Here is a 72089-nt window from a genome sequence, read left to right on the forward strand (position 1 = left end):
TTGCATGCTTCACTTCTCCAACCTGTCCTCTAATGATTTTTGTCAGCTTCGGTGGATCAACTTTACTCCCTCTTCTCCCTCAAATCTCACCACTACATTTAGCAATCCTGCCTTCGGGTCCTTCTCCTCACCCTCTCTCTGTTCCACTTGAGCTAGCTCCATCCTTTTTCTTTCTTTTATGGCTGTTTGCCTTCATAATTCTACTCCCTCTCACCACCTTTTCCCACTCACTCTCCCTCCTCTCATCTTCCTCACTTAACTCCATGCTGTTGCCATCACCATCCGTCTCCCTCTCTACCATCCTGTAAGAATTTGTAAGGAACAGTGTAAGAATACTGTTCCAGACCTATAGAGGCCGTTGATATTCCTACAAAATGTTCCCCCCTAATACCCAATCCTACTGCTAACAAGTCCTGATGTCTGCAAAACCAAAACCAATGTAATTTTATTAATCAGAAAATAAAGTCAAACCAAATCAAAAACCAGTGTAACCTTCCGAAACCTCCAACCATCCACCTCTCGCTTCTCCTAGATCAGCCTGTCAGATGGGAGATGGCAGAGGGGAGTGATGGATCAGGAAGTGAGTTAGGAGAGATGGAAGTCGGTGGCATGAGTTATAAAAAATGGGATGTAGTTAGGAAAAATGAACACAAAAAGAAGGAAAAGAATAAATCAGACGATAGTGATTGTGACGGGAGAGCAGCTTTAGTAAAAAAAAGGAGAAAGGATTACAAGGTTATTGTTAAACTTGTGCAAGAGGGGGCTTCTTTCAGCAAGTGGAATCCAATACAACTAACTAAATCCATAAGTAAGGAAATCAGGGAGGTAAGAAGTGATAAAATATTGCAAAATACTGATTACTGATTATATGTAAGGATGGAGGACAACAACGGAGAGCAATGAGAATGAATAAAATAAATGGCAGGAAAGTGAAATGTTCTCTGAATAGTGACAGTAAATTTTTCAAGGGAGTTGTCACAGGGATTCTGGTAAACATATCAGCAGATTATGTGAAAGTAAATGTAACAAATGTAGATGTAAGTGAGGTGAAACATTACCTTTGATGAAGAAAGACTCCTGGAAAAGATCTTCATTGGATATATGTGAGGCTGTATGTTCCCTCACCACTCAGATGTTTCAAGTGTCAGCGATATGGACTTGTGGCAGCGGTGTGCAAGGGAAAGCAAAGGTGTGGTAGATGTAGTGGAGACAAAGATATAGGAAGATGTGAAGGATGTGATAAGTTGAAGGAAGAGACTCTTATAGTGAATAAGAATGATTTTGTACTCTTTATGGCAGAGATAGTCAACTGTTCGGCACAGACGAAAAGTTGAAATGAAAGGATCACAATAATCGTCAAATCAACTGAGAGGTACCTTGACATGAAAGGGCTGCACTGGGAAACAGTTAGACATCCTTAATGAAGATACACAATCCTCTCAAACATGGACTGGATCCTCTTAATGGTGTACATTATACTTCAATGGAATGCAAGAAGCTTAATTACAAATGGCAAAAAGTTTAAGAAGTATATTGATGATTTGGGAGAGAAACCTAATGTATTTTGTATGCAGGAGACATGGTTGAAACCACACTGTATTATAAAGGGATACGCTGCAGTTAGAAGAGACAGGGAATCTGGCAAAGGAGGAGGAGTTGCAATATTCATACAAAATGGAATGAGTTGTAAGGTTATACATGTAAGCACAGATCATGAATCAACTGTGATTAACATATGGACTGACAGAGGTAACATAGATATAATTAACTATTACAATCCATTTAGAAGACTAAGTTAAGATATGATAGGAAAGGCAGGGGACCGTTGCAATATAGTCTTATATGATGTGGGGATTTTAATTCACATAATTCATCATGCGGGAGCAATAGCACATATGCAAATGGTTTAGTTGTTGAAGAATTTATAGATGGTCACTTTTTGGTGTGGGGAAGGAACAAAATATAATAGCACACAAAACACAGAAGCAGCACTTGACCTGACCTTTGTATCTAGTGGAATAGCAGGTGTAAGCACATAGAGTGTGATAAATCATACTACATTAGGTAGCGATCATTACCTTGTAGTGACTAAAGTTGGCACAAAAATGTATCATGATAAGGGAAAGAAAATTCCTAGATGGAAATTGGGAAATGCTTATTGGGCTGCCTTCCAAGAGATCAGCCCAAACAGGTGTATGAAAGAAAGAGGTAAGTGTAAGGTAAGTGTACGAAAGAGGAGAACCAGTGAACAGTGAACTAGTTAATGAAATAATTCAGTCCGATGAAGAAACAATCCCTGAGAGTACAGGAGCTAGATGTTCCAAGAACCCTGGTGGGATAACAACTGTAACAAACTGTCAGACCACTCCTGGGAAAGACGGTGACGTTATAAAATGTTGGTACACATGACAAATAATACACTGGGTGTAGTGTTAAGATTGTTTAACAGAGTTTGGGGTGGTGGCCAACTTCCTTCAGTATGGAAACAAGCAATAATAGTGCCAGTTCTTAAAACCAGGAAAGACCCCTCAGATCCTTCTGCTCCAGACCTATTGCCTTAACTTTCAATTTATGTAAAATCATGGAACAAATGATCACAGAGAGATTAACATATTTCCTAGAAGATAAGGCTCTTTTGTCTCCCTATCAAAGAAGGTTATGTAGGGGTCAGAATACAATGGATTCTGTATTGTGCTTAGAATGACAAAAAGGACAGACCAACAAGGAAATAGTGATAACTGTCCTCTTTGATGTGGAAAAAGCATATGACATGCTCTGGAAAGACTGGCTACTTGGTAATTGGTAACTAAGTCATTGGTAATTGGCAGTAAAACATATGATTAGTAGTGTAAAGTAGTGTATCTAGTCTTTTATTATTCAACATAATATTCAATGACATCTTCTCTCAGGTTGAACAAAGCGTAGGAAAATATTTGTATGTGGATGACAGGGTTCTGTGGATAAGAGGCCGCAATGTATCTAATGTCAATAAGAAAATGCAAGCTGCAATACTTGAAGTGGAAAAATGGGCACGCAACTGGGGATTCAAACTATCTGTAGCAAAATCACAAGTAATTTGTTTCTCAAGATGGCATAAAACTATGACACTATGCCAGATCTTACATTTGTTTGTGCTGAAAAGCTGTCAGATGCAATGACAATGTTATTTATTTCCTTAAGGAAATAAATCCTTAAGGAAATAAATAACTAAGACATTCAGTAGGACATATGCACAATCAGTATGGCAGGAGTATTGGGATGATAATGAAACTGGAAGACTGGAATACAAAGACATTTTGGTGCTCTGAGGATGGTGGGCTGGAAACAAAGGGAAGAAAATCTCATCACTCATTTGAGAAGAGGTCACACAGGTCTAAACCATACATAATATAAAATAGACGAGACTGGAAAATGCACACACTTTAGCCAACCAGAAGCAGTTGAACATGTACTACCTCATTGTAGAAATTACAACATGAAGAGAAATCACCTTCAGTCACTAAGGACGGCAAAACACCATGACTTTGCATTGTCAAGACTCTTGTGAAAAACAGCAGGCAAGATATACTGTGACATTATTAAGTTTTTAAAAGAAACTGATTTAGCTAAAAGAATCTAGTTTTCTTTCCTTTCATAATATCTTCCCACACTCCAATCCAGTTGGTGGCGGTAATGCACCTCTAAACTAATTTTCAGAGGCAGAGTAGGGCGGGACTTTCGTCGCTATCATTCCGTCGCTATCCCAAGGCAGGAAATCCATTTGCAAACTATTTCCATGGATGTACATGTTAGTCTATGCCAGCAACACAAGGTCTATGCTAACAACACAAGTACAATTGTACGAGGTAACGGTTATATGAATTAGCCTACACTTTCATGTAATTTTACATAAATCTTTTGAACGTAGGCGTTGTTTTATAGCTTCCTGTCTTGTCCATCGGCTGTAACTAGCTTGTTAGTTAGCTCTTTGTTAGATAAAGGAATGTTTTGCTAAAAGTTTTAGCTTAGCTGAAGGTTAGCTCTCTTAGCAGTGAGCTTGTTTACAGGCTGGCTTGCAAACTGACTGAGCAACTGATGCTCTTAATTGTTGCTGTCCAATTCACAAGCCAACGTATGATAATTACATTAGCTTGTAAAATACAACAGTAAATAGGGTAACTCTTTCTGGGGATATGTAGCAAACAAACTTATGCAAGGGTTTTACCATCATCCTTGTATTTTCATATAGGTATATGAAGAAAGTAGGAAGTTGCAAAATTTAACTAATTATTGGGAATTATATTACTGTATGGAGAGCTTTATCCATAGTGTAGTTGTAACCACTTGATAAATACAGAAATGTTGAGCTTGCATTGAAAGTTGCTCCTTAACTAACTTGTACTTATTTGTGCTGTTTCATATAAGGCAGTAGAGGTTTCTCTACTTGAGACATTTAATTCTGGGCTTTTGCACTTTATGGCAGATGTTACATGATCAACATGTTGCGTGTGTTCAAATGAATAAAACTTAAAGCTGTTTGTTACACAGTGATTCAGTTGTCTTAAATCCTGTAAAACAATACCAAACAAACAAAAAACAAACCCTAATTGAGTGAATACATCTTGTACAGTGAATTTAAAGGTTATCTTTAACTCCTCTGTTACACTGATAGCATAAAATATATTGCAACATTGTGTGATGTAAAACAAAATTAACAGTGGCTGTTGTTATTGCCAGGTTTCAGCTTTCTATCTGTCTTTGCTGGATTGATGACAACGTCAACCCACTTGCCTCACCTTGTACATTCTCTGATGATCCCCAAGCCAACTGCATGCAGCGTCTTTCTTGACAGTGCACTAGAGGTTTAGTGAAAAATGGCAGAGGCTCAAAATCAAAGTCAAGGTTTGAAATGCTTCAAAAGACCAGCTCGAGAGGGAGTAAACCATTACACCAAACCCAAGAAATGCAAAGGTTTGTCTCAGAAGCTAACAAACAGACCAAAGCAGAGAGCTCGAGTGAACATTGGAGTGGCAATTGAAAAGTGGCGTGAACTGAAAGCAGAACAGGGATTGAAATCTGACTCAGAAGTGGCCCTGTCTCTTCTGGATGTGTGAGTTAACCTCTAACATCTTCATGATTGCAAAACAGCTCCATAAATGTTTGTAGCTGGCCAGTTTAATGTTTTAAAAATGGCTGGCAGTTTGACTGATAATATATCTACATACATACAGTTGTTGTTCGTATTGCTTCAGCATCCTCTGCTGCTAATTTTGTTACTAGCTCGATGAGTCAAGTAAATTCTTCCGGGTAAATCTCTGTGTTATGTCATCCAAGTGAAGCTCTTTGGCAGGGGAAAAAGTGCTTGGCAACACAAATTGTTTTGGAGGATTGAGTGACTGGCTACACTTTTCTCAGCCCAGTAGAGGAAGTTGGACCATTCTATACAATTTGAAAGTTGAAAATTGAATAACAGTCTCATTGAACCTGAAAAAAATATTCTTCTTTATTGCTGCAACAATAAATGCTCCTCTGTGTAAGCCAACTGTTTAGCATATACTGGTACTTTTAACATTACAAAATACAAAAAGAATCTATGGGATACACATTTGAGCATCTTATTTGAGCTGTATTTTGAAAATAACTTACTCCACTTGCTTGCAGAGATATGGTACAGCAGTTTCAGAGACGATGATGCTGGTTAGGGAGTATAAAGCGAGGCTGAGGATTCTTATTTAAGGGTAGAAATGGGTTGGCTATCCAGCATGTTAAAGTTCAAAATTTACTCTGTTACCATCTTTGCTTTGCTGCTGACTGTAAGGAAGTTTCCCATTTGATTGCCTCTAATGTTTGTTGCTCCAGCACACTTTTCTTCTTGACTTTCAGTGCTTGCACATTTTGCTTTCTCGTGTTTTGCTTTTTCTGGCAGGTATCTGTTTACACTCACATGCTATACTAGAGTGGCTACACTTACTATCACATGACATGTTGCTGTTTCTCTTGACAGCAGGTCACACAAAGTTATACAGGTGTTCACTTATTACCATGCACAAATGTTGTGTTTTTGGCTAAAACTGGACAAATGCTGATGGTACACTCCCTGCAGCCACATTGCAAGCAGTGAAAGCCATTGCACAATTTGTGCCCAGTATGCCACTACTGGACTTATACATGTGTTTTGTTTACTGTTTTATTGTATAAACTGCTTGGATTTTTATACCCCAGTCACCACATATTCTTCTGTTCTAATTCAAATATGAATTACTGCTTTGTATTTATGCAAGATGTAGCATTCTCGCTTTTCTCAATTTGACATATTTTCACAAATTACAGTCAGAATAGCAAAGTCCAAATGAGGTGATTTTTGTAAGCTCCTCAATGTAGAATAACAAACATTATTGAAAGCTCGGTGAATGTTGACATTATTTGTGTGTGTGAATGTGTTTGTGTATTTTGTGTGTTTGAAGAATGAAGAGGTTGTCCTCCAATTCCTCCAGTCCTCCAGCGTCCTCTGGAGCCAGTGATAAAAAGATTAAATTCTCCCAATCTGAAGTAAGAGACAACATCAGAGACTGTACAAATGCACCGTATACTTATTCTTTGCATATTTGACTTCAGAGATGGTTACATGCATACATGAATATATACTGTGATATAATTAACATCTGCAGTTACTGAATGCAGCTCTGCCATGTGCATATGTGTGTATGTCTACAGGTGCAGACTCTGATCGAGCAGGAGGTTCGCAGCGCAGTGAAAAAGAATGAAACAAAGTTGCAGAGTTTAGCAGAAGCTATTCAACGGCTGAATTGTGAAGTCAACCATGAAAGCACCATCCAAAAACTGGAGGTCAGTGGAAGTAGTGGTGCACATTTTTAACTTGCATGTATGCCGTTGATATCAGACTACTGTACGTACTTTTGGTAATGTGACTTTACTGTATGAGCTCAACAACAGCACGGCAGTTTGGGACTATGGAATGTATGGGGGGTGACCAGGCACACAACTTCCCTTCAGATTCCTATTTTCTTGTTAGCAAATTTCCTTTCTTAGACTTATATAAAATGAAATAAAATATTCTTGTATCTACTCATCTGACATGTTCACAGTTTTTCTTTGTTCTATCCTTTTGTTACCATATTTCTTTTTTCTTTCTGTCTTCCTTTCTGTCTATTTCATGTCTGGTATCACCACTGATTTCCCGAATTGATTTGATTCCAATTCACAAGGTCCAAATTCAATTTGATTCCATATAGATTCAACTAGGGATATTTCAGTCATTTTGCTTGGATATAAAGGAGATTCTCAGAGAATGAATGCTAAAAATTGTACAAGGAACCCTCTAACCTGGTGCATTATTGAAAATATGAATGTTCACATTAATAATTGCCCCAATGCAGTTACATTAATGTGACCAACACACTACAGCATCAACACAATATAGTGTAACACTATAGACTCTATAGTCAGTGAGTATTGAGTGACCAGATAAAAAATAGTACAAGTGCTTTCCTCAGTGCAGAGGGTGTGGTGCGGAGACGGTATGCATCATGTGGACACAAGTGTGTTTTTAGGATTATATCAGTATTTGTATCCATACAGTTGCAGGTGATAAGTCAAGTACTGCAATGTGTACATCTCAACAGGGTGAATGTAGTGAAAGGACATGACAAAATCTAAACAGCATACATACATATGGCTTTGGTTTTGTCCAGCTCTTCTCTGTCTTCATAATTTTTAAATCCGAAATGCAACTAGACATCTGCCTTTAGGCTTGGCGGTGCCCCCAGTGGAACAGCTCCCGTCATGTTGTTTGATTCAACTGACGTTCACTAGTCTCACACGTGGCCAGATCTCGTTGCGTGAAGAACCAAAGGCTGGCCATGCGAGAAACTCAGTTTAATCAAAAAACATGATGGGAGACTAAAGGGTTAAAGCTTCACGCATCCACGGTAAAAGGCGTATATTAAATGATCGATCTCAAGATTTTATGAATCGATATCAGATCATTCAAATGAAAATCGATTTGATCGTAAAAACTTTTTTTTTTTTAAAGCCAGCCCTACCATAAACCCAATAAATCTCTACAAGATGTCCCTCTCTTCCTCAGGCCCGTGTTAATACGGTGACTAAGAGAGCAGAGGCCGCTCTTGCCAACATGACAAAAACACAGAAAAAGGTTTGATGCTGACACACACACACACACACAAACAGCCATTCACTCACGATATGATTGTCACATGATGAGTCTGAACAAGTCTATATACAAACTGTTACGAATGTTTGACTTTCAGAGTCCACTGGCATGTCATGTTAAGGTGAACAAAGTCAGGTATGTGGAATCATGTTTGGTAATATTAGTTATTAGTGAAAATTATAAAGGCCCTTGATGTGAATTTGTGCTTTGCATTTATTTGGATACAAGTTGTGAATTTGATTTGATATCCAACTCTGCAGGACACACTCTGAGGATGAAAGCATGGAAACTGTGTCGCAGAGTAAGAGCCCAGCAAGTACATGTGCATTAATGAATATTTGCATTAGCTGGTTATCTGAGTATTTATTCTCTGCTATGTTTTTTTTTTTCCCAGTAGACAAAAAGAGCACAGATTGCATGGACATGAGCCGAGACATCTTGCAGACGATGGTATATATAATATATCCAGTTATTCATGGTGTGTTTTCTAGTCAGTTTATGAGATGTAGTTTTTTATCACTTTTTATTTTAAATAGTATTCACCATCAGCTTCAATGGTATGTAGGGATTTGGAATAATAAAAATACACATAAAAATTCTTCATATCAAAATCTTAATCATTTTATCCTTGCTTACTCAGCAAAAAACAATTCTCCTACAGCTCAGTGTTAATTTAGTTTGTTTGGACATTAATTGTATAGAAAAGTTGACGCTATAATTCTACCATGTACACTGAGGAAAGGATTAACATCAAACTTGTCAGCACATTATGTCAGTAAGTCAGTTAAACAAACCATCCAGTGGGGTAGGTACCCTTTTTGGCAGTTCAATTCTAAAAATCAAATTAGTGTAATTGCTGTAATATGCGTTTTCAAATTTCAAAATGCTGAAGATTGCACACAGAGCAGCTCATTGAGTTAACATGTACAATCAATTAGTTATTATATATTACAACAGATTAAAGCCCATGGAGACAAATTCACTTCCATTGTATGTATAACCCCACACCTGTACACAGTTGTCAGTACACAGTGACATAACTGCTGTGTGTGGTTACAGGTATCACAGAGTATGCTTCTGACCATACCCAACAACAGATAATAAGAAATTTGGAAATCCTTAAATACTGTTGTATCGCTATACAAAAACTAGTACCTCTTGAGGTCTGCATCTTGAGTAACAGTAAACACTAAAAACTGTGAAAAACTGAGTTTGATTGGTTATTTCTCTGTCTAGGAAAGTACCAAAAAGGCACTAAAGAAGATGCGTGCAGATAAAGATGGTAAGGCTGTTTCTTATATACAAGCAAATGTTTGAATTAGCTCCGGTGTAAACTATGTTAAAGGTAGAGTCAGTGATTCTGGAGAAAGATTGTTCAATACACTTATTGTTAAATTCAGCGAATATCTCCTCACAGTCCGCAAGCTGTCCATTCTGTGTGTGTGCTGAAAAAAAATTTGGTGTTCATACACAGCCCTAGCTTTGTGAATGGCAAACAAACAAAGTGGCTATGACTGAGCCATCCAACACTATTCCAGCCAATCAGCAGGGGCATTTGTGCTTATGCACAGGACAGGGGAAGTCATCAGAGCAGCTGTCTGTGTAGGGACATGACAGTCTCCCATCTCCAGCACCTTTTGAATGATGGGGAAGGGCTGGCAAGCTGGAGAGAGAGAGGTTGTGGCCAATTCACATAGAAAAGTGTTTTCTCATGGAACAGATATGCTTCCATTTTATTTAATGTATCAATCCACAGTGAATCTGAGACAGTCTCACGGAGACCCCTAGTGTTTTTTTACACTTAGAGTCTATTTCTCTTGCGTTTAGTGAAGCGAAATCTGAGCAGGCAGCTGGTTAAATCAAACAAATATCCTGCTGTATATGTGTTGAACTTATTAACTATATCAATGAATAAAGAAATGCAAACACTGTTGATTTCCTCACGTGGAGCCGACATGCAAACTGTTTCGGTTCAGTTAATTTCTGCTGTCAGTCAGCAGTGGTGAAGGCAGTTTGTCCGGCCGCTGTGTGCTTATATGAAATTATTTATTTTTCTCTGCTCATGACAATGTGTGAGAGGAACAGTGACTCTACAGCTGATGCATCGCTCTGGATTCCGCCATATTTCTTTTTCGGTTGTTGCCTTGGCAATGCGCGCCCATAAATTTGGGGTGGAGCTTCTGAAAGAGCATGAAGGGAGGAGTGTATTTGTTTGGGTGTTAAGTTCAGATATGAACGCTCTTTCTCCAGAATGACTGACTCTACCTTTAAGTATCTGCCTCTTTTAGTGTTTGGTAAGATGTATTGTTACATGGGAGAAAGTGGACATGATAAGCTGTTATAATGGTCCAAATTCAATAATATGAAGAGTCAGTACATGAATACATAACCACATTTTTTTATTCCTACTCCTTCCTGTTCCTTTTTTCTGTTACTCGGGATTGTACATAATCCATGTTAAGCTTTGACGGCAGCCATAGCAGATTTAAGTGAGGATCTGCCACTTCCGCGTACTCCTCATGGCTCTCCTGAGTCTAAGGTAGGATGCTTCATTATTTGATGTACTAGTTTCAAAACAAGGCATGCATAAATATATTATGTGCAACTAATGACAAGATATTTCTCACATCCATAATTGCATTGTGTATATCAGGGACGTCTCAGGCTCATAAAGATGGAACCAGATGATTATCAGGAAAATGAATACGGGGATAAGAAGCTCAAACAGCTGAAGGAGCCAAAATCAGTGGTCGTGAAACAGGAATGCTTCTCTCATGATGATAGTAACAGTCCCAAGCATGCAGGCTCAGAGCAGGTAATACACAGTAACTAAACAACCCACAATAATATTTATCATGTCACTGTACTCACATTACCTCCACTCCCTACTCTTTTCTACCTCTAAGCATGAGTTCTTCCTCTATATTTTTGTTCGCTTCCTTCTTTTTTCTTTTCTTCATTTCTGTCTATTGCGTGTCTGTTTTAAAACCAGTCTCTTCTCTTTTCTTCTTTACCTTTTTCTTGTCTACCTTTGCCCTTACTAAATATGACAGCTGCTGGCAAATCTTTTAAGCATCCATTCCTCTTCCCATCTACCTCACTTTTCCCCATTAGGTTAAATCCACCAGAATTGTTCATGACAAATACCGTAAACACAATAAATCTTTACAAGATGTCCCTCTCTTCCTCAGGCCCATGTTAAGACAGTGACTAAGAGAGCAGAGGTCGCTCTTGCCAACATGACAAAGACACAGAAAAAGGTTTGATGCTGACACACACACACACAAACGCACACAGCCATTCACTCACATGAATATGATAATGTCACATGTGATTAATCTGAACAAATCTATATACAAACTCACAAATGTTTGACTTTCAGAGTCCACTGGCATCTCATGTTAAGGTCGACATCAGTAGGTACGTGGAATTGGGTTTGGTTATTAATGAAAGTTATAAATGCTTTTGCTATGAACTTGAGCTCTGCATTTATTTGGATATAATAAGTTGTGAAACGATTTGATTTGATGTCCAACTCTGCAGGACACATTCTGAGGATGAAAGCATGGAAACCGTGTCGCAGAGTAAGAGCCCAGCAAGTGTATTATGTGCATTAATGAATATTTGCATTTGTTGGTTATCTGAGTATTTATTCTCTGCTGTTTTTTTTTTGTTTTTTTTATTAGATAAAAACAGCACAGACTGCATGGACATGAGCAGAGATGACTTGCATTTGATGGTATATATAATATATTCAGTTATTCATTGTGTTTTCTTATCATCTTTGAGATGTAGTTTTAAATCAGGTTTAAATTTTGAATAATATTCAACAATCAGCTTCTTACTCCTCATGGCTCTCCTGAGTCTAAGGTAGAATGCTTCAATATTTGATACACTAGTTTCAGAACATGGCATTCATAAATGTATTGTGTGCGGCTAATGACAAGATATTACTCATTTCCATACTTATGTTGTGCAATGAAAACAGGAAAATGAAAACAAGGATGTGAAGTCCAAGCAGTTAAAGGAGCCAAAGTCTGAGGGCGTGAAACAGGAATGCCTCTCTCCTGGTGATGGTAACTGTTCCAAATACATAGACTCAGAGCAGGTAATAGCCTACACACACTAACTAACAAACCCACAGTAATATTTATCATGTCACTGCACTCATTACTTCCACTCCCTCCACTTTTTTTTCCTACCCTTAGGAACAGGAGGAGCTCTCCTATCCTCCTCTCCCCACCACAACTTTCCCCTCCATCATGAGCATAGAGGCTGCCTCATACAACATACCCCAGAGGCTAAAAGTACACCTGGCTCTCATCAGGCAACCTGCTGGCCTTTCTGTGCTCTGGAACGTAGAAGAGGAAGACCCCTCAGATCCGCCCATGGATAGTTACAGGTGATAAGCAGCAGAGGCCAAGAGATAAGCTGTGTTTCCATTAGATTAGCAAGAGAATTTTAAGCAAACTTTTGAAATGTTGCAAAAAGGAAAATGCGAATTAGGTGTGTTTCCATCAACTGGTTTGAAGTGAATAATCAATGCAAGGCATAGCTTTGTCAGAAGATGGTGGTATAGACTTAAATAATCCACCAGTAAACAGAGTAGAAGTAGAGGTTGATAACCGGAAACAAAACAAATAGTTACTTTGCCTTGACAAGAGAAAAATGGAGAGAGGTCTTCAGGAATTAGTTTCAATTGGGCAAGTTGTAATTGTTCTCTCATGTCAGCTTGGCTATGCTTCATACTATCCTGAGACAAAGACAAAGAAATGTAATGAATGTATATATAGTATATATATGATATGATGTAAATATCCGGGAAGACGTCCTGAGCAGGATCAGCTGATCAGTCATCTGAGTTAAACATTGGCTATGTCATTATTTATTTGACAAATGCGTTTTCATTACCCATTTTGCACATAAACTCTGTTTCAACATTTCCAAAATCCACCTCAAGCGAGCGTAAATTTTTTTTTGTGAAATTGAGGAAGTTTTTTTTTTTTTTTTTTAATTTTGGTGTTTCCATTAAGGTTTTCTAATGTGATACTTCAAAATGTGCGTTAAAATAGATGAATGGAAACATGGTTATAGTGTGTTGAGTAGACAGATGTTTCTTTTAACAGAGGTTTCAGGACTTTTCACACATCTATCTGAAGAATATTACCCTGTACTGCTTATGTCAACATATGACCAGCAGATGGAAGCAGAGATCAGCCAGTTAGTGGCCTTCACTACAGCTTTCCTTTTTTTGTCTTGTTGCTCACTTCTTATGCTTTCTTTTGTTCTCTCTTCCTGCTGCAGTATCTTCATAACCATAGAAAAGGTTAAGGGTTGCGGCGTCTTCCCGGATTGGAAAACCCTTGGTGAGGTGAGGGCCATCCCTCTGCCCATGTGTGTGTTGATCAGCAAGTACCAGCCTGGGCACAAGATGTGTGTTGCTGTCGTGGGCAAAGACAAGTTTGGCCGGTATGGACCCTACAGTAAAGTTGTAACTGCAGTCATACCTGATTAGCTGGGAGGATATGGGGTCAAGGGAGCGAGCAGATATGTACAGCTACTGCCTCACGATGCACTGTTTTCAAGTGCTTTGTATATTCCAATGGAAGCAGCCATGTTTGAGGCATTTTGTTCTGTTTTTCTCTGTGTTTGTTAATCTGCCACTTAGGCAGAAGAGCATGTTAAGTATTTATATTATGTGTTTATTCTGTGTCTAGACAGGACACACACATCACACACATAGGTTTCATCAGTCGACAGTCAACTGTAGTTAGTAAACCCATAAATAAGCAGGTCAATGTGAGTTGTTATTTCACTTTGTAAAAAAGAGTTGACAAAAGTTGTATGTAATATGTATGTTATTTTTTAATGATCTAATAAATTTGATATTAAAATCTTACATTCAGACTCTCCATTTGTCGTGCCCTTGAAAATCTTGGAATAGTGCGGCTCTTGGATGAATTTGTATGCTGTGTATGTTTTTTTTGGTTGTTGATTGGTTATTGATTGGTCAGCTGGTCGGGCTGTTGTTGTATTACAGCAGATCAGGAAAACTACTTGTGGAACAGGAAGGACGGCACCAACAGCAGTTTTTCATATTTATTCATAAAATAAAAATGACTGAATCATGAATCATAAAAGCACTCTTGTAACTTTATTATTGTTCTTCATAAGCCAAAAGGCTTCTCCTTTCTTCTTTTCAGTTTCAAGTATGTCTCAGCTCCTTCAGGATAGTATGACATCACACATCTGTGTGTCTCCTATAATATCCTGAGCCTGAAAAGGATGTCAGACTTTCTCAAACTAAATAAGCAATATTTTATTTAAACATATTCTGCAGGCTACAGCTGTTTTTATTCCTCCTTTATGTCGGTTGTGTTCTTTCAGTATTTAACGGGTCTAAATTGTGTATTTGTTAAATATGTGAGCCAGATGCTGCTAAAGATCTGAAATCAAATGACAAAACTATGAGCAGTTATCAGGTGTTTTTTTTTTCCAGCTATCACTATATAGAAATTATTACAGTTTAAAGTGTTAATTAATTGTACATGATATTCTTACCCTAACCCTAACCAATCTCACTCCTCATGCCTAAACCCAATTTAGTGGCACCTAGTGGAACGGACTGGGCAGAAATGGAATATAATATTCATAAGTATGTTTTAATTAGTGTATAATCACCTGAAAATAAGAATCGTGTTTTCATTACCTTAGAAACCTGAGAATGAGGCCTTTATATCTACATAGGGAACAGGTCCTTCCAATGGAGGCCGCTATGTTGCACCACCATGTTTCTACAGTAGCCCAGAACGGACAAACCAAACACTGGCTCTAGAGAGGGCCTTTTGAAAGTACCGCGACCACTGTTGGTTGTCCTATATGCTTGGAAGGGGAGGGGGTATTCAGTTGGTTGCAATCTGTAGCCTCACCGCTTAATGCCACTAAATCTTACACACTGCACATTAAGTAAGGGATCTGAGTACTTCTTCCAGCAATGCATGTCACAGAATCTGATTGGTCACCAAATAGCCGAGAACCCGACTTGCAGATTTGTCTGGACATTAAAGGGTCTGTTCACCCAAATCACAAACACAAAGACTACTCTCCCACTTACACATGATGGCATGCAGCCATGGGGATACTTTGGTTAAATTTTGAGGATTTGAGACTTTGCTGCTGGTGGAAGTGAATGAAGTTTCGTCTGTGGTCCTATAAAGCATAAAGCATAAAATATTATGAATCTTTATGATGGCTTATAACTATAATTATACAATACTTTAAGCAGATTATGATGCATTATAAGTACATTTATAATGCATTATAGACATGGGCTTTATAGAAAGTGTTACCAGAAACTGTAAAGGGAGTCATTAGATCCACACTGAATGTCTGCTCCCAGCATCAGCAATAGTCCGTGTGTACGTATGCGTCTCCCTCGACCAGCGAGACCTAGTGGGGAAGCACATGAGAGTGATGGGCCACCTAAGACCACTTAAAAACGCATGACCACATCCACACTGACACACACGTACAGACACACACTGTGGCCTAACTAGAGCTGACAGCAGAGGAGAGAGAGCTTATGAAAGAAAAAAAGAAATGGTACAGAGTAGTCAGATATAAAAAGCAGAGGTGGAGCAGAGAGAGTGATTAGGGAACAAATGTGTCCTTGAAAGTTTTAAAGTGACATGTCGGCAGAACGGCGGCCTGCTTCTTGGGTCCCTTCTGTACTGTAAAATGGATGATGTCTATGGAATATTATACTTTTCATAAATGCATACTTAAAGGCAGATGTTTTCTTGTCATCTTAACCTTGTGAGCTTTTACATTGAAGTTTGTATAAGTTTGTACAGACGCAGACAGAAATAAAACCAAAATACTTCAGCAATGAGGGTCAACTTCCACAGTGTCCACAGTCTTAAAAAAACAGTTATCTCTCTGTCAGCAGTATGCCACTGTCATACATTCTTATCTCTACTTTCTTCCTCTGGCATCTGCCCTCTTACGAGCTCAAATTACATAACACCCTCCCTCTTGATGTATGGCAACTGAACAACATGATAAATGATTACCTGTAACCATGAGAACAGCATGAATGCTTTGCAAAAGAACACCACAACTGACCTTGTGTTGCACTTTCAACCACTACCTAAGATTTTGTATGTTTATGGCTAATAAGTGGCTAATTTTATGTACATGTTGTCATCTGTGTTTTGCAGGGGGAAGAAAAAAACATTATTTTCCTGATACCAAACTGTTTTGTGTTTGGAGTGGTTAATATGAGCAAAAGCTTTTATGTAATTAATATGTCACTTGCTGCTCATCCTTTGGTCATGTTATTACCTTGACTAATGTTCTCATTGAGGAACAGAAAATAAAGGTATTTGGCATGTTTTCACTTTAGATTAAGAGGTTGTTAAAATATTTGTATATGAGTAGATCAACATGCCATTTTGTCAGTCACAAAATCATGTGCAATGTTGTCAAACCATAAAGCAATGTCCAAAGATGGCAAAGATGTTATATAGGCACCTATAAAATCATGATCAGATTATGACGTGATTTTTCCTCCTGCCTCCATCATAATCTGCTTAGCACAGCATAAATAAAATTACAAAATGTAGTTATTAAAATTTACAAGAATAATAATAATAATAATTCTGGATTACCATGTGACATATAAAGAAGATTCACAGGCTAATTTTCAGTGAAATGTCAAGTAAAACAATTCAGTGTAATTATGCAGTTATTTAATAGGGTAATTGTGTGTTGCTGTTACTGTCACTACAGCAGGGCCATCATCTCTCTTTTTATGTGATACTGTAGCTACCACATGCTGTACAATGCTTACTTACAGCATACATGACTATGAATGTCTGGATAATGATTCACAACATACTGTATCCTGTTTTGTTAAATTCATGCCAGACAATAGATTAACCAGGAAATCTTAGACAAACACACACTACAGCCCAAATGGACTTGAAGGCTGTTTGACTGTGCACTAAACTTTGATGGAAGTATGTTTTTCTTCTGAAAAAACAAAAAAAAAGTGAGGAGGTTAGGAGGTTCACACTCAGGGCACTGTGCAGTGTTGATAAAGAGTATGATAAAGAGAAACAGCGAGAGTTACTGTTCTGCAATGGGGAAATCTTCTCTCTCTCTCTCTCTCTCCCTGGTCCGCCCACAAAAGGCTTTCTTCCTGTGTATTATACTTGTCAGTATCATTCTCATGTTAATGCAACCACATGCATTCAAAATTCATCATGGGCTTATTTGCTGCTGCAGCTTACCACAGGCAGACAGGTAAAACAACACATTTGAATGTATTTGTGCGTGTTTGTGTGTGTGTACAAAACATGTGTTTTACATATTAAAAAAGCATCAGGAATTATTTTAGAGTGTCAAAGAATAACTGTTCAGACCAAACAAACAATACTTTTACTTTGAGCACAGAAAGTTTATGAATGTACGCGTGTCTGTAGAAAGATTAAAATGCCGAAAAATAATTCATTTCTATTTAAACTAGAATTGTTACAAATCACATTTATGAAACAGTATGTATAGTACAACACAAGATGAATGCAAACAAAAAGTTTTCATTACTTTCACTTTTGTAAATCCACTACATTGTCTTTTAACTGCATGATTGGCTGCTCTAAGGATGTTCATAATTGAGCATGGTATTTGTACCAACACAAAAATTATTTTCAAATGACAGGTTCACTGAGCTGAGGCTGAAGAAATAACATTATGGGGAGCAAATGTTCTGCACTCTGGAGGGGTAAAATAAAGGAGGAGGAGTGTTACAAACCTGACCAAGAGAAAGAGGAAGTTCCCACCACAGTGAAATGTGAAGAGAAGTCTCCTCCCCTCCAAAAATGGCCATCTGTGCAGGAGGAGGGTGGAGCTGTAAAGCAGAGAACAGAGGATGAGACTTCAGGGAGGCAAGAAGAAGAGACTGCTTCTGAAAAAATTGGTTGCAGGGAGAAGAATGTCACTCTGGCACATGACTGTACTGTTTGTGAAGCTGAAGTTAACGCCACAAGGTGAGGCTTACATGAATTTCACATTAACTTGATATAATACACCAAACCAGTGTACATAAATAACTGAAATTATATATGAATATATGATAAATATAAACAAATATAAAAACAATTATTGTTATCACTGTCAACTCTGTAAAGCATAGTTGTCTTCATTGTTTGTCAGTTGTCGCCTCTCTGAAACACACGATTCTGATTCAGGGACAGAAGAGAAAGGTGAGTTTTCTTTTCTCCACATATTTTTTTTATTGAGGCAAAGAATCCTATACATACAGTATATTGTTGTGTTAATGCTCATTTTCATTCATTCATATAAAATCATATTTACATATATAAGGTCTTGATTTTAATTGGTCTTAACTTTTAAAATCACTTTATCATAAAATAAAAGTCACAAAAAAATTATGCATTTGTACATGCTTTAGAGGCCATTAGTAGTGCTGCATGTTTATAATAGATATCCAAGTCCAGTTATAATGAGCTGTGCCATCATGTGTTTGTTACTTCTTTCAAGAAGCTGATTGGGTAGACAACAACAGGGCTAGGCTCATTCAGAGTGTCACATTGGTGATGCTAGTAGCGGACGAGATGCTTCAGCGGCGCATCATCCATAAAGAGATGTACTCCAACATTCAGGCTGCCAGAACCACCCAGGAGCAGATGAGGGTGCTGTACAGCGCCCTCACATCTACAAAAGCCAAATCTGTCTTCAGCAGAATCCTCAAGGAAATTCAGCCCAAAATCTGTGAAAGTAAGTCTGACCTCTGTAAAGTTCTCTTTAGTAAGCATTATGATTCAATTTTTAGTTCAATCAATTTTATCTTTGTAATGATTAGTAATAATAATAATAATGAATTGTCCTCCGTGAAAATGTCAGATGCCAAAAAGCCATAAAACACTGACCCGGACATTTAGTCTATTTTGCATTTAATGGCATAGTTCAGTGTACAAAACATTGTTGCAATTATATTATATTAACAAGATTAAATGCACTCATAGTTTTTAAAAAAATGTCGTGTTCCACAAGAAACTGCCTTGGTTATGTTTTGACATCACTTTTTTGTTATTCTTTCACTGCAGCAGAAGAAGTCATTGAAGCAGTTATCAAAAAGTACAAAGCACATCTGAGGGAAAGGTTTACATATGAGCTTGAAGGCACTGAAACAGATCGTAAAGATGAAAAATCATTGGACAAAATTTACACAGAGCTTCACATTATACGGGGAGAGAGCAAGCATGTTAATAAAGAACATGAAATCTGGGAAATTGAAGATAAGGCGAGGAATCAGATATCTGAGGGTACTAAAATCCACTGTAATGACATATTTAAAGATAGTGTGTCATCTGGGCAAGACAGAAGAGAAAAGAGAGTTATCAGGACCGTGATGACAAAGGGAATTGCTGGCATTGGAAAAACCGTCTCTGTGAAGAAGTTCATTCTTGATTGGGCAGATGGGAGAGCCAACCAGGACTTGGACTTCATCTTCGTGCTCCCCTTCAGGGAGCTAAATTTAGTCATAGATGACCCGTTTAGCCTTGAGACACTGGTGACAGAATTCCATCCAGATCTTAAACACATAGAGGTTGCAAAAATATTTGCTTATCACAAAGTTTTGTTCATTTTTGATGGGCTTGATGAAACCCAACTACAATTAGATTTCAAAACAACCAAAAGATTGACAGATGCCACCAAGAAATCATCGGTGGACACTCTGGTGACAAACCTCATTCGGGAACATCTTCTTCCCTCTGCACTTGTCTGGATAACCTCAAGACCAGGAGCAGTTCAACGCATCCCTCGACAGTATGTATACCAGTGGACTGAGGTCAGAGGATTTAATGATCCACAAAAAATACAGTACTTCAGGAAGAGAATTGAGGACGAGGCAGTTGCTGAAAGACTTGTTAACCACGTTACGATGTCCCGGAGCTTATACATCATGTGTCACATACCTATCTTCTGTTGGATTGCTGCAAAAGTCCTTGTGTATTTGCTGCTGAAAGTGGACAACACTCAAGATGAAAACATAAAGATACCCACAACTCTTACTGAGATGTACTCATACTTCCTTGTCATTCAGATGCAGGTCGCTACTGAAAAGTATGACAAACAGAGTAAGTCAGATCCAGAGGACATCTTCGAGTCAAATAAAGAATTCCTTTTAAAATTAGGCAGATTGGCATTTGAGCAATTGGAAAAAGGCAATATCATATTCACTGTCAAGGAACTGGAAAAATATGGTGTTGGCATAGAAAAAATAGGAGTTCACTGTGGGTTGTGCACAGAGATATTCAAAGAAGAGGGTGCTTTCAATAAAAAGAAACTCTACTGCTTTGTGCATCTGACAGTTCAGGAGTACTTTGCTGCTCTCTTTGTGTACCATAGTTTTGCAAGTAAAACAATAGATTCTCCAAGCCTCAAGGATTTCCTGCTGAAAGGGTCTGAGGAAGAGCTCAAGTCTATTTTGGATGCAGATCCAGTTGATCTTCCTTTGAATGAGCTGATGGAAATTGCAATAGGTAATTCAACTTCGAGAAAGACAGGAGAACTGGACATGTTCCTCAGATTCCTCATTGGCATGTCTCTGCAATCAACACAAGAACTGCTTCAAGGCTTGATTCAGCAGAAAGAGGAACACTCTGGTGTTATTGAGGAAATTAGAATTATTCTAAAAGAAATGGACTTATTAGACTGCTCCCCTGAAAGATGTCTGAATCTTGTTCACTGCCTGATCGAGCTGAAAGACAGTTCCTTACATGACACCGTGCGGCAGTATCTGAAACCAAACCACAGTCCAGAAACACAGCTCTCCCCTGCTCAGTGCTCAGCTCTGGCCGACTCAATTCTGATGTCAAATACACCTCTAGATGAATTCAACCTGAGAAAATACAGACCATCAAGAAAAGGTGTTTTTAGGCTTATCCCAGCTGTGAGGAACAGCAGAAAAGTAAGGTGAGTTGGTTAATTTATACCATGAAATATCTGCATTCACTGCATGCAATCACTTTACTGTCAGTCACTTCACAGTAAAATAAGTCATGAAAATGACGTGTGCCATGTGAGCTGAAATGTAGGATTACTCAAGTTTATTAATATAGTATCCAGCATAGTGAGTGACATTAATCAATTTTATGCATCTAAAACTTTATGAATCTTGCATGATTGTCTTTTTTCATTTCCGCAGACTCTCAGGGGTGTCTCTCGATACTTGGATTTCTGAAACCATTTCTTCAGCTCTTCGAATGCCAAACTCTGCGCTGACCGAACTGCATCTGATGAATGTAGAACTTTTTCAGCAATATGTAAAGATCTTGATTGATGGACTGATAAACTCTCAGTGTAAATTAGAAGCTTTCAGGTTAGTGAAACTAGTATTCTTAATGTGATTGTTTTGGCATTTCTTTTCTGTTCTTCTATTTTTGTTATACATTTGTCTGCAGGTGAAAATAATAAAAAAACAATGGTAGTTTTGCTATATCTCAAGTTCTATGAAAACAGACAGAGCCCTTTAATTCCTTTCTTGTCCCTTGTGTTTGTAGTCTCTCAGGTAGGCTACAAGAACAAGAATTATGTGAAAATTTGGCATCAGCTATCAAATCAGTCCTGTCAGATCTAAGAGAACTGGAGCTGAGTGGCAACATACTGATGGGCTCACTACGCTCTGTGCTTTCTGTTGGGCTAAGCAGCCCTAAACTGGAGAAGCTGAGGTCAGTCTCATACTTATCATTCCTCTCAACACTGAAGTATTAATTGTGAAGACAAGGTTCTGCATCTGATTTCTCGACAATGCCATGTTTTACAAAAACTCTGTCATCCACATCGACTAGCTGTCCTGGTAAAACAGCTCAAATTAATACTTCTTAATGGATATATTATTATTGTTAAAGTTCTGTAAGGCAATATTACCATATTAATATTAAATCAAATTACTCTCTGCAATGTAAAATTGTTGCCAATCCTACTGAGAATCAACACCCACTGTACATTTAAATTCATCTTCCAGCAGCTTTCAGCTCATTGTTTTGGTTCACCAGTCACTTTGGTAGAGTTGGACAATATGACTTATTTATGTGTTTCTCATATTATATTATGTGTATCATCTCTGTACCAAAAGGCTGAACCGAAATCTAAAGACTGCAGAGATCTGTGAAGAATTGGTGACAGCATTCACATCCACCACATGTTACCTGCGAGAGCTGGATCTGAGTTACACCAATTTTAAAGACTCAGAAATGGAGATTCTCTCTCCTGGACTGATGAGCATAAATTGTACATTGAAGGCATTGAGGTAAATGATGGCATTATATTTCATTGCATTTAAAAATAAATAAAAATAAGTCTCAATCACAATTGTAACTTTATTCAAAATAAAAGAATAAATCCAAATGTATTTTAGGAAGTATGATATTAGGCAAAATTATGTTAATTTCTCCAAGTGAGGGGAACTGAGTTGTGAAAAAGCATCAGAGAAGCTAGAAGGAAATATATCCAATATAAAATAGTAGGCCTACACAGGTATTACTGGACAACAACTAGACTTCACAAAATGGGAATTGCTAATAAAGTTTAAGAGTGAGCTGGGTACATATTTGCACATGATCTGGGATTGTTCAATAACAAATTCAATAGTTTAAAAGTTGGTCTTATCACAGCTACAAGATGTATAATGCAAAATTGGAGGAACCCTAGGAATGTACCCACTGCAAGGAATGTATTGATGAAATGATTAAGATTCCTGGGGATCTTCTGCGGATGAGAAAGCACAAGCTAAAAAAAAAACTCCAGGGAAGAAGCCAAATTAGTAACATGCATTAATGCATACAGATGCATACAGACAGATAGGAGGAGGAGAGAGGAGCTCAGTGCATCATGGGAAGTCCCCCAGCAGTCTAGACCTATAGCAGCATAATTAGGGGCTGGTCCAAGGCAAGCCTGGTCAGCGCTAACTATAAGCTTTATCAAAAAGGAAAGTTTTAAGCCTACTCTTAAATTATTCATATAATACAAAAAACCCCAACAGCTACATTAGTAAATAATTTTTCACATGTAAAAAATCTTAAAATTTCTTGTATAATATTAAGCAACTAAATTATGTTTCTACACTGTCATTCAGTCTCAGTCACAACAAACTCACCGAGAAAGGCTGTAAGACGTTGGCCTCAGCACTGACCTCCAAACCTTCCCAGCTGAGAGAACTGGGCCTGAGCTACAACGACATGCAGGACTCAGGCACGATGATGCTCTGTGATGTGCTGATGAATCCACACTGTGGTTTGAAAACACTAAGGTCAGTGTAATAATTATTCATTGACTTTACTAATTGACATGACAAAATGTTGGGATCCATCTCCTTGCAATACAACGTCACAACAGCTTTGCTCTTTTAGGTAATGGAACTGTAGACAGATTTCCAAGTATAATGTCACTGTGAGACCTTCTAATACAACAGTGTGATACAACAACCCTACTCTAAATCCTACACTCATTGATGTTATCATGTTCAGCTTTTAAAACAGTTCAAGAGAGTTTTAAATGTCTGAAGTTTTATGTATTGTGGAGGCATTGATGTTGTTGAATTGTATTGCATCATAAAGAAAGGTGTCTACAATATTTTTTTTCATTCTATTTATTTATCAGTGAGAATAGACTATATACATTTGTGAGTACTATTGTCACATACAGAATTATTTCTAAAGTTAATTTTACTTGACCAACAAGTTTCTTTATTTGTAAAAGCTACAAATGTTCATATATAAGCTACTGTGGCATTGTGGCAATTCGTTTTCTGCCCCAGAGTTGCTTGTTATTACATTAGTAGGATGACTGCATTATTTGTTGTAGTCACTTCAGGGGATTATTTAATCTAATTTATTATTTAATAATGAAATGATATAATGATGCTTGCCTTATCATTTAAGGGTAAGAATGCTTTGCTTCGGATACTTTGTTTCCTTTAGGCTGCCTCGTGCCATGTCAAGAAGTCCAAAGAGAGAGCCTGATAAATGACTAATCAAATGGGTCTCACGTCATGTTTAACAAGTTAAAATTGCTGCTGATGAGGGCATCTACCACACACCTAAAATGTCAGTTGTTCAATATCTGCAGGCTGTCATTCTGCAAAGTGACACGAGATGGATGTGCCTCCCTTGCCTCAGTTCTGAGGTCTGATCAGTGCAGCGTCAAGGAGCTGGACCTGAGCTTTAATCACCTCACAAATGAAGGAGTCAAGCTGCTGACTGAAATACAGAGGGATTCACAGTGCAGTCTGGAGACACTCAAGTATGCTGAAACAGGCTGTCTAACAGAGACACTTCCACCATTATTCCAAAATTAATGTGCAAGATTCACTTCATTCATTTGATTTGAAGTGCATGCATGACAATATTTTTTGATGCTTAAGAGGTGTGGAATCTCATTCTCTTTTTTCTTTCAGTGTGGACCATAATGAAGAATGTTGGTGTGACTTGAAACTACTGAGACAGTGTAAGAATATAAGTATTTCTAATGAAATGCTAATGTTGTTGATATGCTGCATGTTGTGACAAGCAGCATATCCAAGTTTTGTGAAAGTCCTAAAATGCTGATGCTGATATCACTGTGATATATTGCTGTATATTTATTAGTGATGATACACAAGATAACCTTATATATAATAATAATGGCCAGGCAGAGATAGAGTATGCCACTTCAGTTTGACTGTTATTTTTTATATAAGGACTATCAAGTGTACTATCAAGCTCAGCCATGGTCACTTACCACAGGGTGAGCTGTTTTTAAGTATTTTTTCAGAGTTTGTTTTTAGTCAGTTTAAAGGATAGATTCACAGTTTTTCAAGTCTATCTTAAAGCAACAACAGGTACCCAAAGGGACACTGAAATAAGTTTTTCTTGCCATCATCGTTCCTCCTGTTCATACTGGCCATTAGAATATCCCTCCATAATGTACTTACAATGTAAGGGATGGGGGCCAAAATCCACAAGCCTCTTTCTGTGCAAAAATGTATTTAAAAGTTTATCTGAAGCTAATAAGAAGCCTCAGTTGTCTAAATTAGTCAAACTTTCAACATTATAGTCTTGTAATGTTGTGTTACAAAAATTAGTCCCTCTTGTTGTTAGTATACTTCCACCGCAGCTCAACAGGGAGACACTGTCTGAGGAAACACAAAGAGGGAATTTGATGCTAAAAAGACTGTAAATGTGGCAGATATCCACTTGATATGACTAACTAGGACTGCTGAAGCCTCATATAGGGTTCAGATAACCCTTCAAATGCATTTTTACACAGAATGACTGTGGCCACCATCATTGATTTTGAAGGGGATCTTGTAATAGCCAGAATTACCTGAAGGAATGATTATAGTCAGGAAAACCTCTTTTAATGTTCTTATGGGCACCTTGTTTTAATGTTCGTTTCCACATCAGTTACAATCTGAGCATCTTACACTTGAGAAAAGTATCACTCGGTTGTTCCCACCCTGCATTACTCACCTTCCATAGAAATGAGTGACTATGTACAGATAATCAGATACTGACCAGAGTTAATTGGCTGGTCTGCACTCTGCACACCTGGGAAAAAATTAAAGAACCCAAAAGTCAGAGTTCAAAAACCATAATCACACAGCAACAGTACTTCATTAATGACTTGTTACTTCTGTCTTGTTTGCAGATGCCTGTGATCTGACGCTGGACCCCAACACAGCAGGCTTGAATATAATTTTGTCAGAGGAGAACACAAAAGCAAAATATGTTAGAGAGGAGCAAGCATATCCTGATCATCCAGACAGATTTGATGATATTCAAGTCCTGTGTGAAGAGGGTCTGACAGGTCGCCATTACTGGGAAACTGAGTGTGTTTCAGCTGATGTTGGAGTGGCCTACAAAAGTATAGACAGGAAGGGAGATTGTTCAAAAGCATTTACTTTGGGAAAAAATGAAAAGTCTTGGTGCTGGTTTAGTAAAGGTAGCTTTTATCATAATGATATCTGTACAGAGTTTATGTGTGCTACCTCCAAATGTACCATAGGAGTGTATCTGGATTGGCCAGCAGGCATTTTGTCTTTTTTTAAGGTCTTTCCTGATGCACTGGCCCACCTGTACACTGTACGTACAACTTTCACTGAACCGCTCCATCCTGGTTTCAGTTTGCAGGATGGATCGATTCACATCTGTAAAATAAAGTAAACAGAAAATCTTTATGGAAACATCATATGTACAGCCATAAAGAGCTAATCCCTTCTAGCTACATTCAAAAAATTGATACAATACATACAATACAGTCATACAATATTTAATATTAAAATGAATCTTCACTGATGTCAAAGATAAGATGATATAAGATGCAGTTTCAGTAATTCTCATGAGGGAAATTAGTTGAAAAAAACCTGTCAACATGTGAAAGGGTTTAAAATTTATTTTGTGTATACATTTAATGTTTAAAGGAAAACCATTTAAAATGACTAATACTGAGACTTATTTATTGGATGGGCAGGGCAAGAACCAAACACTTGCCCACAGCACAGAGTCAGGTTTATTTTCCAGCAGTTGGGAAGCCAGTTAGGGTTCCTGTCCCTGTCACTGCACTAGTGACTCTCTCTGGCAGGTTGGGGTACCTGCATGGAGAAGGGTGGAATCTTAGGTGGATATTGTTACTCCCACTTGGGCCAGATCCTCGCTTGTAATTGAAAATAAGCACCTGGTGACTGTATATCAATAGAAGCACATATGTGACTATACTTTCCTCAGGAATGGTAGTTCTTGGAAGTGAAAGGAACTACAAAATAGGGGAAAATTTTAACATTTCTTTTCTACATTTATACTTTTTTATTTCACACATTTGTCTCCTGAATCTTAATTATTGTATGAAAATAAATGTTAAATGTATGCAAGATAGTTATAACATGTTAAGCCTACAAATCTACTACTGTACATATCATCATTCTTAAGTTTGTGTTTGTGTTTAAGTTTATGTCGAATTAAAAACATCATCTGACTAAATGTCTCATATCCCTTTTTCTTGAAAGACAGGCTTCTGTGTTATGGTTACTATGCCATTATTAGCCATGCATATGATAGCTTAAGAATCACTACACAGTCACTGTTACTGTAACTGTTACTCAGTTAACACCATGAAATGTTGAATTGATTGTGCTTTGAAGTTGTGATGGTTGATACAGGCTATGTAATGTGACAAAATAGTTTATTCCCCAAAGATATTACTATCAGATAATCAAGGGCCTAACATTACTGCACTCAACGATTGGCCAATAACCCGTCTACCAGGCTGAGTAGTATATATCCCAATGAGCCCATCTTCAATTAGTGGCCTATAAAAGGGTAGCTGGGGAGTATCAGAGTAATACAGCATATTGGGAGATATGGAGCTCACCGCTGTGTAGTTCACCTTACAGTGAAACATAAGAAACATTCACAAGAGGAAGGTATGACTGCAGAGGCTCATGGCATTGTGTTCACAAATGGTAAGATGATGCTGATTTGTTTTGGACATAGATCACAGGGCATGATTCAATTGAACATACTATCAAAGCATAACTGAAATTGTTCTTGCATATCAAATGTGTTTCTACACAGAATATAGCTGTTGTTTTGCCTTACACAAAGATAATGCATCATTAGGTTCAAAAATGAAAAAAAAATGGAAAAAACAGCACACTAGTTATTTACACTTCATTCTATTGAAACTTTATTTTGTCTTTCACAGGAGAGGAGCAAAATATATGCCACACCCAACCACCATGTCCCTATTGTACAGACCTATTTAGATCTGTCTAAAGACATGAGCTTTGACTGCCGCCTGTCTAGGGAATCTATTGTTGCACTGCACTGATGGCCCTTCTCAAGAGGGAGAAGACCCATGGCTGGGGGCAATGTATGGAGGTCCTCCTGGTGGTCTACTGGCTGGCACATGGGACTGTCTTATAGCATTGTCTCCCGGGTCTTCGATGTGCTAAAGACAACCGTGTTTGATAATGTCCATCCGATGTGTGATGCAATCCTGGCTCTCCTAAGCATAGCTGTCCATTTCCCCACACTGACACAGTGTGCTGAAGTTGGCCATGGCTTCCAACAACTTGCTAACAGCCCAGCCTTCAGTCACTGTGTGGGAGCCATTGATGGATGCCACATCCGCATTAAAGATCCCCATAGTCCACACACAGAAGATTACTTCAACAGGAAAATGTTCCACTCTGTCCAGCTTCAGGCAATCTGTGACATCACTGGTAAATATCTGGACATATTTGTTGGTTACCCTGGTTCAGTCCATGACACCAAGGTGATAAGAAATAGTCCAGTGTTTGTCAGGGGCTCTTACCCACCTGCTGGGTACTTCATCGTGAGGGATGGTGGGTACCCATGTCTGACTGCACTAATCACCCTCATTACTCCATACCATGAACCGGTGAGAGGAAGAGTGCAGGCGCGCTTCAACACTTACCATTCAAGGGCCTGGGCCATTATAGAGAGGGCCTTTGGCATGATGAAGGCACGGTGGCGAAGGATGTTCTTCAAAGCCCTGGAAGTGGATCACACCTTTGCTCCAAAGGTCATGGCAGTGTGTGCAGTGCTCCATACATCTGCATCACTGCTGGGGACATCCTGGAGCCGGCTGAAGGATCCTGTGCAAAGGGATGAATGTGGAGGTCAGCACTACAAGGACAGACTGGCAGCACAAGTGCCAGTCCCTAACCAGCGTCCCTCACCTCTGCAAGAACATGACTATTTCATTTTGTGAATAAGTGGCTTTTTTGTTAAATTTTGTTTTCAGTCAATAATACAAGAACTTGTCTTCAACATTTTGATTTGCACATAAATAAATCAAGAACTAAGAACCCTAACCCTAACCCTAACCTTTTCTTTCACACAGTATTTGTCATATTTATTACAGTGGATCTTTCTGTGAGAGATGCAAAGACCATGGGGTGGAGAGCAACAGTATGGCAACCAAGGAAGACAACAGAACTATATCCAGTCAAGGATTATTTATTGCCAGGATAATACAATAAATTAAAAACTAGACTAAAAAAAAAACTATAAATACACTACTAAAACTAATACTGAAATAAAATATATACTAAATCTACAAATTACTAAAGTGTAGATTAAACTATAACATAGTGAAACTAAAAATACTAAAACTATAAAATGCCAAATCTAAAGAAATACTAAAACTATAAAATGCTAAAACTAAGAAATACTAAAACTATAAAATTAAAATGCATTCCAAGAAGCCCAACCCAGGTAAGAGTCCTTAATGCTGTTGCACACAGTCCAATTTGAGGAAGAGGAATAGTCCAGAGCGGCAGGCCCTGGCAAGCCTGTCGGTGACTGACCCTGTTGCTCCGGAGGTGGAGGAGATGCAAGCCCTTTCCTCATGGTGGCGGCTCATCAGCAGTCCACTCTGTCTTCTTGAAGCCGCCGTCACCCCACACGGGCCGCTGGCCAACGCTGCTCACTAAAAACACAAGGACAAAATTGGTAGTAACTCGCCCTCACGAACACAACACTGCACTGAGCCCAAGCGTACTCTTTTTTTTGCACTCACGATTTCGGGCAGAGTTAGAACTCTGCCCATCGTATATCGCGCTGTAGTATGCTGTCTCTGCTCTGGTTCTGCTCTGGCTCTCTCTGGCACTGCTCTGGTTCTCTCTGGCACTGCTCTCGCTCTCCCTGGCTTTTGATTCCTTCCTGTAATTCTCCTCTCCTGCGCGCTGCCATGTTGGTTTTCCCCGGCCTTTATTTATGTCCCGAATGTTAAGTCCCTCCTCCTGGTGCGTTGTTGGCTGGTTTGGGCAGCAGTCTCTTCTCCCATTGGGTTATTTCAGTCTATCAAATACAAAGGCTCAAGCAGGTGTAAAAGTTTCGCAATCAGTGGCAGGGAGTAAATAGTCTCAACACGGCAGAATTCAAACTAAAAGCATGCAAACAACAAATATAAAAGCAAGCACAATAATAATAGCAATTCTAAACACAATCTAAAATCATGCAAAATAAAAGCACGGCAAAAAATAAAAAATATAAAATAAGGAATCAAATAAAACGAAATCTTATTCTAAATAATAAAATAATAAATGTAGTGGTGAGAGCAGTGGTCAGGGACAGCTCGCTAGGAGTGTGCTCGTATACAAATACATTATTCGGCAAAGCACAAATGGTGTTTTTTTTTGTTTGTTTTGTTTTTACGAATATTTGTTTCATACAAATATTTGGAAAATTATTTGTTTTCAGGAAGAGAAAAAAACAATGTCAAATACCAGCACGCAGGTTGGTTACATCTCTATCTCAGTCTCTCCTCTGCTCCGGTGTTACGTCAATCAGCAGGTCTCAAGAAGAGGAATCACATCCACCCACTACATAACGCACATTTCCTAATTTGGACATCACTCCCGGAGTTGGGGGTTTTCCCCAGAGATAAAGCTGAGCTACTGACACACGTGAAGTGCTCCCAAGGGACTCTCCATAACCTGTTGTTCCCCTTCTCCTTTCCACAAAGTTAGGTTGTAAAAAAAAGGCAATAAATGAAAAGTGCAAAGCAAGACTCACCTTTGAAGTTCTTCCCTACATGTTACATGCTGTGCTGTCTCTGTGTTATGGGTGTATAAATAGGTAAAGATCTATCTGCAATGAGGCGATGAATAAAGTTTTAGCTCAGTAGTCATTATTCTATATATTAGTATCATATATTATTTGAATACAAATACAAATAATTTTGCCACCTCAACAAATATAGATACAAATACTAATACTGGGCTCTCTGCACATCCCTGGTGCAGAGCAGCCAGATAGAAAAAGCAGACGTGAAGCGGAGAGAGTGTTTAGGGAACAAATGTGTCCTTTAAAGTTTTAAAGTGACGTATCGACAGAATGGCAGCCTGCTTCTTTGGTCCCTTCCGTACTGTAAAATGGATGATGTCTATGGAATATTATACTTTTCATAAATGTGTATTTAAAGGCAGAGGTTTACTTGTCATCTTAACCTTGTGAACTTTTACATTGAAGTTTGTACCTTGTATAGAAAACTTTTCAATTTAGTCAATAGACTCAGACAGAAATTAAACCAAAATAATTCAGGGATGAGGGTCAACTTCCACAGTCCACAGTCTTGGAGTCCACAGTTATCTTGCTATCAGCAGTATGCCAATGTCATGCATTCTTATCTCTACTTTCTTCCTCTGGCATCGGCATTCTGATGGGCTCATATTAGATAAGACCCACCCTCTTGATGTGTGCCAACTGAACAACATGATAAATGATTAACTGTAACCATGAGAACAGCATGAATGCTTTGCAAAAGAACACCACAACTGACCTTGTGTTGCACTTTCAACCACTACCTAAGATTTTGTATGTTTATGGCTAATAAGTGGCTAATTTTATGTGCATGTTGTCATCTGTGTTATGCAGGGGGAAGAAAAAAACATTATTTTCCTGATACCAAACTGTTTTGTGTTTGGAGTGGTTAATATGAGCAAAAGCTTTTATGTAATTAATATGTCACTTGCTGCTCATCCTTTGGTCATGTTATTACCTTGACTAATGTTCTCATCGAGGAACAGAAAAAAATGGTATATGGCATGTTTTCAATTTAGATTAGGAGGTTGCTCAGAGATTCATATATGAGTATATCAATATGCCTTTTTGTCGGTCACAAAAATCCTCTTTGATCCCTCTGTCGTTAAACCATAAAGCAAAGTCCAAAGAGGAAGAATACGTTAAATGGACACCTATAAAACCCTGATCAGATGATGACATGATTTTCCCTCCTGCCTCCATCCAGATCTTCTTAGCAAAGCTTATGTTTTTCTCCCCCCCCCCCCCCCCCCCTCTCTCTCTCTCTCTCTCTCTTTCTCTCTCTCTCTCTCACCCTCCCCCAGACACACACACTAGTCCGCTCACAAAAGGCTTGCTTCCTTTGTATAATAAAAGTTGTCTGTTTCAGTATCGTTCTCATATTGATGCAACCGCAGGCATTCAAAATTCATCATGGGCTTATTTGCTGCTGCAGGTTACACAGGCAGACAGGTAAAACAACACATTTGAATGTATCTGTGCGTGTTTGTTTGTGTGTGTGTGTGTGTGTGTGTGTGTGTGTGTACAAAACATGTGTTTTACATATTAAAACAAACTGCAGATGACATATCCAGATACTTTCTCCCCGGAACACGAAGTGCACCTGCTGCAACTAATCGGTGCAGCGGCGCAGAGAGCGATAGTTGCACGTATCTCGGCCAATAATTCTGTTGTTTTTGCTATTTTTCTATAGATACACAAAGCTTAAACAGAGGGGGCAAAAAATGTGAACTCACAAACCTTTTGTCTCAGCTATGATTCGATTTTCCAATTCCGTGTTCACATTTATCGACCTGACAGGGAATGTGTATAGTCAGATAGTCTTGGACTGTTTAGTGCTTGTTGATACTTGACAGACATCCATTCATCATCCTGTTAGAATCAGTATATCTTTATTTTCCAAGTACATTTTATGTACCAGGAATTTATACTCTGCATCCTATCCTTACCCATCATATCATATTGTCAGGTAACACTTTATATTGTTATACCGTAGGCCTATATCCATCCTAACTATTTAAGAGCAGTGGGCAGCCACAGGCTATGCGGCGTGAGCTCACTGAACATACTCAAGTGCCCCACAATGTATTGCGGCCCTTCAAAATGCGCAATGGAGGACACGAGCGAAGCTAAACGCTGTTGTAATATTACGCCGTGTTAATATGTCACTTTATTAAGTTTTATATTTTTTCAGGCGAGAAAGTAACCATGTAGATTCCCATTATGTGGTCAGTTTATCCAAATAACGCCTGTTTGTAAATCTGCTCCGACGTTTTCGGAGATGTGAGGAGCCGCTGGTCGGGTGAGACCAGCCGGTCATCTCAGCTGCCAGCAGCCCGGCTCCTGAGATGATCGGCCGGTTAACGTCCGTCGTTATCCTGGGGAGGAGATGATCTGATGAACAGATCTTTGCAGCTCTTTGGTGATTTACCACTGGCTCTAATGTCTCCGAAGCATTTTGATATATGATATAATTCATTTTGGAAGATTAATGTTGGTCTCACAGATGAAATCTAACAATTAAAGCTACCACGTTAGTTTCTCTGAATGCAAAGTGAAGCTTCATGTTTTTGACATGTTTTTCAACAGCGCTGCCTCTGCGGTTCGATATGTACAGACATCACCTCATTTCAATAAATATAAATTGATTAAAATGAACAGATCGTTCTGTTTTATTAAAAGTTTGGGTTATTATTATAGCTACATTAGAGACTGAATGCCATAATTTAATGCATCTCTCTGTCAATTAGGTTATTTTATTGTGAAAAAAGTGTCAGTGGAGCTTAGAATTAAGATTATTTTGTCACAGTGTGTTGAGGACTCGGGAGTACAAATTTCCGAGGACGGGAGGACGCTTATTAAAATAAAACGGAATCTGCATCTGTATTGAACTGTAAATGAATGTTGGTGAACGTGGGTGATTCTTACCATATCTGATATCCACTGCTGCTTTATACTGTTATAGAAACTTCTCCTTCCGTTTATTAAATCTCCCCAGCATCTGAAGGCAGCAGGACTGATATATGCGCCAGAGCGCAGTGCCATTACGCACGGTCGTTCACTGTGTTTACCTTCATTAAATCGGCTGAAAACGATACCAGGATGCTACAGTATAACCACATACACATCTACTTACACTTGACTGGTCGGTTGTAACTCGATATTCTTCCTTTTTATGCATGACACGTTGGGTTAGCAGAGCTCATCACAGCCTCTTTTCCAACTTTCTTTTTAGCAAAAGTAGAGTCTCATGTTTTATTCTTGAGACATCTTGCTGTGCAAACGCTATTGTATTAATCCCAAATGTATGATAATATGCAATGTAATTATATAATAATAATAATAATAATAATAATAATAATAATAATAATAATAATAATAATTTTAAGGCTTTTCCCATAAATGTATGGGGTATACATTATATAAACATTATTTGACAGTAATTAAAATCAACTCTCCAGTATATTTACAGGTTTTCCCATAAATGTATGGGGTATACATTATATAAACATTATTTGACAGTAATTAAAATCAACTCTCCAGTATATTTACAGGTTTCCCCATAAATGTATGGGGTATACATTATATAAACACTTTTTGACAGTTATTAAAATCAACTCTCCAATATATTTATAGGCTTTTCCCATTAATGCATTAGGTTTAGTTTCTATAAACATTATTTGATAGTATTTAAAAGCAACTATCCAATATCTCTACATACATTTCCCCATTCATTTATGAGGTTAACTTTATATAAACATTATTTGACAGTAATTACAAGCAGCTCTCCAATATATTTCCAGGCTTTTCCCATAAATGTATGGAGTTTACTTCATATGAACATTATTTTACAGTAATTGCAAGCAACTCCCCAATATATCTACAGACATTTCACATTGATGTATGGGGTACTGAATGTACAAAAACCTTCTGGTTTTTGTACATTCAGTACCATTATATCAACTTCTTTTACACTGAATCATTATAAACATTTTCCACTGCCATTTCACAATCCATTCAATGCAGATCCCCATTTGAGGTGTATGAGGTTTCAAGATGTTTAATAATGTGTCATAAAATTACCTTTCACTACTTGCTTTACAAAGTAATTCACTATTTTTTTTACAGTGTTATCCTTAAAGTTTCAGAATTAATGAACCAATAAACAGCCATATTGAATTATAATGTGGGTCTGAAGCTGATCAACCCAATAAGAGCTCAAACAGAATACTTTACTAGAATTTTTTTTTTCTCATTCAGATTATTTCAACAGACATCAATGGAAGCAAAAACAGTTTTGTACATTTTATCAGTACAATGTCTTACATGTTGCATTATGGCAAAAGGGAAACTACGGCCAATTTAGAAATTCTACATATTATTCCCATGCTCTAAGATGGTTCAAAACGTTAGTGAACATGAACAAATCTTTCCCAAATCCAAAAATTATTTTGCTAAAATTCAAATTTGTGATGTCATCTGATAATGTCTGGAGCTTTTCCAAAAACAATGAATTGAGAAAGATGTTATAGATGACACTCAGAACACCCAGGGTATACGTTGGGCTGATGGGCAATGCCATCGTCCATTACCAATGGCTGACGGTAATCAACCACATTGTCTGTCCATCTTTTGCGTGGATTAAATTACTCTTATTGGCTTTTTACTCACAGAGCTTTTATTGCACTTACAGTAATGCAATGACTGTAGTTGTCATCAACTCAAGTACTTCACGTGGTTCACTGTCTCTCCTCTGCTCCACTCAGAGGACACACACTCACACATGCAAGGATCACTCAGTGCCACCTGTGGTGAAACAGACGAGAGGAGAGAAACTTAGCGCAACCATAAATGACAGCAAAATGCAGTAATTTATCCCACCCGATATCATTGTCCATTACGATGTTTCACTGTGGACATCTTCATATGCCAATTCTGTAGACATCTCCCAACCCTAGTATACAGGTACATTTTCTTTTTCAGATATGAAAGGTCACTATAGAATAAAGCTTACTTGGGTATTTAAATATTACTACAAAATTAGTTTCACATTCATTGTCTATGAAGCAGCCCCAGACTTTATTGCAGATGGCATCAGAAATTTGAGTCTCACATCTCTGGTTTGTGGCTTTGGGAGGAATTAGTTCACGTTCACAAATATCAGAAATTTGAGTTACACATGTGCAAGTCACAAGCAAGTCTCAAGTCTTAACCTTAAAGGCTCAAGCAAGTCCTAAGTCACTGTGTTTAGACTCAAGTAAGCCAAGTCAAGTCACTGCTAAACGTCAAGCAAGACAAGTCAATTAAGTCACAAATCAAGTCACCATGAAAGAAGGGCTTAAAACACGAGAGAAAGGGGTACAATGGCAATCCATGTCATGAGAAAACGGCAACACGAAACAGTATTCCATCTGATGATTACTTTTTTCTGCTGTGGATTGTGTACATCCATTCATTTAGAACACTGAAATTGTTAAAACGTCAAGCATCATCAAGGAAAAATACCATCTTGTTTGCCTAATCTTGAAGGATTGTCACACAGTTGACTAGAGAGAAGGAGAGACCATTCTGCTGTGGTTGAGTTACATTGACTTTGAACTAGTGAGGGACCTCTAACAGAATAATGAAGCTCTGTCATGAAAAGCTGTCAATTCATAAGCTTTCTTGTCTAAATCAGAAACGGTCTGGTAATATTAAGCTCAACTCAAGCTCAGTGCAGGTATGGGAAAATACTTTCAACAAGCTTTCAGCTCAATCCTGTTTTGCATCGTTTTCTAAGTCCTGATAGACACTGTCTTTAAAGCCTGAGTTGCACACACTACACTAGAAGTTACCCTGTCATGTCTCAAAACGTTAACTGTTCATGCTCAATATCTACAATAATGCAAATAGGCGATTCAGCTAAATAAAAACTGTCAAGTCTTTTTGAGTCATCTGCCTCAAGTCAAAGTCAAGTCGAGTCTTATCAGTGTTAGTAAAGCAAGTCGCAAGTCCTCAAATTTGCGACTTGTGTTAAGTCATGCGACTTAGACTTAGGCAGATTGAAAGTCACCCACTTCCTTTCAGAATTCCAATGATGGCTGTGACCTCTGCAATGAGCCTCAGCAAGCCTTGTCCTGAGAATACAAAAATAGAAAATATGTATCACGCTCTTAGAAGTGCCTGCACACCAACAGGTGGCAACGTTGCTGCCTGTATTTTTTTCAATGTACACACAATGTCAAATTTGCCTCCTACCCTCGCAGCAGTGGCAGAGGGGACCCATGAGGATGCAGCTCTAAAGGAGTGCTGTTTGCCGCTTGAACAGAATTTGAGCATGATCAAACATAGCCTCTTTTAGTGCAGGGACATTAAGGGTTTAAAAAGGTCTGAAATTAAGGTTGGGGCCAGATCAAGCTGTGCTTTAAATGTGATCAACAAAATCGTAAAACCATTTGTAAAACTGACTGGTATCCTGTGTTTGGATGCTTAATTTAGAGTGATGTAGTGGTCTCTAAATTTGGAACCAGTTAAAACTCTGGTGCAGTATTTTGCACAAGCTTTAGGCAAGAGAGTCAGTTTTTGACTTGCAATACAGTGATTGAATTATGCAGGATATACAGTTTAAAATTAAAAAAACAACAAATATACACATTATATATAAAATAACATGATTAATCCTTATCATCAATACAGTGAAAATTCTCAAAATTACCCATCATCTAGCCTATCAGTAGAAACTGAAATCTTGGTGCAGATTGCCAACATTTGTTTAACATAATTATTTATAGATTTCTTTATTGTGAATATGTAGTTGATTTACATAGCAGTCAAAGTATGTACATCCATGCTTCACTGACACGCAGGGTTGGGAGAAAACAGACTTGAAGCTTAAAAAGAAGAGAGCAGCAGAATAGCAGGTTTATGTCCTGTGCAGCATACGCACTAGGGCTGTCACTTTTTCCCAAAATAAAGTTCGAATTAATTCACAGTGCTATGGAATTCATTCAAATTATACAGAACATTAGTATTATGTAATTTATATGAAAAAAATAGGAAGTTAGGCGAGGTTGTGTAGCTGCTGGTGCTCTGATTTTTAGCCTCGCTTGGGTGAGAAGCTAACAGGTGACTCCATTCGTTGTTGTGGTAACGTAATTGTTAAGTAGTTGCTTCATACAAAGTCGGCAAACAGCCTTATCTTTATCGATAATTTTACCATTGATAGAGTAAAATCCAAAATGCTTACACACAGCGCTTCTTAGGCGCGTTAGTGTTGACATGATCTGAGTTTCCTCCAGTTTTCATCGCACTCTCTCTACCTAGCCCTATGTCATGCAATAGTTCCAGCGTGACAGTGCAGTTTAGCCACTGATCTATATAATGAGTGAGCTAGTGCACACACCTGGTAAACAGATAGTTATGCATAGGTCATGCCGTGTAGCACCCAGAAGCAGTTCCTTAACTAACGTCACACTATACATATCACCACCACACTGTAAGTCTTACTGCATTGTGTTTCTTTTTTAAATGCTATATTGCTGTTACTGTGCTGCTATATTGCTATTTGATTGTTATTATTGCTAGTTGTTGCTGCTGCAAAGTCGAGAAACACACACACCAACACTAACTTAGCTGGTAGGCAGCAGGTTACTAGTAATGCATTTACTAGCAGTAAATGGGAGCAGCTGGGCGGTCTAATGTTTCTTTAATTAATAGTATTTGTAACTTATCAAGCTAACTGACTAAACTTATTAACACTAGCATACTAGCTTACACTCAAAGTCTTTCTCAGGTCACAACTTCCCACAGTCTTTTATTTAATGTTTACAGGACAGAATATGAGCTTAAATATGTAAATGGTCAACTGACAAATCTAACTTACTTAACGTTACCATGACTGATGTGAGATTCTGATTCAAGGCTAACCTTAATAGGTTCATTGGGACTGGCATAACATTATGTTATCTGACGCCACACAGACTTGCTTAGTGCATACAAAAAGCAAATGCAAATGTTAGCACTGCTGACTCCACATACATTTTAAAATTCTGACAATTATGCAACATCAATGCTTTAGTTATGTCAAGTTGTAATTAACTTAGCATTGCTATCTTACTTTCCTTTTCTGCTGCCTTTGGGGTTAGCTCAACTCATGACGAGTTCAGTTCATATCTCTCTTTGTATGAAACTTCACATGAAGAATGACACAATGATTAAGTTACTTTACCTTTAGTGAAAGCTGAATGTGAATCATCATCCTCAAATCAACAGGCTTGGCAAATGACTTGCGTGACTTTATCTAGAGAAATTTTCTCTCTGTAGTCTCTGCGCTTCAGACAGATGTCAACAAAGTGTGTGGAGATTCAAACAATTGAATGTTGTGCAGTCATTGGATGAATCACACCGGGAGGACCCGCCCCCAGAACTCAAACAATATCATTGGTCGAGATAATCTCCCCGCAGCGTCATTCATCCAATGATTGTACAACATTGATTTGAATCTGCGCGCACTTTCTTGATCTGTCTGAAGCACAGAGACTATAGAGACATTTTCTATGTTTAAATTTATAACTATTTTAAGGTCTTACATCCATGTCTTACATCACTTCACCCCCATATTACCCACATCATCAAAGCTTAAGCCTTGCTTGAACTGTTGAGTCATAGCATCAAATCCGAGGCTTTCATACATCTATCACCTATTGCTAAAAAAACACAAAAAACATTTGTAAACCATTGTAAAGCTTTACTCATATTGGGGTCCCTCTTTATTCACCTTATATTGTCTCTGCCTTTTGCTCTTTGTTCCCTTCGACCTGTAGAAATGTTGGAGTGACCTAATGATTTGAGGGAGCAGTAGGACTGCAATTACAGCTTTGTATTTTGTTGAACATAGACTGACTGTTTGGGTCTTAATATTTAGAGAAGAAAAATTAGATCTACAAATGATTGCACCTTCACAAGGAAAAAACTCATGGATGGTACATATGCAATTTCAAGTTGTGGTCTAACATAATGTATTGAGAGACAGCTTCCAACATTTTTAAAGTGGATTTACAGCCTTTATTATAGCTATTATAGATAAGAGACCAATAGGTTTATACAAAAATGTATGTATGCGAATATGAAGACCAATCATGTGCAAAACCTCCATAGAACATAGAAATGCATATACATCAATAATACACATATTCATAAAAAACACCAGAGTTCACACAATGCTCATTAAGCCTATAACTGCCAGATAAATCTCTCATATTTGCCATTATACAGATTTTTCAATCTGATGTCGGTGGCAACATTCTTGTGCTGGTTAGATGAATGCATAGACTTCCACTGTCTGAGTGGCTAACTTCCAGTTAGTTCATTAGTATGTTTGGACCAAATGGATCAAATTCTGACTCATTTTGCAGGGGTTGCGTGATGCTCAAAAAAATGTATCCACTGTTGTGCAGCCACAACAGTAGCAACAGAGTATTCTGCGGCGGAGCCTGTGATGTAAGCAAGTGTTGATAGTGTTTTTGTAATTACTCTCATTGCCGGAGAGGGGGGGGGGGGGGGGGGGGGGGGGGGATTCCCACAGTTGGGCTTTAACTGTATGAATACATGATATTTTTGAAGGTATATCAACTGTGTACAATCTGTAACAATTATTGCATTGATTGATCCAACTATACTTAGAAGAGCCCTTGCTTGTGGGTTGTCTCGCTGAACTGCAGAATGTCTGAGGCCATGCAGTGAGGGTTCATGTTCAGGCTAGTTGAAAGGCTCCTAAAGTGCTTAAAAAGGCATGGTTGGTCCTACCTGTCTCAATACCGCTGTTAACCCCTCTTCATATAACTGCTAAGCTAAATACAAGTCCTACTCTACCGCTAGGAGTTGGCAGACCACTATACCAACATCTGTGATTTATTCATGTCTACATAATTACAAACAGGCAAGGGACATAATTGTCACTGTCAATCATTAAGAGATCTTTCAGTCTCAACAACCAGGATGGAACATAGGATACAACAAACATACATTTCATGACCATTTGATTTTGATATTTAGCCCCAACACCACTATGCTGTGCATCAAGACCTAAATACAATAGCTCTCTTTAGCTTCAAATAGCCTATAACTGGCAAATTCTGAAGAATGATGGCAGTGTACACACAATATATAAAAAATTTCCCTCTGAAGAAGAGTGTCAGACGGATATATTGGATAGTTAATTGTAATTACTGTCAAATACTGTTTATATACAGTAAATCTCATCTCTCTCTTCTCATTGGAAAAGTCTGTAGATATATTGGATAGTTGCTTGTAATTACTTTCAAATAATGTTTATATAAAGTAATGATTATTAAAATTATGCTTTTGTAAGCCATTTTCACATGATCCTATTTTTTGTACAGTATAAAACCAATATTTACCAGGAATTTACTGTAAATAGATGAAATAATCACATACAATTAAAGATACCATTAACGGGTGTTAAAGGAGGGTAATTTGAATATAATTTTACATAACTTCTTTGTGTTTTCCATCCAGAAATCTGTGCTTTCATGTGACATTCTTAAGGATAAATTGGATAATTCTATGAATTTACAAAAGAATACTGTATAAAACAAGCCTTCATTTAAATTAAGTAATTTTAGGGTATTTCTTCAATGTTTTTTCTTTTTTTGTGCAGATTTATACATTTGGTAAACATTCTAGCAATATTTTATAATTAATTTTTATTTTTAGTTGGACTGTAAAAATGCAGATACCGTCTACAGTAAATATCTGTATTTTAAAAAAAAATTCTCTGTAGAATAACGAAAGGATGTTTTACTGTTATTTGACGCTAACTGTTTGGCAACTTTTGCTGCCAGACTTTCTACCATTTTTTTACAATTTTTTTTTTTTTTTTTTACACTAAATTTAAAGTTTTGCCGTAAAAAAACCCAGAAAGTTGCCTTAATTTTACATTCAGTAATAGGATGTGTATTTTTTGTATTTTTTTTACATAGGATTCAATGTAATTTAACCATTAAGTAATTGAATAATCCTGTTAAAAAAACTATAATATTCCATTATTTTAATTTACAGATTACAGCCTTTATTTATGGTGAATATTTTTAATAAAAAAAATTTACTGTGTTTTTATGGCATTTACACTTAATTTAGAAAAAACAAAAAAAAACCTGTAAAATAATACAGTAAATTTCTTTGAAATAACTGGTCTGGCTGGTCTGTCGTGCTGGCTTTCTGTATATACACGAATTAATTAAAAGGTGGGAATGAATTATATCTCGTGCGCATGAATTGATCAAAACGTGGGAACGAATTGTACCTCGTGCGCTCGATGTAGTAAAATGTGGCCTTGATATATATAGAGAATTTTTGCCAGTACACTTTTGTAAATAATGTAGTGGACATTATCTTTTATCTGCATGATTGGCTGCTCTAAGGATGTTTGTAATTGAGTATGGTACCAACACAAAAAATCTTTTCAAATGACAGATTCACTGAGCTGAGGCTGAAGAAATAACATCATGGGGAGCAAATGCTCTGCACTCTGGAGGGATAAAATAAAGGAGGAGGAGTGCTACAAACCTGACCAAAAGAAGGAGGTTCCCACCACAGTGAAAAGAGAAGAGAAGTCTCCTCTCCTCCAAAAAAGGCCATCTGTGCAGAAGAAGGGTGGAGCTGTAAAGCAGAGAACAGAGGATGAGACTTCAGGGAGGCAAGAAGAAGAGACTGCTTCTGAAAAAATTGGTTGCAGGGAGAAGAATGTCACTCTGGCACATGACTGTACTGTCCTTGAAGCTGAAGTTGACACCACAAGGTGAGGCTTGCATCAATTTCACATTAATTTGACATAATACACCAAACAGTGTGTACATAAATAACTGAAATTATATATGAATATATGGTAAATATAAACAAACATGAAACTTCTAGTAGTTACAATCATTGTTAACTGTTAACTCTGTAAAGCATAGTTGTCTTTGTTGTTTGTCAGTTGTCGCCTCTCTGTGACACATGATTCTGATTCAGACACAGAAGAGAAAGGTGGGTTTTCTTTTCTCCAATGTTCATTCATATGAAAGAATTATAAAATTATATTTACGTATAGAAGGTCTTGATTTTAATTGGCATAACTATTAAAATCACCCTTTGTCATAAAATGAAAGTCAGAAGAAAATGTTGCATTTGTACATGCTTTAGAGGCCATTAGTAGTGCTGCATGTTTATAATAGATATCCAAGTCCAAAATATCATACAGTTATAATGAGCTGTGCCATCATGTGTTTGTTATCTCTTTCAAGAAGCTTACTGGGTAGACAACAACAGGGCTAGGCTCATTCAGAGTGTCACTTTGGTGATGCCAGTAGTGGACGAGATGCTTCAGCAACGCGTCATCCATAAAGAGATGTACTCCAACATTCAGGCTGCCAAAACCACCCAGGAGCAGATGAGGGTGCTGTACAGCGCCCTCACATCTACAAAAGCCAAATCTGTCTTCAGCAGAATTCTCAAGGAAATTCAGCCTAAGATATGTGAAAGTAAGTTTTCGATGTGTTGACCTCTGTAAAGTTCTCTTTAGTAAGCATTATGGTCATTTTATCTTTGCAATGATTAGTAATAATAATAAGAAACTGACTTCTGTGAAAATGTCAGATGCCATAAAACCATAAAACATTGAACCCGGCATTTATTGTCTATTGTGCATTTAATGGCATAGCTTAATGTTTAAAACATTGTTGCAATTACATTAACAAGATTAAATGAGCTACATAGTTTTAAAAATATGTTGTCTTCCTCAACAAACTGCCTTGATTATGTTTTGACATGACTTTTTTTGTTATTATTTCACTGCAGCAGAAGAAGTCATCAAAGAAGTTATCAAAAAGCACAAAGCACATCTGAGGGAAAGGTTTACATATGAGCTTGAAGGCACTGAAACAGATCGTAAAGATGTAAAATCATTGGACAAAATTTACACAGAGCTTCACATTATACAAGGAGAAAGCGATTGTGTCAATGAAGAACATGAAATCTGGGAAATTGAAGATAAGGCGAGGAATCAGACATCTGAGGGCACTAAAATCCACTGTAATGACATATTTAAAGATAGTATGTCAACTGGGCAAGACAGAGGAGAAAAGAGAGTTATCAGGACTGTGATGACAAAGGGAATTGCTGGCATTGGAAAAACCATCTCTGTGAAGAAGTTCATTCTTGATTGGGCAGATGGGAGGGCCAACCAGGACTTGGACTTCATCTTCGTGCTCCCCTTCAGGGAGCTAAATCTAGTCATAGATGACCCGTTTAGCCTTGAGACACTGGTGACAGAATTCCATCCAGATCTTAAACACATAGAAGTTGCAAAAATATTTGCTGATCACAAAGTTTTGTTCATTTTTGATGGGCTAGATGAAACCCAACTACACTTAGATTTCAAAACAACCAAAAGATTGACAGATGCCACCAAGGAATCATCGGTGGACACGCTGGTGACAAACCTCATTCGGGAACATCTTCTTCCCTCTGCACTTGTCTGGATAACCTCAAGACCAGGAGCAGTTCAACGCATCCCTCGACAGTATGTATACCAGTGGACTGAGGTCAGAGGATTTAATGATCCACAAAAAATACAGTACTTCAGGAAGAGAATTGAGGATGAGGCAATTGCTGAAAGAGTTGTTAACCACGTTAAGATGTCAAGGAGCTTATACATCATGTGTCACATACCTATCTTCTGTTGGATTGCTGCAAAAGTCCTTGTGTATTTGCTGCTGAAAGTGGACAACACTCAAGATGAAAACATAAAGATACCCACAACTCTTACTCAGATGTACACATACTTCTTTGTCATTCAGATGCAGGTCGCTACTGAAAAGTATGACAAACAGAGTAAGTCAGATCCAGAGGACATCTTCAAGTCAAATAAAGAATTCCTTTTGAAATTAGGCAGATTGGCATTTGAGCAATTGGAAAAAGGCAATATCATATTCACTGTCAAGGAACTGGAAAAATATGGCGTTGGCATAGAAAAAATAGGAGTTCACTGTGGGTTGTGCACAGAGATATTCAAAGAAGAGAGTGCTTTCAATAAAAAGAAACTCTACTGCTTTGTGCATCTGACAGTTCAGGAGTATTTTGCTGCTCTCTTTGTGTACCATAGTTTTGCAAGTAAAACAATAGATTCTCCAAGCCTCAAGGATTTCCTGCTGAAAGGGTCTGAGGAAGAGCTCAAGCCTATTTTGGATGCACATCCAGTTGATCTTCCTTTGAATGAGCTGATGGAAATTGCGATAGCTAATTCAACTCTGAGAAAGACAGGAGAACTGGACATGTTCCTCAGATTCCTCATTGGCATCTCTCTAAAATCAACTCAAGACCTGCTTCAAGGCCTGATTCAGCAGACAGAGGAACACTCTGATGTTACTGAGGAAATTAGAACAAGTCTACATGAAATAGATGTAATAGACTGCTCCCCTGAAAGATGTCTGAATCTTATCCACTGCCTGTTTGAGCTGAAAGACAGTTCCTTACGTGACACTGTGGGGCAGTATCTGAAACCAAACCACGGTCCAGAAACACAGCTCTCCCCTGCTCAGTGCTCAGCTCTGGCCAACTCAATTCTGATGTTAAATACACCTCTAGAAGAATTCAACCTGAGGAAATACAGACCATCAGAAAAAGGTATTTTTAGGCTTATCCCAGCTGTGAGGAACAGCAGAAAAGTAAGGTGAGTTGATTACTTTATACCATGGAATATCTGCATTCATTGTATCCAATCACTTTATTGTCACTCACTTCATAGTAAAATAACTAATGATAATAATAGCAAAAATGATGTGTGCCATATGAGCTGAAATGTAGGACTATTAAAGTTTCTTAATATAGTACCCAGCATAGTGAGTGTCATTGATGAATTTTATTCATCTAAAACTTTATGAATCTTGCATGATTGTCTTTTTTCATTTCTGCAGACTTTCAGGGGTGACTTTTGATACTTGGATTTCTGAAACCATTTCTTCAGCTCTTCGAATGCCAAACTCTGTGCTGACTGAACTGCATCTGATGAATAGTACCTTTACTGGAGATGCAGAGATATTTACTGATGGACTGATAAACTCTCAGTGTAAATTAGAAGCTTTCAGGTTAGTGAAACTAGTATTCTTAATGTGATTGTTTTGGCATTTCTTTTCTGTTCTTCTACTTTTGTTATACATTTTTCTGCAGGTGAAAATAATAAAAAACAATAGTAATTTTGCTATATTTCAAGTTCTATGAAAACAGACAGAGCCCTTTAATTCCTTTCTTGTCCCTTGTGTTTGTAGTCTCTCAGGTAATCCACAAGGACAATGTGAAAATTTGGCACCAGCTGTCAAATCAGTCCTGTCAGATCTAAGAGAACTGGAGCTGAGTGGTGGCCTACTGGGGTACCTCATACGCTCTGTGCTTTCTGTTGGGCTAAGCAACCCTAAACTGGAGAAGCTGAGGTCAGTCTCAGACTTATCATTCCTCTCAACACTGAAGTATTAATTGTGGAGACAAGGTTCTGCATCTGATTTCTCGATAATGCCATGTTTTACAAAAACTCTGTCATCCACATCGACTGTCCTGGCAAAACAGCTCGAATGAATACTTCTTAATGGATATATTATTGTTGTTAAAGTTCTATGAGGCAATATTACCATATTAACATTAAATGAAATTACTCTCTGCAATGTAAAATTGTTGCCAATCTCACTGAAAATCAACACCCCACTGTGCATTTAAATTCATCTTCCAGCAGCTTTCAGCTCATTGTTTTGGTCACTTTGGTAGAGTTGGACAGTATGACCTATTTATGTGTTTCTCATATTGTAATATGAACATCATCTCTGCACCAAAAGGCTGAACCGAAATCCACAGACTGCAGAGATCTGCAAAGAACTGGTGACAGCATTCACATCCACCACATGTTACCTGCGAGAGCTGGATCTGAGTTACACCAATTTTACTGACTCAGAAATGGGGATCCTCTCTACTGGACTGATGAACACAAACTGTACATTGGAGGTATTGAGGTAAATGATTATTTTGATTATTATGATGAGCATTATATTTCATTGTATTAAAAAAATCTAATAAGTCTCAGTCACAACTGCAACTTTATTCAAAATAGAAGAATGAATCTAAATGTATTTTAGGAAGTATGATAACAGGCAAAATAATGACAATGTTAAGTTAATCAAGTGAGGGAATGTTTAGTAGAAAAGACATTTATATTAAGTCATAAGAACTGAATTGTGAAAAAACATCAGAGAAGCTAGAGGGAAATGTATCCAATATAAAATAGTAGGCCTACACAGGTATTGCTGGACACCAACTAGACTTCACAAAAAGGGAATTGCTGATAAAGTTTAAGAGTGAGCTGGGCACATATTTGCACATGCTCTGGGAGTGTTCCATTGTTCACCCATTCTGGTAAAATCTTGGAGATATTGGAATTGGTTGGATTCTTCTCTCCCTCTACACCCACGGTTCTGTTGCCTTGGCAACAGGATAATGATACCTGATATAATGAATAACAAATTCAGTATTTTAAAAGCTGGTCTTACCACAGCTACAAGACGTATACTGCAAAATTGGAAGAACCCTAGGTGTCCCATGGATTGCTGAAATGATTAAGATTTCATCATAGCACATGTTGGGAAGAATTAATAGTGGGGAAAAAAACAAAGATACTGGTTCAAATCTGATAGCATGTTAAACTGAACTTACAATAGAATGTAAATATGTTAATTAATGACCATACATTTTTCATGTCCATGGTTTTATTTTACATTAAGGGATGGCCGTCTTCTGTTCTGTGTAAATGTCCTGTAGCCTACTATATCTGTTCTATGATATGCTTTATTGCTCCAAAAAATAAACAAAAAATTGAATTAGAAAAAAGAACTGAATTGTGATTACACTGTATATTCATATAATACAACCCCCCCAAAAGCTACATTAAGTAAATAATTCTTCACATGTAAAAAAAATCTTCAAATATCCTGTATAATGTTAGGTAACTAAATTATATTTCTACATTTTTCATTCAGTCTCAGTCACAACAAACTCACTGAGAAAGGCTGTAAGACGTTGGCCTCAGCACTGAGCTCCAAACCGTCACAGCTGAGGGAGCTTGATCTGAGCTACAATGACGTGCAGGACTCAGGCACGATGATATTCTGTGATGTGCTGATGAACCCACACTGTGGTTTGAAAACACTAAGGTCAGTGGAATAATTATTCATTGACTTTACTAATTGATATGACAATATGTTGGGATTCACCTCCTTGAAACATAACAACACAACAGTATTGCTCTTTTAGGTGATGGAACTGTAGACAGATTTCCAAGTATAATGTCACTGTGAGACCTTCTAATACAACAGTGTAATACAGCAGCCCTGCTCTAAATCCTACACTCATTGATATTATCATCTTCAGCTTTTAAAACAGTTTAAGAGAGTTTTAAATTGTTACGGCTGGGTCAAACACCAAACATAATAATGGAGACCACACCAGTAGTAAAGTGCTACATGTGAATTTATTACAGAAACTTAATGAAACATGAATGAATAAAGGAAGGCTAGATACCTAACACCAAAAAAAGGTGCTGCTGCAGCAGGATGGAGAGAGAGAGAGAGCTGAACAAAGAGGACTGGTCTATATAGACTCACCCCCACTAATCAGCACAGGTGCCTGTTAAACAATGATCAACCTAGAGGGAACAGGAAACACCAAAATAAAAACAGGATGTAGCACTCCCCCCATAAAGATGGCACTTAAATGTGACATTATTCGTAGACACGTGACAAAGCATCAGCTACAACATTTTCATGGCCTTTCTTATGGCGAATGTCCAAATTGTAGTTTTGAACCATGTTGGCCCTGTTGGCATAAGCCTCTGGTTGCTATTGTACATGCGATGTAAGAACACCAAAGGGTTATGGTCTGTATAAACAACAACAGGCTGCACAGAGGAACCAACATATACTTCAAAGTGCTGTAGAACCCACAGCAAAGCCAGAGATTCTTTCTCAGTCATGCTGTAGCTCTGCTGGGTCTGTGAGAACTTTTTGGAAAAATAGCAGACAGGGTGATCGATGCCTGCTGAGTCTTCCTGAATCAGAACAGCTCCAGCACCTGTACCACTAGCGTCAACCTCAAGCCTGAACGGAACAGTGAAGTTGGGGGCAGCAAGAACTGGTGAATTACACAGGACAGCTTTCACAGCTTGGAAGGCCTGCTCACATCTGGAATCCCACACCAACTCCCTAGCAGGGAGTTGGTGTGGCAAAAAGCCCTATAGTAACCTGCTAGTCCTAGGAAACGCCGTAACTGGCGCTTGGTGATGGGAGCTGGGTACTCAGCAACAGCACTGATCTTAGCTGCAAGGGGGCGAACCTGTCCCTGACCTACTTCCTTGACAAGATAGGTGATGGTGGCTTTTGCAAACTCACACTTACTCAGGTTCAGGGTCAGTGAGGCATTTTCAAAGCGCTGGAAAACAGTCAGGAGAGTATTCATGTGACTCTCCCAGTCAGGTGAATACACTACAATGTCGTCTAAATAGGCCTCACAGTTAGTTACACCAGACAACACTGTCCACATGAGTCGCTGAAAGGTGGCAGGGGCGTTACGCATGCCAAATGCCATTACAGTGAATGGGAGGAAGTTGTCAGGGATGACAAAGGCAGAGATGTCAGAGGCTCTCTGTGTCAAGGGAACTTGCCAGTAACCTTTAAGCAAATCTAGCTTTGTCACATAACGAGCTGTTCCTAACCTATCAATGCAGTCCTCAACACGGGGACGAGGGAACGAGTCAGGTTTGGTTGCACTGTTAACTTTCCGATAATCTGTGCAGAACCTAGGAGTCAAGTCAACTTTTGGAATCAGTAAGCAAGGTGAACTCCAAGAACTGGTGCTGGGAACTGCAAGACCATTGGTTAACAAGTATTCAACCTCTGTCTGCATTAATTTACGCTTGATGGGGTCCACACGATAAGGATACTGCTTGATCGGAGTACTATCACCCACATCAATATCATGCTGCAATACATTTGTGCAAGTGGGTATATCTGAGAACAAAGCAAGATGGCTATGTATCAGCTGGAGAACATCTTCCCTTTGGGAGTCAGAAAGATAGGACACATGAGTCTCTAGATTTGCCAACATTTGTGAGTTTTGCAGACGGGCACCCAGAGCAGGCACATTGTCCTTGGTCAAACCATCATTCGCAGGGCAGGTGGAAACAACTGAAACTGCAGCAATACAACTCATTTCTTTTGAGGGGCTTTGTTCCTCTTGGAACTGGGCAGCATATAACTTCAGCATATTGATATGGCACACGTGAGACTTATGCTTTCTGTCTGTAGTACAAATGACATAATCTGTGTCACTCAGTTTCTTTTCAACAACATAAGGCCCGGAAAACCTGGCCTGTAACACTGATCCAGGTATTGGCAGAAGAGCCAATACTGAATCTCCAGGTTGGAAAGAGCACTGCACAGCATTTTTGTCAAATTGCCGTTTCATTTTAGACTGAGAATTTGCCATGCCCTGCTTGGCTACCTCACAGGCGTGATGGAGACGCTCTCGAAAGGAACTCACATAGTCAAGCACATTGACACTAGGTGGAGGATCTGCCAGTAGCTGCTCCCGCAGCAGTTTCAAGGGGCCTCTGACTGTGCGGCTGAACACCAACTCAGCGGGGCTGAATCCCAGTGACTCTTGTACAGTTTCCTGCACTGCAAACAACAGAAACCTGATGCTTCACAGCTATAACTTCTAACATCTGATTGAATACCTTGGACATGAAGTTACTTCCTTGATCTGTTTGGATAACTTTCAGTAAGCCAAAAGTAGTACAGAATTTCACAAGCTCTCTGACTACTGCTTTAGCCTTAAGCGGGCGCAAAGGTATTGCCTCAGGGTAGCGAGTGGTGGCACACATGATGGTCAAAAGGTATTGATGACCAGATTTTGACTTTGGTAGGGGGCCTACACAGTCTACAACAAGTCTTTCAAATGGGTCTCCTATAACAGGAATAGGGTGAAGGGGTGCTGGGGGAATCACCTGATTAGGTTTGCCTGCTAGCTGACATACATGGCAGGTGCGACAATATTCAACCACAGCAGCTTTCAAACCAGGCCAAAAGTAGTGTTGTAGTATTCGATCATAGGTCTTTCTAATCCCCAAGTGACCAGACATAGCATCATCATGAGCTAAGTTCAGTATCTGTGAGTGATACACAGAGGGAACCACAACTCGGTAAGTGATGCTCCAATCAGACCCATCAGGAACAGCAGTCCACTTATGCATAAGCACATCACTGTCCACATAAAAGCCAACAGGGAAAGATAGCAGTTCTTCCTTCGGCTTAACAGCTGCAAAACACTTCACCAAGGAAGGATCAGCCCTCTGTGACGATGCTAGCTCTGCCCTACCTAACTGTAATGGGGTTTCAGCGGGATCACCAGAGCTACACAATGTCCAATCAACTTTAGGGACAACAGATAAGTTATCTTTGTCACTTTCACATTCAGGCTTATCCGCACATGCAGCAACCAGCTCTGCCTCACCTGTATTTGGAAGATCAACCATAAGGTGTCAGAAAGGTTGACAGAATCAGCTTTTCGAGACTGAGCACGAGTCACAACACAAGCAGGAAAAACAGGTGTCTCAGGTGTTGGGTCACTGTGGTCAGACTGTTCAGAAGGCACAGGGCTGTCTGTCACAACTGGTGAAGGAAACACCTTTTTCCCAGCAAGGTCATTACCTAATATGAGGCTGACCCCCTCAACTGGAATGTAAGGACGCAAACCCACTGGCATGAGCCCTGTAACCAACCCGCACTTCAGACTTCTCGGACAGGGGTAACACTCCTTGCAGGAGTATAGACTTGGATGCACCAGTGTCCCACAGGATACGAATGGGTATGTCATGGTCGGACTCAGACATCGCTACAAAGCCATCAATGATAAACGGTTCAAAACCTGAGGGGTCGGAACTGTCTGAGCTGCATGGCTCTTGTTCAGAATCAGCAGCAAGGAGCGGGCAGAGCACAGAACCAATTAAAGCCACTGGTTTAGGTTTCTGCTTCTTACTTAAAACAGGGCAGTCACCTACAATGTGACCTGGCCTCTTGCAGTAGAAACAAACCCTATCTGAAGTTCCATTTCTAGAACTAGCAGCTTTACTACCGGAAGAATGGGGAGTAGAACTACCACCAGGAGCTTTGTTGGAAAAGTGAGAACACCGAGGGAGTGTATGCATTTTAGTCTCAGGCTGGAATTTGTCACTAAATGTAACTTTATGGGCCAAAAGACACTCATCAGCAAGTACAGCAGCCTCCTCTACAGTTCTTGCTCTCTGCTCACTTAAATAAGTGGAAATCACCTCTGGAACACAATTTATAAGCTCTTTCAGCAGAATCAACTGTCGCAAGTGCTCTCTCGTCTCCATTTACAAAATTTCTTTTTCTCGGGCAAATTCCACATAGGTTTGCTTTTCACCTTTGGAATAGCTACGAAAGTGCTGTCTATAAGCCTCTGGCATTAGCTCATAGGCACGCAAAATAGCAGCTTTAACAGCGTCATAGTCAGCACTTTCATCCAAAGTTAGTGCAGAGTACACCTCCTGAGCTTTACCTGTAAGAACACACTGCAACAGCAATGTCGTGTTGTGCTTTGGCCACTCCAAGGTGGTTGCCACCTGCTCAAAGTGTGAAAAATACTTTTCAACACCTTTCTCATTGAAAGGAGGGACCAAATTTATGTTTTTACTCACAAAAGCTGTATGATTGGTGGCTATAAACCACAAACAAATCACAGCTCACAAGCAGAAATTAACATTCAAGAAACTGTCACCTAAACTAAAGTAACCTCAGTACAAATTACCCCTTGAAGTACCACACAATGTGCATACTGCAAAAGCAGAGTTACACAGATAAAACTCACAAATAAAAGTGAGCACAACCCACAATGGCTTCTAAATTACTAGCCTCACAAAAAGTACAAGGGTTACACCAGTGACAGCTTTACTATGAATGTTCAACACTAAACCCCAAATCCTAACTACTGCTCCTTCACGCACAAAGCAAACCTCACACAGGTCATCATGGGCAGCCACATGCTACTCTTAATACGGATTGTGACATGTCTAACCTACTCTAGAACTAACCCAGTTCCCTATCTGTCTCACAGGGTTACTACCTTACTTTACCTACTTATCTTCAGTGATGCACCCGGGCACACCATAGACCACCCCAGGGCTATCACACAAAAATAAAAAAGTGGTGCTGGTCTCTCCAGCACCTGCCGGCTTACTCACTGGGCAAGTTCAGCAAACTACCTCATGTGGCTGCACATAGATGACCTCACTAACTAACCAGAAACTAAATGACTAGGTTTGTATCCTGGACGAGCCCCCATTATTATGTTACGTCTGGCTCAAACACAGAACATAATAATAGAGACCACACCAGTAGTAAAGTGCTACATGTGAATTTATTACAGAAACTTAATGAAACATGAATGAATAAAGGAAGGGCAGATACCTAACACCAAAAAAAGGTACTGCTGCAGTAGGATGGAGAGAGAGAGAGCTGAACAAAGAGGACCGGCCTACATAGACTCAGCCCCACTAATCAGCACAGGTGCCTGTCAAACAATGATCAACCTAAAGGGAACAGGAAACACCAAAATAAAACAGGATGTAACAAAATGCCCGACTTTTTGGGCATTGTGGAGGGTGTGGTCCTGTTGAATTGTACTGCATCATAACAAAAGGTGTCTATAATATTTTGTTCATCCTATTTATTTATCAGTGAGAATAGAATATATACATTTGTGAGTACTATTGTCATGTAAAAAAATAACTAAATTTTATTTTACTTGTCCAGCAAGTTTATTTATTTGTAAAAGCTGCAAATGTTCATATGTAAGCTACTGTGGCATTGTGGCAATGTGTTTTCTGCCCTGGAGCTGCTCGCTAACATTGATAGGATGACTTGTTTTAGTCACTTCAGGGGATTATTTAATCAAATTTACTATTTAATAATGAAATGATATAATGATGCTTGTCTTATCATTTAAGGGTAAGAATGCTTTGCTTCAGATACTTTGTTTCCTTTAGGCTGCCTCGTGCCATGGGAATTAGTCCAAAGAGAGAGCCTGATAAATGACTAATGAAATGGGTCTCATGTCATGTTAACAAGTGAAAATTGCTGCTGATAAGGTCATCTACCACACACCTAAAATGTCAGTTGTTCGATATCTACAGGCTGTCATTCTGCAAAGTGACAGGTGATGGATGTGCCTCCCTGGCCTCAGTTCTGAGGTCTGATCAGTGCAGCCTCAAGGAGCTGGACCTGAGCTTTAATCACCTCACAAATGAAGGAGTCAAGCTGCTGACTGAAATACAGAAGGATTCACAGTGCAGTCTGGAGACACTCAAGTATGCTGAAACAGGCTGTCTAACAGTCTAACAGAGACACTTCCACCATCATTCCAAGATGAATGTGCAAGATTCACCTCAGTAATTTGATTTGAAGTGCATGCATGACAATATTTTTTGATGCTTGAGAGGTGTAGAATCTCACTCTCTTTTTTCTTTCAGTGTGGACCATAATGAAGAATGCTGGTTTGACTTGAAACTACTGAGACAGTGTAAGAATACAAGTATTTCTAATGAAATGTTAAAGCTGTGATGTTGTGACATGCAGCATATCCAAGTTTTGTGAAAGTCCTAAAATATCTTACAAATGTCTTTCATTATCTATGTGGGACTGGTGCTGATATCACTGTGATATATTGCTGTATATGTACTAGTGATAATACACAACAAGATATCCTTATATATAATAATAATGGACAGGCAGACATAGAGTATGCCACTTCACTTTGACTGATATTTTTTTATATAAGGACTATCAAGTGTACTATCAAACTCAGCCATGGTCACTTACTACAGCATGAGCTGTTTTTAAGTAAGTTTTCAAAGTTTGTTCTTGGTCAGTTTAAAGGACGGATTCACAATTTTTCAAGTCTGTCTTAAAACAACAGTCAGGTGCCCAAATGAACATTGAAATAAGTTTTTCTTGCCATAATGATTCCTCATGTTCATACTGACCATTAGAAGATCCCTTCATAATGCACTTGCAATGTAAGTGATGGGGGCCAAAATCCACAAGCCTCTTTCTGTGAAGAAAAAAGTATTTAAAAGTTTTACTTTTAAAGCTAATATGAAGCTTCAGTTGTCCAAATTAGTCAAACCAAGTAGAAAACGTTCAACATTACAAACTTTTTAGTGTCAAAGTCCCTCTTTTTGTTAATATACTTCCATTGCAGCTCAACAAGGAAACACTGTCCGAGGAAACACAAAGAGGGAATTTGATGCTAAAAAGACTGTAACAAACGCTGCCCTCCAGTAGACGGCGATCTACTGTGCATATGTGGAATATGTCCTCCATGTGGATCACAAAAGTTGGTATAAACAAAACAACCACCCGTCCGTCTGCGGTTGTCCGTGTACGCGTCTGCTCTGGAGTATAAATGAAACTTAACTAAGACTGCCTAAGCCTCATATAAGCTTCAGATAAACCTTCAAATGCATTTTTGCACAAAATGACTGTGGCTATCATCATTGGCGATGAAGGCGATCAGTGAGGAAAACCTCTTTCAGTGTTCATATGGGCACCTTACTGCACCTGATGTTCGTTTCCACATAAGTTACTATCTCAGCATCTGACACCTGAGAAAAGCGTCACTCAGTTCTTCCGACTCTTCATGACTGATCTTCCATTGAAATGAGTGACTATATAGAGATAATCAGATACTGAGCAGCCTTAACAGGCACTGCAAAGAACAACAAGTATCACACCTGGGAAAAAATTAAAGCACCCAAAAATCAGAGTTCAAAAACCATACTCACACAGTAACAGTAATCCACTAATGACGTGTTACTTCTGTCTTGTTTGCAGATGCCTGTGATCTGACGCTGGACCCCAACACAGCAGGCTTGAATATAATTTTGGCAGAGGAGAACACAAAGGCAATATATGTTTCAGAGAAGCAAGCATATCCTGATCATCCAGACAGATTTGATACCTTTCAAGTCCTGTGTGAAGAGGGTCTGACAGGTCGCCATTACTGGGAAACTGAGTGTGTTTCAGCTGATGTTGGAGTGGCCTACAAAAGTATAGACAGGAAGGGAGATTGTTCAGTTGATTTTTCTTTGGGATCCAATGAAAAGTCTTGGTGCTGGTCAAAGTATGGAAGCTTTAATCATAATAATTCCTTTATAGAGTTTATCAAATGTGCTACCTACAGATGTACCATGGGAGTGTATCTGGATTGGCCAGCAGGCATTTTGTCTTTTTTTAGGGTCTTTCCTGATGCACTGGCCCACCTGTACACTGTACGTACAACTTTCACTGAACCACTCCATCCTGGTTTCAGACTGCCGGACGGATCGATTCACATCTGTAAAATAAAGTAAACAAAAAAATCTTAGTGGAAACATCATATGTACAGTCATAAAGAGCTGATCCCCTCTAGCTACATTCAAAAACATTGATACAATACATGTCATACAATATTTTATATTGAAATGAATCTTCACTGATGTCAAAGATAAGATGATATAAGATGCAGTTTCACTAATTCTTATGAGGGAAATTAGTTGCCTCAGGACTGCCTACAGAACTCAGCGGGGTAAGAAAGACCTGTCAACATGTGAAAGAGTTTAAAATTAATTTTGTGCATACATTTAATGTTTAAAGGAAAAGCATTTAAAATGACAAATAGTGAGAGGGCAAGAACCAAACACTTGCCCATAGCACAGATCCAGGTTTATTTTCCAGCAGTTGGGAAGCCAGTTAGGGTTCCTGTCCTTGTTACTGCACTAGTGACTCTCTCTGGCAGGTTGGGGTACCTGCATGGAAAAGGGTGGGATCTTGGGTGGATATTGTTACTTCCACCTGGGCCAGATCCTTGCTTGTAATTGAAAATAAGCAGCTGGTGACTGTATATCAGTAGGAGCACATATCTGACTATGCTCTCCCCAGAAATGGTCGTTCTTGGAAGTGAAAAGGGCTAAAAAAAAAAAAAAAAAAGGGACATTTTTAACATTTCTTTTCTACATTTATACTTCTTTATTTCATATATTTGTCAGTGGTGACACTTAATTCCTCCCACACTGTATGATCCAACTTCCATAGAAATGAGTGACAAACAAAACTGCACCTTGTACATGCTGGTCTGCATTTCTTCTTACAATTATCTCCTTCTGTGTCAACTGATATACCAGCATTTTTTCATCTACAAGTTTCCTGTTTGAATGTGATTTATAGTGACAGGTTAGCTAACAAAGAAAGAAACTGTCACGTAATTCAGTGGAGCATTCATGTTGATCTCCTAAACTGTAATTGTTTTGATTGAACCTCTGATATCAGGTTGAAATAGTGGGCATGTGGCTACATACACAAGCAAACATACTCACTGCATACAGTATGTGTGTGCTCTTGGATTGATTTATTGAGTTTAAAATGACTTTCTGATTATGCGTGTGTAGCTACATGTCTAATTTTAATGAGGTTCAATAAAAAAACTGTGTAGCAGCATTTTTCTGTGTGTGTTTGTGTGTGTGAACAGTTTATGGCAAAAAAAGACAAAGGCAAAAAATACTAAATAAAGTGCACTCACACCCTGTCTGAATGTCAAATCTATGGAGGGACAGTTATTGTTATTACGAATGTTGAAAGATAACCGCAGGTCAATTTGCTGCCTCCCGAATCATTCATATTCCACTGCAGAAACGAATGGAAGGTAAAGGTAGGTAAGAAACAATTTGATTCTTGTCTAGTGGCTAGTGTGATTTGATCACTTTGGTCAGACTCAAAGATATAAATCTTCCTCAGTGTTTCCGCCTCGCTGCTTTCTCCCAGCTTTGAGCAGAATACAAATGGCCAAAGTAAGAAATTAAACCCTGGTTTTTAGTTTCTGCATTGGTGCATTAGCTTGCCAGGTGGGGCAAATTTGAGGGTGTGTGTTTGAGTGGTGGGTTGGTGGATGGGAGCAGCATCTTTAAAACTTGGTTTGAGAACATTAAAGCACTTTGCACAACTTCCTGTGACTGTCAGCTCTCTGAATTTGAATATGGCATACTTCCAATAACAAGTGCATGATTGTAACTGCTGTGGTATCTAAGGTTTTCCTGTGATTGAATTTTAGTCAACATGTAAAATTGTCCAGAAATCACACTTCAAAGCATCTGTGGGTTGGTGAGCAGATAAATGTGCAGCTCAATCTCAAATAACTTTAATATTGCATGATTCAGAAAGACATTAAATTCAATTTCAATGTTTAGTGCCAATGCAGGAAGTAGTGTGTCATTTATTTAGTAAGCTGTTACTGTTATTTAGTGAGGAAGGAATTGATCCTTTATGACAAATCAATCTGGGGTTCACCAGAATAATCCAATATCAAGATTTCTGGCTATACCTTATAACCCCTTTACCTGAATAAATACCAGAGGTTGTAATTTATAGTTACACACTGCCACTTACACAAACTAATGCTGATTCTTTTTTGCACAGTATAGAAGCTTTGCACTTTCACTTGGCAACACAGGGGCATCAACCTAGATATCTAAGAGTGGTGACATGGTACATATTTTGTTTGATGGACAAACGTACAGACAGGCAGATGAAAGAACTCAGATCTCACATGGACCTGCTCCTCTTCACACTATGCATCACTGCCTCTGCATTCTATTGATGTAACACTAGATGGGGATGCTTGACAGGATATGAAACACCAGGCAACTTGATAGTGCAGACATATTGGTTTAATGCGTGTATGTGTGTATGTCTTTGTATACATACAACATTTCAAGGCATGTCCTCTGCATATCTGTACCTTGATTATGAGAAAACACATGCACTCACATGCCCTATACTTAGATTTTTCCTTGAAATATCACAGTTGCTTTTACGAAAGCAGTGTTTCTGCAGCCTCCTGTAGATTTTTTTTTTCTTTTTGGGCAGAATACAGCTTCTTTGAATTTTAAGTCCTGATACATTAAAAATGGCCTGAATGTTATGCTGAGTTATAGAAGTATTTTTAAATTTAACATTATCTGATGTAGACAGGGACCTTGGAACAGGTGGGAGCAGATGGACACACACATTGCCAAAACACAGAAGCAATAAATGGAGCTAAACATCCTTTTAGAGAAGACAGAACCAAATCCTTCACGCATCAGTCACCTTCTGTTTGAGATTATTTATGCATATTATTTATTCATATCCTCATCTTGACTCAGTTTATTTACCCATATGTTGTAAAGGTCAGGGAGTAGCAACAGTTTCAGAAGTTTGAAAAGTTAGGGGATCACCAAAGTCATTAAGATTAATCCTCTGGGGACCATGAATGTCTGTGCATCATTTCACAGCAATCCATCCCATAATTGTAGATAGATTTTACTCTGTACAATATAGGTGGACCAATGACTTGACACTATCTTTATTATCAGAGATCCATTGAATTTCTAAACCCAAAAATATAGAAAATACAAATAGCATCAATTTTTGAAACAAATGTTCTTGCTTTCAACCTTCTTGTTTCTTTTACCCTTTCTCCTCCCACTGGTTCTTCATCTCTGCTTCCTCTTTTTTTAGTATGTACAAAGAAAACTCATCTTTTGGAGAATGATGACGTAATCCTGGCCTGAGGCTGTGTGACATTAAACATAAGAAAACATCTTTCTGTTCTAAGGTTCTCTGTGATTACTCATTTTAAATGTCATTAAAGTCAACCACATGATAGAGTTGTTGCTATTAAGTTGTATTAATATTTATTTTGTCAGACGATTTTGCAATCGTGAAATCGTTTTGATCATCATCTCAGCATACACCCTTTAATGGGAAGAAACCTCGAGCAGAACAGGGCTCTAGGTGGGTGGGCATCTGCCTTGACTGGTTGGGTTGGTTGGGTTAAGAGAGAAAGAGAGAGGGGGAGAGGGGAGAGAGAGACACAGAGAAACACAACAACGACAACAAAAATAACAAAAATAATAATAGAAATATGACTAATAATAATAGTGATAGCAGTGGGCGTCAAGCTGGACTACGGGGACAGCAGGCAGTCCACAACCGAAGGTCTACACCTGTGAGATGAGAAAGCACAAAACTACGGGGAAGTTAGTGGCATACATTAATGGTACATGAATGCACACAAATGGAGAGGGAGAGGAGGAGAGAGGAGCTCAGTGCATCTTGGGAAATCTCCCGGCAGTCTAGGCCTATAGCATACGCATAATTAAGGGGCTGGTCCAAGGTAAGCCTGGGCTGGGCCTAACTGTAAGCTTTATCAAAAAGGAAAGTTTTAAACCTACTCTTAAACATTCATGAGCCACTTTTAAATTGTCAGACAACAGAAATATAGGTGATCACGGGGAGTTGAGTTGAAAAGAAAAGTCTTGGCTAATTCTTTGAGTGTGTGTGTGTGTTTCTGTATGGTAAGCTGTGTGAGGCCAATTAGGGTGAAAACATTGAAATACGTGCACATACACACAGACAGTGTGAAAACATACACATACACTTTGCAAACATGCGCATACACACTGAACCCCCCCCCCCCCCCCCCCCTTTACACACAGCGGGATATAAGTTACTTATGTGTGTGAGTATCTGAGTGTGTGCGTGTAAAATAATTTCAGTGCGCCCGGAAGTTGTTGTAGTGTAACAGGAAGGCAGGATGAGTTTTAAATCAAGCATCGGTTGGATGTAGTGCTTAACTCGGATGAAAAAATCATGGTGGGGTGTATAAATTTTCAGTATGTATGTACACATTATCATTGTGTATGTGCACGTATTTCAACATTTTTACCCTAATCGGCCTCCCATATTTCAGAGTGGTTTGACGGCCAGAGGAGTTGCTGGCAGCTGAATTAGCAGCACATCAATCTTTCATCATTGTTGTTTTAAAGTTTTAGGTCACCACTATAGCTTTTGGAGTGACAGGCTGACTATTGACAGTACAGCATTTACAACAAATCCTTAATCACATGGCTCATTTCAACCTTTACTTCACAGACACATACACATTTTCCATCTTTTTCAGTCTTGAACTTATTTGATTGTATTTTGTCCACGCATCTTTTTCCATATCAACCATCATACATCATTTAGCTGCTGAATAAGTCATGTCCAACTAATTTTCATTTTAATTCCTTTTTGTTCTGTTATTCCTGCTCCCCCTCCATTTAACCTCAGCAACAATTTAACACAGGCGGATGTAATTATTTTTGAAAAATCTAATCAGTTAAAAAGCATTGGTTGTTTAAAGGGAAAATGTATGTAAGTGTGTGTGTGTTTTTTGTAAACAATGACAGAGTGTAAAGAGCTTGTGTACATTAATATGTTTCGTGCATGTGTGTTAATATAAAGGGGAGTGTGTGTATGTGTGTGTGTGTGTGTGTGCTCCTCACCAAGTCACTCCCATCATCCAACTCTCTCCATTTCAGTCTCTCGGGTCTATACAAATATAAGTATCAGCTCCATTGGAACCTGCATCGCCATAATTTGTTGTTGCACACTTTCGGTTCAAACAGATGATGATCGGTGCATTCACGGACAATCAGTGAAAAGTGCTGCCTTAACCTTTTTACGCTCTGTGCCTCTGCTGTTCCTTCACTTAAAAATCACACAAATTTTACATCCGAGGAAGCCAAGATGAAAAGTTAACATGAGAAAAGTCGTGTGGCATGAGATTGTGAGTTCTGTGTCAATCTGTGTCAATTGCATGAGTCTCATGGTCAAAGCATGAGACTTGGCAGCTCTGCGTACTACTGCTATTAGAATATCACAAACTGATCAAATATTTGCTTTTATGTCATAGTCAAGTTTCTCTTGCAAACCCTAAGTAAAGTTTCACATTTGCATTCTCCCAACTTCCTTGTCTGACTGGAGTCCAAATCCTGAAGGAATAGTTTTGACATTTTGGGAAATATGCTTCTTCACTTTCTTGCAGAGAGTTAGGTGAGAAAATTGGTACCACTCTCAGTCCAGTATGAAGGTTGAGCCAGCAGATGCTTTGCATTAAAACTGCACCGCTAAAGCTCATTAATTAACATGATAAATCTTGTTCTGTTGTATCTTATATGTTTTGTAAAAATGACAAGTGCCGGAAGCTAAGCTAGCTTACCAGACCGATAAGAGAGTTTCTGCATCTTACAGTACTTTTGAAATAGAGTTCTTCAGATGCTACAGAGAATGATTTGGGGTCCCTGTATCCTCCATTCAAATAAGCTGTGTTCAACTTTGATAACAGGATAAACAAATATACAGTGCATTATTATGTTTTTACTTTTTTCGTGTGAATTAAAAAAATGGAAATCCATTTGCTTTTCCCGTTTTTGCCTTCAAATCGTCAATTGGAATAGAAATTAAACTAAATTCAGAAGACAACTAGTTTTCCGCTTTTATTGTTATATCTATATTATCTGCCCCTGTTGCATCTGTACAAAAACATTGTCATTGGCTATGCTTGCTATAGCATAAATAGATAGATAGATAGTTCAGGGTATCCTACATGCATAATAATGACAAGTTGTGCTGAATGGGAGGACATTTAAAGCTACCATTGTGTGGCTAGGGTATCTAAATGAGTCAAAAAACTTAGACCACTCCTTGATACTTTTTCTCTATTGGTTGCAGTCAATGGTAGCTTATTTAAATATCCCCCTATTCAGCACAACTTGTTATCATTATCCTACGTGTAGAATGCCCTGATCTATCTATCTATCTATCTATCTATCTATCTATCTATCTATCTATCTATCTAGGATAGCCAATGACAATGTAGCAAAAAACAAGTTGTTTTCTGGTTTTGGTTTAATTTCTATTCCAATTGTTGATTTGAAGACAAGCATGTGGATTCCTGTTTTTTTTTTTTTTTTTTTTTTAAATAATGCATTGTATATTTGTTTATCCTGTAATCAAACAAGTTGAACACAGCTTTGGACAGAGGGTACATGAACCAATTTGGTGACCCATTTTAATCCTTCCATGCCCTATCTGCTTTGAAAAAATAAAATGCAAGCGTGGGTAAAAAAAAAAGAGAGGTATTGGGCAGAAGCCAGCAAAGAAGATGACACTGTTAAGAATGTTAATGCAACATCCTTGTTTGACAAGATTTAGCATTAATATTTCAAAGAGTGAGCTTTCAAAAGTAAAACATTAAATTTAAAAGCCTTTATTTTTTCAGGTTCTCTGAGCAGAGAGACATCGACACGGAAATCAAAAGGTCAAGCTGGATTTCTTGACAGATAGTACACAGTGGAGAAACAGATGATTGAGTGCTGTACTTTCACTAAGAAAACAAAGACTCCACAGTGAATAAAATGAACATGTCCATCTCAAACCCAAACTATCATCTGCATTATTCCAGTTCACTACATATGGAAAGAAGATGGTTATGTTTAAAAATATAAGTAATACAAGCACATATGTCTCTCTTTCCCTATTCCCTACCACACAGTAAGTATGTGTGTTTACACTGTGGTGCTGGATGTAGGCTCATAGAGCTTTATGTTTCCTTTCTTTGCTATCATGAATATTTGATTCAGCTCACCATCCCCAGAAGGTTCCATCCAAATGAAAGCTAAAATAACAGCACCAACAACTACAAGAGCAGCAACAGCAGCAGCGTCTATGGGAACATGCAGCCAATCACCTATAGCCTGACAGAGGTCGTGTGTATTTGTGCACGTTAAATAATGTCCTAGCCTGAGAAAGATGTCTCTAGCATGAGAAATGGGAGGAAAAACATAAAGAAGAGGTTGAAAAAACTGCAGAATAGTTATTGGCAGGAACATGTTGTAGAGAAGTACAAATACACATCTTGAAATGTCAAATATGAAGGAAAAACACTGCATGTTGATCCAGAGGAGTATCTGTTACCATGTAGACACACAGAAAACTCAGAAAATGGAGGAAAGGTGAGATAAGAGAAGCAGTGGAGCACAGGCTGGTTAATGACATGAAATATGAAAGGGAGATAGTAAAGAAGTAAGTAATTAGGAGGAAGTGCTGTACCTCCTATTGTTGTGCATATGTGTGAGTATATGCACACGTGCACAGATGCATGTGCATTATGTTTTTCCATGCATTTTTGTGTTTGTGAGTGTGACAGATGGTGTGAATTTGGTATGTAGACTTGAATGTGAAGGTTCAGTTGCTTGTGTTTGTGCAGGCATGCATCTGTGTGTGTGTGTACGACTTATTTTGTGGGTTCACTATCCGTAAAGGAGATACACCCAGAGAGCTTGATGCAGAGCATAGGTTGCAGAGTTGTGGACAAAAATGACTTCATGAGTGTGGAGGAGGAGGTTAGGACGAGAAATGAAATAGGTACAAATGCAGAGAACAAGGGTATATCCGAGATGGAGGGATACATACAGTATATGGGCTTCTTGCTTTTAGCCAGCAACCATAACGTTCAGCTGATGGAGACATAAGCGTTTTCTGATCTGATTGTCAGTGCCCTCCAGATCCATTACAGGTCATGGTTGGAATAATAATTCCATTTCCTGATCTGACAACTCTGGTTAGGGTTTGGTTAGGTTTAGACACTAAAATGACTTGGTTATGTTTAGGGAAAGACCGTGGTTCAGGTTTAAGTAAGTACTTTGTTGACATTAGGAAAACATTATGGTTTGGGTTAAGCTTACTGTTTTGTTACGGTTAGGGGGCCTTTGTTGTCATGATTACAATATCGATTGAAACTTGGTTAAGGTTAGGGAATGATCATGGTCATGGCTGAAAGAAACTAACATTGACTGTCTGTAGTAAATGGGAAACAAAACAGCAGTCTTGTTGAACCATCTTCCTTCCTCTGTGGACTTTGTCACTCTATAATAACATCATAATTGAATCATAATTACTACGGCTGCTACAGGGCTTTGTCGCTTTCACAAAAACATATGTTGTTTTTTGGAAATTTGCAGAAACAACAGATGCTGTTGTTTATAATGGGAGGACAATCTCGTTTGGGCAAGGTCCTGTTCTGTTTCATCATCACAATGCCCCACAATGCACAAAGCCAAAAAATGGTTTTCAGAGTTTGGTGTGAGAGAACTTAATTGGCCTGCACAGAGCCATGACCTCAACCCCATCCAACACCTTTGAGAACACCTGGAAGACTGACTGCGAGCTAAGCAATGTCACCCAGCATCCATGCCTGACCACACCAATGCTCTTTCAGCTGAATGAGAGCAAATCTCTGAAGCTAGGTTCCAGAATCTGGTGGAAAGTCTTTCCAGAACAGTGTAGACTTTTACGGCAGCAAATGAATTGTTTTGGAATGAGATGTTCAACAATCAAATATGGACTTTATGTTCTGGTGTCCACATGTTTGGCCACAAAGTCTGAATGGAAACAGAGTTACTGTGTCTTTTACTGTTCAATCCCACAGAGGGAAAAAGTCTAAATGATCATGTCTGATCATTTTCAGACACCCCCAATAAATAGCTAGTTACTGCAGATACTGAGTAATCAAGTGTAAATGAGCGACAGCTGGCGGACAGTCAGAGTCTCTTTATTTAGCTCTTAATTAGAACCACCAGGGTTTAAAACTCTTGCAGCTACAAATGAAGGGTTGTTAAAAGGACAATTTTACTCGGATATGACTGGTTATTTGTCTTTTTTAGTTGACAAATGTGTAGCTGTCATCAGTTAAAATAGTACAACTTCTATTATTGGGTAAATTTAAGATACTGACAGAATCATCTTACTAAACCAGAGCTAATTGGTCCAGTTGATTCACTTTTAACTGCAGATAGTGAACATAAAGTACTGCTTAGAAATGTGGAGTTTCTACCTTCACTAATTTAACTCTATAGGATTCAGAGCATAGGAGTAGTGTGGAATGTGAGGTTCCCCTTTAGATGACTTGAGGATTAATTGACTTCTGAACATTCCAAAAAAAAAAGATAAAATATTTGTTTGCATCAGACATGTCTCCAGCTGACTTTGTGGTTTCTCAGGCTGACTCGTTTGAAGATTAGAACCCTGGGTATGTAAAATTATCTCTTTGGCTGTTGGACTAACAAATTGTATTATCACCCTATAAAAATGAGCACATAAAGTTTAAGGACACTATCTTAAACAGGGTGTGACTTTAAATAGAAAACGTTTTGTCTTAACCCTGTTTACCAAGCAGCAAGAACCATGACAGTAAACATCAAACTGTATTTATTTCACATTGAACTGCATCAAACATGCATCTCAATGTGCTTTAGTCAGGTTGATATGAATATGCTGAGTCTGTGTGCGTGTGTGTGTGTGTGTGTGTGTGTGTGTGTGTGTGTGTGTGTGTGTGTATGTGTGTGCAAATCTGTACTTACTGGGGTGTCCTAGTTTTTGCCTTGCAGTCTTTGAGGTCAAATAAGGAGCAAACGTTCTACATCATGTAAAGAAGAATCATACCCACAGGGACGCAAGCACCCACAGACACACAAGAGTACACACACACACACAAACACACACACACACACACACACACACAATTAATTTCTGTTCTACATTCAGATTGGTCATGCTGTCAGGATACATTTTCATAGATGCAATTAAAGCAACAACATCATCCACATAATCAATGACAACTACAAAAACAAACAGGCAGCCAGTTTCCACAGGTCCCGTGGGCAGGGAAACACACACACACACACACACACACACACACACACACACACAAACATGAATGCACGCATGCAAGGACACACACACAAATGCACACAGTTGTGTTTCCATCACTTCAGAGGACATTACATTGATAAACATTCATTTCCTGGAGACTTAACCTAACCTTAACCAAAAGCACTATATGCCTAACCCTAACCCAACTCTAACCTTAACATAACACTAAACTTACCTTAACTTTAAACCAAATCTTCACCCCAAATTTAATGATTTATGTTAGAGGGACTTGCTTTTTGTCTCCATAAGGGAGGCAAGTCCCCACAACATGATTGTGTAAAAAGATTTACGTCCCCACAACATGAGAAATACCTGGACCACACACCAAAGCATGCATACATACACAAAAACACACACACACATACCCAGAAAATTACCTCTGCATACTGTAACACAGATACAGTTGTCCATATTTATGCAAAATAAAACATTTTATAAAATTAAATGATGGACAGACAGTTTAATGTGAAGTCTAGAACATGCACACACACACATATAGGCAGAGGAGAGACGGGTGTCACATATCATCACCATAGACAGGTCAGCATATGATGACACAGCCAAGATGGACACCACAGCCAGCAGGCCTGTTGTTACCCAACATATATGCACACACACACACACACACACACACACACACACACACACACACACACACACACACTCACTCACAAACAATTTATTGTGAGTGAAGAGCAGACATCATGGGACATGACGTGGGCCGGGGGTTTTCATCTGATTGGCCGTCACATGCACTCTGGTTGTCGTGACAACGGCTGTCCCTGCAGGACACCAGCAGCCTGAGCTCGGCATGGAACAGAGCTGTGACACTGATGAGGGAGTTGGAAACTTTTTAAGCCTCCACGTGGATTTCACTCTTTGAAATTAATTTGTAGCAGCTGTTTTAGTCTATTCTACTTGATTTTTGACAAATCTCTGCTTCTAGGACGTGACTGTATTGGCTAATATTAAACATATTAAAGACAACATTGAAATTTTTTATTTAAAATATTCAACTACGAGATCTCTTTTGCTGAAAAAGTCACTTTTACTCCAAGGAACACACTATGGGGGTACAACTGAGAGTATTTCTTTATAATATAATAACAAACTTTATTCTAAAATAGGGTTTACAAAGTGTTTTACAGAGAATAAAAACAGAGAAGAAAATATTTCCAACAATAACAAAAAAGTTAAGGGCAGGTGAAAGAATAAAAACAAAATACATCATGGAACAAAATAAAGACACAATTAAAAATTACGATAAAACAAAAACACAGGTTTAAGAGGATATGGGAGAAGAACACAGTAAGGCCAGTCTGTAAAAATGTGTTTTAAGAAGACTGAAACTTGGTCAAGGGTCACCAAAGACAAGACAAACTTAGCTGACCTGATTTCTTTGGGGAGGCTGTTCCAAAGTGTAGGAGCCTTAACTGTCTGTGAAGGCTTTGTTTTTCAGTCCAGACTTTGGAACACAACAGTCAGAAGAGCTTCATTTGAGGATCACAGGGAACAGGCCGGCACATATGGGGTTAAAAGGTCTGAGATGTAGCTGGGGGCCAGCCCCATCTGGGCTTTAAAAATAATAAATAAAATTTTAAAATCAATCTGAAAAATAACTGACAACGAGTGAAAAGAAGCTAGAATGGATGTGATGTGCTCTTATTTTTTGGCACAAGATCCTGGCAGCTGCATTTTGTAATAATTGTACTTTTTTGTAATTTTTTTTTTTTTTTTTTTTTTTTTTGCTGCAGGCAGAAAAAAGTGAGTTACAATAATCAAGCCGCAATGAGATGAAGGCATGAATGACAGGTTCCATGTTTATGGTGGATAGGAATGGTTTGATCTTTGAGATTCTCCTCAGCTGACAGAAACAGGACTGCACAGTTGAATTTGAATATGACTAATGAAGCTGAGGTTGCTGTCAAATAAAACAACAAGATTTTTACACTGCTAAGTGATATGGTGGGTAAGAACCAGGTTTTTCTGTGATTTTAGGGTTAGCAACATCAGCACTAATTGAAAAGATCTCAGTTTTTTGAGGGTTTAATTATAAAAAGGCAGTTTAAAAAGGTGAGAATCTCATTAAAATTGTTAGGGTAGAAGCTAAAATAAATTTGGGTATCATCTGCATAAAGATGGAAACTGGTGTTGTGTGCTCTTAAAGATGTCCTAGAGGTAGCATATAGATCGAAAAGAGGATTCGGCTGGGCATCGAGCCTTGAGGAACCCCAATACATAGCTTTGAACTAGAGGACCATTATTCAACACAATCAACATAAAAAGTCCTATCCTTGAGGTTGGATGAAAGTCCTATCCTTGAGGTTGAACCAATCCAGAGCTGTGCCATTGACAATGTACATAAAGCACAAAAAGGGGTTCACACACCCAAATCAATCAGATTTCTTTTTTTTTTTAAATCTCATTTAACTTGTTCAATACAAACACAGGGGGAAAATGCACAGACATTCTGGCTGTACAGTACCTTATACGTACATGCTATGGATACTTAGGGATGTGCAGAGGGCCCAGTATTTGTATTTCTATCTGTATTTGTTGAGGCAGCAAAATTATTTGTATTTCTATTTGTATTTGAATAAAAGTGGAAAGAGGCTTAAAAATCCTGTTTTTGTTTTTATTACACTTTTAATTTTAGAAAATCAAAGTGTTACAATAAGTGTTCATGAATAAACTACCTTACAAAGGAAGCCCCCATACCGGGTCTCGAACTGGAGTCTTGCAGATCGTTGACAACTGAGCTAAAACTTTACTCATCACCTCATTACAGACAGACCTCTACGTATTTATACACCCATAACAGAGAGACAGCACACTATGTAATGTGTAGGGAAGAATTTCAAACCTAATTATTGCCTTGCACTTTTCATTTATTGCCTATTTTTTTACAATCTAATTTTGTGGGAAGGAGAAGTGGAACAACAGGTTATGGAGAGTCCCTTGGGAGCATTTCCTGTGTATCAGTAGCTCAGCTTTATCTCTGGGGAACACCCCCAACTCTGGGAGTGATGTCCAAATAAGAAATTGTGCGTCATGTAGCAGGTAGATGTGACTCCCTTCGTTGAGACCTGCTGATAGACGTAACAGCTGAGCAAAGGACAGATAGCAATGTAACTGACCTGCGTGCTGGTATTTGACATGGATTTTTTTTCTTCCCGAAAACAAATAATTTTCAACATATTTGTATGAAACAAATATTTGTAAATAACCCGCCATTTGTGCTTTGCCGAATAACATAATTGTATTTGGGCACACCCCGAATGGATACCATTGTTTTCATTCCGTTATGGGAATTTTTGAGAATAGTGTCCACTATATACTACATAAGAAGTGATTTCAGACTCCTGTTAAGTCAGAAAAACATGATTATGAATTTCATTAGTGCAGTGAAGTAATTTCATGCAGCTCCACTTCACTCTTGTTTGTGTCTGTACTTCTTAATAATACCAAGATATGCATCAGATGTCAGCCAAATGGTGTTTTCAGGCTTGTTCACCTTTTTGATAAGTAACATGCAGTTGCAAGATGCAGCAAAAATAAGGAGGTTAGCATATCTGGTCCAGGAAAATCACAGTTCATGATATAATACATAGAGAGAACAGTTTTTAAAAATAAGAATGATCTTATTCGGATTTAACTGTTTAACTTTGACAATTTAAACAGTTTAAACCATTTAAATTGGTTGCTGTAGCAACCTGTTCTCTGTTCATGGAACTATGTGGATAGCTATGTGGATGCCTGGGAGGCATGGTAATCAGCATCGCAGTAAAAGTTGGTTTGACTGACTTCATTAAAGTTATGAGAAGCCTCCAGAGAAGCCAACATGTCTGACTGTTTCTCTCAGAGCTCCAAAGCTGACTGACTATGAAAACAATGGTCAGGGAGGAACAATGGTCCAGTAACTGCTTCTAATGACGGGCTAGTCAGATCATCAAACAGTGTTGGAACAGTTTATTTGGCATAGTTCGGGGTTTGGTGTGACCCTTACACGATACAGACAAATTCTGTTATATATTTGGGGCAAAAATGGCCACTGAATTCATGTGCACTACTCACTAGTTAGTTTGCTAATAGCAGAGCATGCTGAAAAGTTGTCCCTACGCCTCTGTAAAGAATAGTGCATCATTGCTAATTGTAAATGTCTTATTTCACTTGAGTGTGTGTGTGTTTGTGTGTGTGTGTGTGTGTGTGTGTATGTGTGTGTGTGTTGCCTTATCTCATTCCTTTCCATTTTGCTGAAAATAGTCCCATTAAAAAGTGATTCTGCTGCCTCAGTATGTGATTCTCCAGTTTGGATAATGAAGCCGCAGGAGACACACATTCAGAGCAGAATTAAATCATTTCACACACTCTTTATCTCTCTGTCTCTGTCTCTGTCTCTCTCTCACACACACATACACACACACACAGGAGATTCACAGTCTGCAATTGGAGTTAAATCACTTGACCTCTGACCTCTCCCTGGACCAATGAGAATATCCTTGATACCCCGGTGCAGCACCCAACGACAGCCTATAAATAGCAGGCAATTTAGAACGAGAAAGGAAGGGGCATCTCAAAGATTAATGACTCCTCTCTACATGCATTTTACTACTTTTTGTTCTATCAGTCTTATCTCTTCTCTTTCCTCCCACCTGCTACACTTTGCTATCTCGCTTGCTCTGTTCATGCTCTTCCAGAAGTCTCATACTGCCTTGTCTCTGAATGTGTTAACTTTGTGTGTATCTCTGTGTGTGTGTGATGGTCTCATGGAAAACACATTTACTGTGATAGGCAATTTTCTTGTTATTCTCTTCCTATTCTGTATACAGTATGTGTCTCTTCTCTTCCTCCACCTCCCTGCACTGCCAGGTTGCGCTGCTGATGCTGTGTGTGAAGACAAATAAGACGTGAATCATCTCTCTCAGTTCCTTCCACTACACATTTCTTCACTGGATTTTTTTTTCTAAAATTTGATTGACTCAGGCAAAGTTTGCTGCGCATGAAGCCTGCTTTTTCACACTCATAGATAGACACATTCACACCTGGGAGCTGCACTTCACTGTTAATAACAAGCAGCTCAGCTGGAGCAGTTCAGAGCTAAGTGCTTCACTCAAAGGCACCTAAACAACATAGGGGCAGGGAGGGAGAGGAGCAGATGCCCACCGCATGCAATAGATTCAAACTGGCAACCCTCAAGCAAGTTTTTTTGTATAGCTTTTATCCTTTGTCAGAATCTCAAAGGGCTTAAGATGTCTCACGTTATGGAAATAATACATGAAAAAAAGCTTAGACCCTCAACTGAGAGCAAGGAATTACTTATGGGTAATTACTTTATCTGGAGGCTGTAGGAGTAACACCACGTTTATATTAAAATTTCAATTCATTTAAATCAGGGCACCACCATTCCTTTGAAGGGAAAATATGTTTAATTAATCAGTCAGTCAGTCAGTCTCATAACAGTCTCGTAAGTTCTTTCCAATAACACTGACCACTTGTCTTCTGCTCCCAAAGAAACACCAA

At 38.6% G+C, this 72089-nt stretch overlaps 4 protein-coding genes and 1 long non-coding RNA gene across 10 annotated transcripts; 4 read left to right on the plus strand and 1 right to left on the minus strand.

The window, feature by feature from the left end:
• Nucleotides 1–3721: 3721 nt before the first annotated feature.
• atf7ip2 (activating transcription factor 7 interacting protein 2) lies at nt 3722–14072 on the plus strand. 6 transcript variants are annotated; one of them, XM_042393856.1, is made up of 18 exons: nt 3735–3845; nt 4717–5089; nt 6444–6528; nt 6694–6825; nt 8087–8155; nt 8271–8308; nt 8434–8474; nt 8568–8623; nt 9410–9455; nt 10636–10712; nt 10827–10988; nt 11365–11433; nt 11556–11593; nt 11717–11757; nt 11860–11912; nt 12162–12281; nt 12382–12575; nt 13478–14072. In XM_042393856.1, the coding sequence occupies exons 2-18, from the start codon at nt 4854–4856 to the stop codon at nt 13686–13688; spliced, it is 1668 nt and encodes a 555-aa protein (XP_042249790.1). In that variant the 5' UTR covers nt 3735–3845; nt 4717–4853; the 3' UTR covers nt 13689–14072. The 6 variants fall into 6 exon arrangements, with proteins under 6 accessions (XP_042249794.1, XP_042249790.1, XP_042249792.1 ...); XM_042393858.1 differs by having other exon boundaries at nt 8571–8623; XM_042393857.1 differs by having other exon boundaries at nt 3741–3838.
• Nucleotides 14073–17400: 3328 nt separating this feature from the next.
• On the plus strand, nt 17401–27198 carry LOC121884925 (NLR family CARD domain-containing protein 3-like). Its single transcript, XM_042394029.1, has 12 exons — nt 17401–17479; nt 17895–18222; nt 18389–18438; nt 18737–18973; nt 19303–21175; nt 21408–21581; nt 21763–21930; nt 22338–22511; nt 23337–23510; nt 24329–24502; nt 24657–24706; nt 25889–27198. The coding sequence occupies exons 2-12, from the start codon at nt 17927–17929 to the stop codon at nt 26401–26403; spliced, it is 3885 nt and encodes a 1294-aa protein (XP_042249963.1). The 5' UTR covers nt 17401–17479; nt 17895–17926; the 3' UTR covers nt 26404–27198.
• A 2186-nt stretch (nt 27199–29384) lies between these two features.
• LOC121884926 lies at nt 29385–39110 on the minus strand. Its single transcript, XR_006092426.1, has 5 exons — nt 39014–39110; nt 36864–36923; nt 35499–35613; nt 29783–30063; nt 29385–29692 (listed from the first exon to the last, which is right to left on the minus strand). It is a non-coding gene; the product is annotated as an uncharacterized LOC121884926 (long non-coding RNA).
• Nucleotides 39111–40219: 1109 nt separating this feature from the next.
• On the plus strand, nt 40220–44659 carry LOC121883881. Its single transcript, XM_042392345.1, has 6 exons — nt 40220–40284; nt 42280–42604; nt 42782–42831; nt 43089–43325; nt 43642–43875; nt 44643–44659. The coding sequence occupies exons 2-6, from the start codon at nt 42312–42314 to the stop codon at nt 44657–44659; spliced, it is 831 nt and encodes a 276-aa protein (XP_042248279.1). The 5' UTR covers nt 40220–40284; nt 42280–42311.
• A 736-nt stretch (nt 44660–45395) lies between these two features.
• LOC121884433 (ribonuclease inhibitor-like) lies at nt 45396–57474 on the plus strand. The gene is made up of 8 exons (XM_042393235.1): nt 45396–45514; nt 45759–45929; nt 46110–46271; nt 46668–46841; nt 47862–48035; nt 54092–54265; nt 54428–54477; nt 55791–57474. Exons 1-8 carry the CDS (start codon nt 45411–45413, stop codon nt 56306–56308), a joined length of 1527 nt encoding a protein of 508 aa, XP_042249169.1. The 5' UTR covers nt 45396–45410; the 3' UTR covers nt 56309–57474.
• The last annotated feature ends 14615 nt before the right edge of the window (nt 57475–72089 follow it).

This window comes from Thunnus maccoyii, chromosome 18 (assembly GCF_910596095.1).
Source record: "Thunnus maccoyii chromosome 18, fThuMac1.1, whole genome shotgun sequence".
NCBI classification, from domain to species: Eukaryota; Metazoa; Chordata; class Actinopteri; order Scombriformes; family Scombridae; genus Thunnus; species Thunnus maccoyii.

Excerpts from the sequence above, each read along its gene's own strand:
- atf7ip2 (XM_042393856.1), top strand. The coding sequence starts at position 4,854 with ATGGCAGAGGCTCAAAATCAAAGTCAAGGTTTGAAATGCTTCAAAAGA. Across the intron at positions 6,826-8,086 it reads GCACCATCCAAAAACTGGAG|GCCCGTGTTAATACGGTGAC; the intron begins GTCAGTGGAAGT and ends TCTCTTCCTCAG. Across the intron at positions 9,456-10,635 it reads GATGCGTGCAGATAAAGATG|CTTTGACGGCAGCCATAGCA; the intron begins GTAAGGCTGTTT and ends ATCCATGTTAAG.
- LOC121884925 (XM_042394029.1), top strand. The coding sequence starts at position 17,927 with ATGGGGAGCAAATGTTCTGCACTCTGGAGGGGTAAAATAAAGGAGGAG. Across the intron at positions 18,974-19,302 it reads TCAGCCCAAAATCTGTGAAA|CAGAAGAAGTCATTGAAGCA; the intron begins GTAAGTCTGACC and ends CTTTCACTGCAG. Across the intron at positions 21,582-21,762 it reads TGTAAATTAGAAGCTTTCAG|TCTCTCAGGTAGGCTACAAG; the intron begins GTTAGTGAAACT and ends TTGTGTTTGTAG.
- LOC121883881 (XM_042392345.1), top strand. The coding sequence starts at position 42,312 with ATGGGGAGCAAATGCTCTGCACTCTGGAGGGATAAAATAAAGGAGGAG. Across the intron at positions 42,605-42,781 it reads GCTGAAGTTGACACCACAAG|TTGTCGCCTCTCTGTGACAC; the intron begins GTGAGGCTTGCA and ends GTTGTTTGTCAG. Across the intron at positions 42,832-43,088 it reads TTCAGACACAGAAGAGAAAG|AAGCTTACTGGGTAGACAAC; the intron begins GTGGGTTTTCTT and ends ATCTCTTTCAAG.
- LOC121884433 (XM_042393235.1), top strand. The coding sequence starts at position 45,411 with ATGTTAAATACACCTCTAGAAGAATTCAACCTGAGGAAATACAGACCA. Across the intron at positions 45,515-45,758 it reads AGGAACAGCAGAAAAGTAAG|ACTTTCAGGGGTGACTTTTG; the intron begins GTGAGTTGATTA and ends TCATTTCTGCAG. Across the intron at positions 45,930-46,109 it reads TGTAAATTAGAAGCTTTCAG|TCTCTCAGGTAATCCACAAG; the intron begins GTTAGTGAAACT and ends TTGTGTTTGTAG.